Raw genomic sequence first — 72,089 nt, 5'->3', positions numbered from 1 at the left:
AAATAGATCATAAGATAGCACTGCTCCGGAGACATACGTGTACCCATTCCTTCCTTGGTCAGATAAATTAATCTTAACATCTCCAAACCAAGATGGCAAAAAATTAGTTTTGATTTTTTTCTAAACATTTATAAGCATTTATCTATTTATTTTTAAAATTTTTAAAGATTTTATTTATTTATTTGACAGAGAGAGAGAGAGAGAAAGCACAAGCAGGGGGAGAGGCAGAGGGAGAAGCAGGCTCCTTGTTGAGCAGGGAGCCCGATGCGGGACTTGATCCCAGGACCCCGGGATCTTGACCTGAGCAGAAGGCAGATGCTTAACGACTGAACCACCCAGGCGCCCCATACATTTATAAACAGGTTAAGTCATGCAGACATCTTTGGTATGGTGTAAGGACCCTAGGCTGTGATGCAAGAAACCACTTGTTTTTCATGGTTAATCCGTTCTTGAAAGCCAGGGTGGAAGTCACGTCACCTGTTCAGAGCCCGAGAAAAACTCACTGGGGGAACTTGTGATGGACCGTTTTGCAAAGCAGAGAATTTGAATGTCGTATGCAAAAATCCTTCTTTAATATATCCTTTTTGTAAGAACAATGTATTCTGTTAAGATTTGACTAAGTACACATACATCAACTATGTGGCATGATGCCTAAAATGTCCGTTTCCTTAGATGTCACTAAAATTAACCAGTTTTTATTTGTGTTTGCCTTTTACCTCCTGGTCTGTGGTTTTCACCTTGCTTTCCCTTCTCTCTTGTCCGTGTATTGTCAATGTCTCAGCCCTGCTACAAATCAAATCTTCAGCTCAAACTCAACCAGCAGAGGGTACTGTTTGAGCACTTAAGTGGACTTCTCATCTTTGTCCTACCAATCCAAAGAGAACAATTATCTGAATAATAGCCAGGGATGATATTCAATAGGCAAGGTGCTGCCAAGATAATATACATCAGTGATCATGTTTCAGCATCATTTTGCAGGAAATTCCCTTTGTTCTCTGCTGCTCACAAAGGACATGCCACGCAAAATGCACCTGTAGCTCCTGGTGGTAACTGTATATGAAGGTAGATGAATAGGGGTGGTGGAAGGGGAATGGAATCTGCCTCTAAATCAACCAAGTCCTTATATCCACTTTAGGTTTAGGGTTCTGCAATCAACACATCAGCCCCATGTGTTCTCAGCTTGCTGGTGAATGGGCATGAATAATTCCTGCAGTAGCAAATGACATAATAAAATAATCAGGCAGTCTGTGCACATTGTAAATCGATGAGCACAGATGTCTCCAAATGGAGGGGATATTTAAAGATACTTTACATCTTGGGTTTGGAACACTCGAGTGTTTGTTAGGGACTGTTTATCAAAATCGAGCATCTCTCCATTCTGGAATCAGTTCAGCATTAAATATAATTAAATATGTTGTAGAAGAATACTTTGTCATTTCATTTTTACATAAATTTGATCAACTTGTGTATAGTGGTGGATTCTGCATTTCTAGATAAAATGTATACACTTGGATTTTTATATTAATAATTTAAAAATTTTTATCAAAGCAAAAAGTGCATATAACAACAAAAGTTAGAAGCTTTTATGCTGAAAAACAATAGTCTCCTGTAGCACTCCTTATCTTCAGTGTCTTCTCAGATGTGACTTTTAACTTTTATAGCATTTCTTTTTGTTATTTACCTCTGTATCTCTAAACAATATTCTTGTACTGCTCATTCTTGGGCTCTTAGTTTTAGATATTATACATTGTCTTCCTAGGCTGATAGATGAGATTGTAACTCAATTAAGCCACCCAATACCTCTTGTTAGTCACATCTCTGCTTCAGATATTTATTAGTTACCTATGCAATTTTAGATAAAATACTTATTCCTTTAATAATTGACAATTTGAATCCCCATTGTTTTTGTCCTTCTTTCCCACTTCTCCATCTCACTTATTGTAACCTGGACCTCTACAGTATTGAGGGTATTAACATTTGCTTTCTGCTCTCTAATCAAATTCTACCATCTTTGTCTATGGGTTGATTCTAAAATTGTACACCAATAAATGGTGTTTACATTGGGACTCCATATTGTTTATTGCAGTGTCACATAGTATATTGTTTTGATACTTCTTGTACAGCTTTTAATTTTACTGGAGTTTCTAATTGCCTTTTTTTCTTATACTACCTGCCTTTATTGTGTTCTCATTTTTTTTTGTCCAGGCAGAGATTTTGTTAAAATTTTTCCAGAAACTTCTTTCTTCTGAGCCTCTTCATCTTGCTAATCTTGTCTGTACTTGTTCTATAGGCCTGCTACACAGTGATCATCTTGGTATTAGCTTTTTTTTTTTTTTTTTGCTCTATTTCCTCATTTTTGGAACTCAAGTCTTTTGATTTCTTTGTTTACTTCTTTTTGCTGCAGTACATACTTGACAAAATTCCCAAGAAATTGTATGTGAGATGTCACTGTTCTGATGTTTTGAATGTATGAAAATCAGCACATACAAGTGTGATCTATGTTCACACTTGAATAATAGTTTAATTAGGTATAGAAAATATAGTTTAAAAATAACTTCCCCCAGAATTTTAAAGGCATTATTCCTTTTTCTTGACCATCCAGGACTGCTGATATGAAGTTTAATGCCAGCTTGGTTCTCATTCTTTGATAATCTGATTTTTCTTTTTATAAATATGTTATTGAAGTAATTGACAAACAATGCTATATTGGTTTCAGGTGTACAACATATTGACTCAACAATTCTATACATTACTCAGTGCTCACCACAATAAGTGTAGCTACCCAATCTGCTTTTTCTTTCTGCTTTTTTCTTCCAGCAGTAATCCTAGATGGAGGTCTTTTTACAGTCACTGATGGGCTATTCCTGTCTAAAGTCTTAAGTCATTCAGCTATCCCAAATTCTCTATCATTCAAATTAACAATTTCTTCCCACTCAGTTTTGCTACTTATTTTTCGTAATTCCTGCTAATTATCTATTGGCCCTCCTCATTTGATCCTTTTGCCTATTTTTATTTTACATTCTGAGAGATTTTCTTAATTATATATTCTACATTTTTTCTTTTTCCTTTTGGCAATCATATTTTTTTAAAGTCAAGTTTCCTTCTTAATCTGTTTGTCCTTTTTTCACAGTACCCTTTTCTTGTCCAATGGATGCAATGTGTTCTTGGATCTTTCTAAGGATGTTAGAATTTCTGTAAAAACATCTGTTTTCATATTCTCTCTTTTTATTTTAGAATCAGTATTTCCTATTTGTTTGATAAACAAATTCAGAATCTCAAATGTATGGAAATCGTTGGTTTTCTGTTCACATTTTAGAGTGAAGCAAACATCATGACTGGGGTTATGACTTACATAGTGGTGAAATCAGCTATCCCGTAAACAGAGATTTGACTGATTTCCCCTATTTTTCAGTCTTATGTGTCGCTCCCACTGCTACTATGTCTGAGTTATCAGAATTCTGAGTACCTCAGTGGTTCTTCTAGGCAGCTTTATCTCCATTTCTGTTACTACACCACCTCGCCTTCCTTTATTTTACTCTAAGCTAACCTCTTTGGATGCCTTTCATCTGTTATCATGTCTCCATTCACTTGTCATCTTCCAAAAATTTGTTGAAATTTTTTATCAGCTAATGGCCACTTCTTACTCTTATTTTATCTTATGAGTTTATACTTATTTGCAGTCCTTTACTGACATTTTAATGGGTTTCTGGATAGAAGAGAATATAAATACATGTGCAAGACTTGCCATCTTTATCTGGAAGTTCATGTTATTTTGTGAAGGCACATTTGTGTGACCGGAAATTTCTAGATGTATATTCAGTACTTATTTATAGCCCACATCATTTGTAAACCTGTATTTTCAGTGGACATGTTTAATAGGTCTTTTCGTATATGTCCTTTCTTTGGCTATGTTCTTAAAATTAGAAGGTATAATAGCAAGTCAAACATTTGTTTAATCCTTTTGAGGTATAAATGCCTTCAAATGTTTATATTTGTTCTTTAAAATCACACTGTGAAATAGGTATTGCTCTTTCATTTCACTGATGAGAGAGTCGAGTGACAAGCTTAAGATCATAGAGCTGGCGAGCGCTAGCCTGGATTTAGATCCAAACCTTCCAGTGCTTTTCCTCCTAAGCCTCACCGTGTCTCCTACATGCTACTTGATAAAACCCAGTAAGTCCAACAGTGTAAATAAATAATTTAATCTGTCTACAGAATAAATCTCTATTTCCATAAAGTTTCATGTGAAATGCTTAGTTTTCATCTTGGTTGTACTTTTCAAATACTGTTTAACGCTATTCCTGAATGTTTGATAAGAATGTAGCATTCTTAACTTCTCTCAGTGAACTTATCGAGACCTTCCACTGATAAAATGTGTCATGTTGCATAAAGGAAGAGCTGTTGTTTCAAAACATCGGGAGCAGGGCTCAGGTAGAGTCAGACTATTCCAGTTGTCTTCAACTATTATATATGTTACTACATTTTAGGTCAGATAATCTGGCTCATGACATTCAAAACTGTATTAATTATGGGATTTTATAACGAGGTTATGCAGTATATGTTTGCCAATTGGGAAAGAAAGATAATTATGCTTGAATGTAGGTCACATTTAAGAAACTCTCTTAGGCCTAATGGGAACCATGTTTCCTTAAAAATCAAGAATTAATGACATTCAAGAGAATGGTGTCTCTCTCATCCTCTCATCCTGTGACCCAATTCTTCTGGTCAGAGGGGTTTTTTTTTTTACCTTTTTTTTGGTGGCTGTTCTCAAGAAGAGAAACTTGCATGATTTCCCATAGGGCATTTTGGACCATTTGGGGTAGGCAGGGCTGAAGTGGATCTTGTTGGTTGTAAGGAACTAGTGAATAAGGTATTACCAATGTGGGTGTCAGCCGGCAGACTTCTAGAGTTGGTATCATAAGCAGATCATTCTAACTCCCCACAAAGTGTTTTATGCTGACTTCTAGATGAGAAGGAGATTTGTGTCTACTATGTGTTTGTCTTAGTCTTTGGCCTTGAACAATTGCTGATATGTTCAAACTGTCCATGTTTTCTGTTTTTTGCTTTTTTATTCCCCCCTTAAGCTCTTTTGGTTTCAGCAATACCAAATAGCAAATCTGAAGAACTCCATTTAAAATGGGAGTGACCTCCCTTCAAAACTAACAAGTTTGTTATAAGGATTTGACATAATTTTGTAGCATCTAAGGAATGTCTTGTATCTAATGAGCCTTTTTAATTGAGGCATGAAAAAATGCTCTGCTGACCAATTTCCCAATCTCTGCCCTGCCCCTCCCAGGCCCACTTCTCACCACCAGGGGAAAGGTGGCGATGAAATGACAGAGAGTTTAAAATTTGTTGCACAGTCAAAGAAGAAACAATGCTAACCCTGGATTTCCTTGGAATGGTGGACGATTTTACAAGATATGTAGCAAAATAGATCTCAGCTCCCAATATCCAGAGCAAAGCTTTGATTTCACCACTGTAATTTAAGTGATTTTGTGGTCTAACTAGTGTTGGGGTTGGAGTAATTTGCCTTTTGAAAGAGAAAGAGAAAAAAAGATGAAAAATAAACAAAAAAATTAAGAAAAAGAAGAGAGAAGAGATCTAAATTTTAGTTTACAATCTTTTTTTTTTAAAGATTTTATTTATTTATTTGAGAGAGAGAATGAGATAGAGAGAGCATGAGAGTGGGGAGGGTCAGGGGGAGAAGCAGACTCCCCGCTGAGCAGGGAGCCCGATGTGGGACTCGATCCCAGGACTCCAGGATCATGACCTGAGCCGAAGGCAGTTGCTTAACCAACTGAGCCACCCAGGCGCCCTCTTTTTTTTTTTTTTTTTTTTAAGATTTTATTTATTTATTTGAGAGAGAGAGCAGGAGAGGGAGGAGGGTCAGAGGGAGAAGCAGACTCCCTGCTGAGCAGGGAGCCCGACGTGGGACTCGATCCCGGGACTCCAGGATCATGACCTGAGCCGAAGGCAGTCGCTTAACCGACTGAGCCACTCAGGCGCCCTTTAGTTTACAATCTTATCTGGGCTGAGTTTTTGGTCAGTTTGAAATGTGTCTATGTTTAGTTAATGTTTTCATCTTTGCTTTACCTTATTGCTAATGGAATAGTAGAGTTATCCAGTAAGCTGATGAAATATTCCAAGGATGAATTTTATAGCCTGCATTTCTGTTTGTCTCTCTTCCATCTTTAGAGAATTAAGGTACTTGAACAAGCTGCTTTAAGGACTAACAGTGTCAAAATGCACTGCACTTTAAGATTGTTGGGCATTTTTCAGTGCAGACACTGAGCCTTGGAAAGACATATGACACATGGAGAATGATCCAGGCAGTGGAAAGATCTAGGTACTGAAATAACTCTCCTGATTGGATTCCCCAGCCCCTCTTCCCAGAAAATACTTTTTAGTTAGTTTATGCATTTATTTACTTCCTTGTTTTTCATCCACCCCACCTCCCCATGATATTTGTGTGAAACTAGCTTCCTCCAACTGGTTTGATTCTCTCCATTGGTCTCTCCATGAAATTTGCATGGTGGTTACTGAACATAGCGAAAGCTCACAGCAAGCTGTGGATGAGCTAGACGCATATCTTAGCTGTGTATTTAGACCAAAAAAATAATCTTGGAATCAAGAATTGAGAAAATGTAGTTCTCCCGAGGTCTATTCAGGCCCATCTAGCTGTTAATTTCTACTTCGGGGTTCTTTTGTGATGAAGCATGAGTGATGTGAGAATTCCTCAGGGTTTCGAACTTTATGTGAATAAAGAACTCTGAGATCAGTGCTCACAAATAGGTGTGCTGTGGTGTAGTCATCCAACTGCTACGGGTCTTTGGGGTGTAGTATGTTTAGCTAATCCTATCGAATATAATTCTAACTGGGTGGCTCTTGTTAAGTCTTTGAGGAAAAGATGTAATCTTTAGGCCAAGGGCACATGAAGAAAATACTCCAGCTCCCCATGTGTCAAAGCAAGGACTTGATTCATGCTTTGACACAAGATTTATAAGTTGCTCAGACTGATCTCCACTCCAAGGCTGTGGTTGGAACCTAACCAGGATAGTAGAAACACCGCTTTCATCAAACGGGGCATTGTTTAAGGTTGTAATGCAGGATGAAGGAAAAGTAATGGATATGATGCTTTAAAGACATGTCTAATTGCTGGGAGATCTTTCAGGTACTGACCCAATAGATCTGCCCCAATGATTTGTGGGAAGACATTCTTAAATGCTGGAGAAGAGTAAGACTTTTAATATGGAAAGGATTGTGGTCAGCTGAGTCTCCTTAAATTCTTCTTAAAGCCCTGAGATGACTTGTTAGGGTGTGTACCTGAGAGAATAAATGCAAGTGTTTCTGAGACTCTAAGACTCTGTAAATACGGGGCTTTTAGGTAGATCCCAAAGAATTTGAAGTAGCAGAAATGGTGGGAGTTGGATAAAGAGTATCCCAGGGTGAAAGTCTAAATCTGGTGAAAGTTAAAGATTCTATCTTTCCCTATTTGAATCATATTCAGTTTTGAAATTAGAATTGTGGGAACTTTGGAGAAAACTTTAGGCTCCAGAGCAAGGTATCTGTTTTAATACTCAACATAGCAACTTATTTCTATGAGGAGATAAGTAATTTTTGGGTGATTTGGGGGTTTTAGAACACTGTATTTGGTAACCCTATTATAAACTTCTGGATATATATTTCACTCCATAAAATAGCTACAATAATTTGGATTCTTTTTTCCAAAGTCCAGAGCCATTATGTGCTACAGCACTTGGAATTGACTCAATGCTTCACAGTCCAAAGCAATCTCTAGAGCCCGAACCCTGGGACTGATTCCAACAAAACAGGAGGTCAGCCCTGGAAGAGGAAAAAAAAAAAAAAAAATCATTGCCTGATTGCCACAAATGGAAACGAGAGAAGAGGAATGCTTATCAGGGTGAATGAACTTCAAGTCTTATTATTAATAAGGGGGCAGTGAATGGGTGGAAGGAGAAATAGGTGCAGGGTGACATTTACCCAACACTTACTTAATGTCCTACATGTCATTAGATGCTTTAACACATGTTATTTTTCATCTAGTCCTCGCTAAATCCTAAAAGTTTTATTTCAGGAAACTGAAGAGAGGTTAAGAAAATTGTTGGAGGTCACACAGCATGCATACTGTGGAGATGTTTTTGAACTCAGGTGACTGACTCTAAAGCATATGCTCTTTCTACTCTGCCCCAGAGAGTATTATTTAGATGAGTTGCTATTAATGTCTGCTGCGGATCTATAACTGTTTAGATCAATGTGCCATGGCCAGGGTGATCAAATCATCCTGTTTTCTAAGGCTTGAAAAAAAATCAAATCTAGAATTCATGGAACCTTGATCATCAGAATTAGCCATACATCTTTGGCTTCATTCTCTCATTCAGATAAATATCTGTAGAGCTCCAACTGCGTGCCACGGGCAGCAGGAAATAAGAGAGATGTAACTCCAGTCTTCATGAGCTTACACTCGAGAAATAGCACACAAGTTAGGAGGTAAACATATTCAAGCCATGAAAACTTTAGATCAGTGAGTGGAACTATAATCCTATTCCAATGTGCCAGGTTGCTGCAACAATGAGATGCACAAGGAAACAGAATGTTCTGGTGATCTACACAGACTTTATCAAAAAGTGAATCTGGCCTCACTGCATGGAAAAACCCATGGATTGTTTCACTTATGTATTAGCTGCTATAAAACGGTCCTCTTCATCCTTCTGAGTGTGTACGATTCAACTTGTTACTCCTTTAATTTTTTTTTTTTTCCTGGTCTTCCCCTTTGGAGGAGTTTCCTTGATTCCACTGATTACTAAAATGATACTGGGGCACCTGGGTGCCTCAGTTGGTTAAGTGTCTGACTCTTGATCTCAGTTCAGGTCTTGATCTCAGGGTCATGAGTTCAGGCCCTGTGTTGGGCTCCACACTGGGTATGGAGCCTACTTAAAAGAAAAAATAAATAAATAGATAAAATGATACTAAAACCCTTCAATAGGGTCATGATATCTTTATTTTGGAATGGGGGTAGTTTTTCAAGAAAGGGAATGTGTTTTTCTTGTAAAGGTCACAGTGTTTTGATTTAGAATGCTTTTGAAGATATAGAGATGAATAAAAAAATACAATTTGCAGATTTATTAAAAAAATTCTGTTAAACATTACTGCATATTTTTAAAGGCACATAAATATGCAGAAAAACATCTAGGAGGAGACACACCAGAACTTAGGGAGAAACTTGAGAGGGCAGCTGGTGGCCAAATGGAATTTTGTCTTATTCATGCTATTTTACTTTTTTACCTAGAAAGTGTGGTCATCTATTATTTTTATAGTAAGAGAATTGTGTGAAAAGAGGTAAATTTAATGGTAAATAAATGGTAAATTTAACAGTTAAGAAGCTGTTGTAATATTGCAGAAAAGAGGTGACTCTGATCTGAAATAAAAATAGAGACGGTCTAGCCTAGTGGCTACAAGAACAGAGAACAAAGGCTCTGATTCCAGATGGCTTGGGCTTGAAAGTCTGCTCTCACACTCACCAGCCATGTGCCAACTGGGTACATTACCTAATCTATTTGTGTCATGGCCATTTCATCTGTAAATGAATATGCAAAAAAATAGCACCTACTCATAGAGCTGTTGGGATAATTCAGTGACTAGTACATGAAAAGTGCTTCGAACAATGGTTAGTACATCATAAAACTATAAATACTAGCTACTGTTTTTTGGGGGAGAAACAGGACTGAGTTGGGGAAATGGGAAGAGTGATGAATAACTGAAGATGCAAGTACATTCGATACCAAGTTGATGCTGAATTTCTTGTCACGTCTTGTGAATCATCATGCTTTTATGACCATCACTTCCCACTGTATGCTTTGAGGTCACAGGGGTGTAGAATGGCTTATAATGACTCTCTACTAATTCTGTGGCAGGTACTGGAAGTTGTTTTTCTAATTGTGAATTGCGATCTGGAATGAGATGGTCACATCACTTAGCCTCCTGTCGAGTTCTCTAATTAGTAAGTTGGTAACCATGTCACTTATCTTTAGTGCTGAGATTTTTTTTGGTAATGAATAAAGGTGACTATACACATTTCAGTGGATATAAAATGCCTCTTCTCCAATTTCCCCTGTGTACTCTATTCCATTTTCAGTCACTGATAAATCTGCTTCTCTGGATAATGTTGTGGAAAACAAGACAGGTCAAAGGAAAAACTTATTACCTCTCAGGGTCTGTTTGTGTGAAAACACAAAGATAAATATCACTTGGGGGGTAGTGTGGGGAAGACTCTGGCATACTGCCTAGCACTGAATTATTTTAAGGATCCAGTGAGGAAAAGTATGCTTGGAGAAAATATAAAGCCCTGTGTACATTAGGATTTGGTCTATTGGCTTTCTGTTTGTCATTTTTTTTTTTCTATTCCATGTGAAAATGCTATAGAGAAAATTCTAGATGACTGCACTCTAAATAAAGAGCACCCACTGAATTCATATTCCCCTTTAGTTTTGTCTACTTGTCTCATCTTTGAGTTTACTGACTACTGAGTGATTATTTAAACCTTGGCATTTTATTCCCTTCAATTTTTATCCTACACTGGTAGGACAATTGCCGAGTCTTTGGGAAAGGACAAATATTTAATTTAGATGTTATTCTACCTTCTGTACTCAATATATTCCTATACATTTTTTTTTTTATTATGACACTAAATAAAGTTTTGATGAAAGTGCTCAGGAGACTCTTGGAGCCTTTCCTGGAGGTCTTAATTTACCTTTTATTTGTCTTAATTTGGATCAGAATCTAGCCCAATGTCTAGCCTCTTTGATAAGTCTACAATAATCTACAAACTATAACCATAATTCTAGTCCTTTTTCTATGGTGATCTATATTCCAGCTCATAATGTCTTCTTTCTTCCTACCATAAGAATAAAAGTGCTTCTGTTACTATTGATTTTCTTCTTCTTCTTTGCTTACCAGCAGTATTAGTTTACATATATCTGGGCTTTTCCTTTATCTTGACTTTTCTCACTTATATATCAGGAAATAGCTTAATATGTTATCATGAATTTAAAATTTGATTCTCAACTCAGAAGATACTGATATTTTGTAAAATTTGCAAACAATGAATCATGGAACACTGCATCAAAAACTAATGATGTACTGTATGGTGACTAACATAACATAATAAAATTAAAAAAAAACATGGTTTTTAAAACATACCACTTCACTGAGGTGTAACTGGCATACAATAAATTATACATATTTTGAATGCACAACTTAAAATCTACTTTTGAATAACAAACCTCAATTCATTTTCCACAGAAGCTCTGTTTTTTAGGTACCAACCGATCTTTCTCCTAGTCTTCAAAGCTAAGCTTGTCAAGGGTACTGTCTGAACTCACTTTCCTTAATTACTCATCTTCCAGTAAAGTCCATTCTCTGTCCCTCCCAGTCAGGCTTCTGTTCTCATTCCTCAGGGGAAATTGCTATGGCAAAGTTCAACTGCCAAATCCAGTGGCCATTTTCTAGTCCTTTCTTTGGATTTTTGGTGACATTCGCCACCATTGACCATTGTCTGTCATCTTGCAAAAGTCAACTCTCTTGGCACCCACCAGGATAAACTCTCATGCTTCCTTTCTTACCACTGACATGGTAGCTTCTCAGTCTTCTCTACCTGCCCCTCAAGTGGCAGTAACACTGTGGCTGTGCCCTTCATTGCTCATCTTCTCAATCTCTATAGTCTCCCTAAGTGAGCTTGTGCACTCAACCACTGAGTCATACTGAACGTATGTTGGCAAATCACAAATACAGAGTTTCAGCTTAGGTTTCTCTTCTGATGTCAGATCCATACACATAAACTGCCTAGTGGACATCTCTACCTGCATCTACTAGGGAAATATAAAACTTTGTATCTTAGACACTCATTTCAATATCATTCTCTCACAAACCTTCTCCTCTTTCTCTATTCCTTAGCCTAAGACATAGGCCTTCCCCATGGGGAACTTACTCTGTTGGTTGGTGAAACAAAATCCAAGTGCATGAAGTAATCTCAAACAAGCTGGTGTTGTTAATGTCAGTTAGGTAGAATAAAGCAGCCAAGGACTCAGGGGGACTATACAACCATCATGGAAGAGAAACTTAGCGAACGAAGTCCTGGTGATGGGGAAGACCTGATAAGTGCAAAGAATATTCAGAAAAGTGAGAATGTCAAAGTTGGCCAGGGAAGGTTTGTCAAGGAAGACTTCACGGAGCTAATGCAATTTTCTTCCTTCATTTATTCAGCAGATGCTTGTTGAGGTTTTTCCACGTGTCGAGAACTCAGGTTCTAGAGAAGTCTCAGTGGACCAGTCAGGCTCATTCTTGGTCTCATGGGGCTGATATTCCACCAGGAAGAATGAGACAATGAACATGTAAAACATGAATAAAAATATAATTTTAGATAGAGATAAATACTATGAAGAAGTTAAAGGAGTGTAATGGACTAGGAAGTGATAGAAAGGTGGAGGGATTCCTTTAGACGCTGTGGTGAGGGAAATCTCTCTGAAATGTGACAGTTGAGCTTTTGGCTGAATGAACAAATGTATCTTTCCTTCTTTCTCAGCTCTGAAAAGAACAAGTTTTACAAACCAAATTGAACCATTAGAAAGAAGCCCATAGAGTGGGTGTGAGCCACTGAGCTTATTAGAATCCCTCTAAAAAATCTGGAACAACTGCTTCTTTGTTCTACTTTCTTTCTTTGACATTTGAGATAAGATGCAGACTTACTGGACTTTTCTTTCTCAGCCAAATATTGTGCTTGTGCTTGCAATGCGGAGAAAATAGAAAAATTCTGACGGAGGAGACCCGTCTCTGCATTATCGGAAGTGAAAAATCCTTATCAATGAGTGAACTTTGGTCTCCTATTTATCTTTAATGTTATCCCCAAATCCTCGTTTCTCCACCATGAGGGAAAAAATATAACAGAACTGTTTTTGCGAGAGGCATCCTGGATGTTTATTCAGGAAATTGAATTCAGGATGCTGGTTTCTGGGAAAATAGCAAAAACGAAGACAAATTCACATAAAGGTCTATCTTCTAGTAGGAAGAAAAAGACAGTAAAGAAGTAAACAGGTAAAAATATAATGTCAGATAGTGATAAATATTATTAATAAATAAAATAAAGGGGAGGACAGAAAGTGATGGAGGAGCAGTTTTAGGAGGTGTCTCCTGGGAAGTGATATTTGAGTGCAGACCTGAAAGGTGGTAAACACCAGCCATAGGAGGGAGAGACAAATCAGAAGGGCAGCAAGTCAGTTGGCTAGGAGTCTGGTTTGTTCAGCGGACAGATAATTTCTCACTTCAATACATTGCTATCTATACCACACTATTTCTACAAACATGATATTAAGACCAGAAAGGGAAGTCCATTTGGCCTACAGACTTCTTATATTGAGGAGAATTACACTGATTTTTTCCCCCCTAAAGTTGTCTCATCATTTTGAATGAACTGATGAGCTCAAAAAGGGCATACTCTATTCTTCTGTAGGAAACAAGATTTATAAAGAGTTGGTGCCCTGCCTGTTTAGTTTTGCGATAGCAGCTGCAGGAGGATAAAAAGGACTAAATATAAAACTGGCCTTTTATAGTCTTGTTGAGTTTAAATTCAGTGAAATAAGATGTAAGAACATGAGTGTATACTAAGCATTGTTACAGGGGAGGAAGGAGAATGTCATTCCTCAAAGTTTCATTTCCTCAGCTCGTGTCTCTTTGCTCTGCCCTTGGAAAGCCCACAACTGCACTTGAGGGTTATCATTTTTCTCACACGGAAAAAGGAGAAAGAACGAAGACTCGCTACCACTGAAGAGAAACCAGAAGTCATTGGTACCTGGTTTTCATTGTTTTGGGTTTCTGTTTGAAGATGCTTGCTCCTGGAGAACACATAATCTGACCTGGGGAATTTCTGCTTGAGGTTTTCAAATGGTCCAGATGAGGTGGCTGATGAGACAGAAGTTTTTTCTTTAAAGAACATTTTAGGGAGATGATTGGATTTGAAGTCAGAGGCTGGGAGTTGAGTCCTGCCACCATTATACTTGTTGTGTGGTTTTCAGCACAGAACTCATCTTTTGGGATAGCGAGGACCCAAGGAGTCTGGTGTTTGGAAGTTGCTAAACACTTTGAAAATACTAGTTATTGGCCATTGTTGTGCTGATAATCATTGTTTTTGTTCTCTTTGTAGATTTCTCTTTCCATTCGTTTTCGCCAACAAATTTATTAATTTGAGCTTTTCCATACCGTCCTGGTTTTGAAGGAGTGTGTTCTAATTACTTAACTCAGTACAGAGATCTAATTTGAAAAAAAAGAAAAAAAGGAAATTACGTATTAGAAGAGGCTAACAAGAGAAGTAAGACATTATCTTAATGTAATGTAGGCTGAGAAAAGAGCCCGGGGGAGGACATAAACCAAGAGTTAAGGAAACGTAACAGGGTCTGAAGGGTGAGCTCTGTCGTGGAGAGCCGGGGAAAGGCTCCTTGCAGAAGTGGCTGCACAGAGAACGCTCAGGTCATGTGCACAGAGGGAAAACAGGCCAAGAAGGGCCCTGGCCTGGAAGCAGGCCCACCCCCTCTGTCGGGGCAGGCATGGGCCAGAGCGGGCAGGAAGTCCAGAGCAGCACGTACAATCGTGTCTGGGAAGCAGGGCAGCAGGTAGCATGTGATTTTCCAGTATAGCTGTCAACATCAGAAGGCTAAGAGCAGGAAGGAAGGGCAAGTCCCTGCAGGCCCAGTGACGGGGACACAGGAGTGAGGGCTAATCACAGCTCCTGGCAGTCTGGCAGCCGCTGATCAGGACCAGAAAATCTGGCAGGAGTAGCAGGATAGCAGAAAGCTCTCCCACCATCACCCCACCCTACCCGCCCCCACCCCCACACACAAGCCGCCTGTCTCTCTTCTGTTGAAAGTTATAACTTTTTTTTTTTAAAGATTTTATTTATTTATTTGAGAGAGAGAATGAGACAGAGAGAGAGAGCATGAGAGGGGGGAGGATCAGAGGGAGAAGCAGACTCCCTGCTGAGCAGGGAGCCCGATGAGGGACTCGATCCCGGGACTCCAGGATCATGACCTGAGCTGAAGGCAGTCGCTTAACCGACTGAGCCACCCAGGCGCCCGAAAGTTATAACTTTTTTTTTAAAGAGAGAGAGAGAGAGAACAAGAAGGGGAGAGGGGCAGAGGGAGAAGCAGACTCCCCACCAAGCAGGGAACCTGATGCGGGACTCCATCTCAGGACCCTGGGATCATGACCAGAGCCAAAGGCAGACAGACGCCTAACCGACTGAGCCACCCAGGCACCCGAAAGTTACAGCTTTATCAAGCACAGCCTCTAGAGTCAGAAGGCCTGACTTGATTCCTGGTTCCACCATCTATTGGCTGTGTGACCTTGGGCAAATTGCTCAAACCCTCTGTAATGTGGTCTACTGACTGTGTGGGGTTCCCCAGTGCAGGGGTGCCGTGAGGAGTGTGAGATCATGTGTGGAAAGTATGTACCACAGAGCCTGGCACATAATAAATGCCCGATAAATAGGATGAATGAAAATGAAACCAGTGCGGGAGCCTACACTGGGCTCACGTTATGACATTCGAGATGGTCTCGCATAGAGATGTACTTGAACCTGGAGCAGTGGGAATTGTTAGCTAATGCTATACCTCAGAGGGTGGGGTGAGTTACCTTTATGTCTCCCATGCCTGACTCGAGGTGGTTCTATAGATTGGCACAGGGCTGCTCTCCAGGTGGGGGTCAGGGGGAGGGATGCAAGGTCGGGGAACCTGGCAGGTGCAGAGTATGCAGCAGGGCAAATGCACATGGGCCGGTGGAGAAGCCACATGACAAGGGCTGAGGGCTGAGGGAGGTCACTTGGAGGTGAAATCAGGGACCTAGCCGAGAGGTCCCCATGTAAAGTTCCAGAGAGTTGGAGGTTGGCAGGAAAGATAAGCAAGACTGAGTGAGAAGCCTTCAGGAGAGGGGAGACTTGCGTAAACTGTTGACTTAGGAATAAACGGAGGTAAATGAGAAAGAAAGTAAATAAGTAAAAGAGAGTGTGATTGATGGGAAAGGTTTATGGAAGAGCAGAAAAAGAGAGGGATCACGTGGTTAGGTGGAGTCACTTTTGGAATGAAGAAGGCATTCCTCTCCAAAACCAGGAGGGTGAAGATGTAGGGGAAGAGAGAGATGGAACAGAAAGAAGATGAAGCGTCCTTTATCTGGTGGCCTCCGTGTCAGAGTAGGAGACAAAGTCATCTGGCAGGAAGGGAGGGGGACGGGGAGGCAGAGGCCTAAGGAAATGGTGTCAAATAGTTACTGTGGGGAATTTGGTAAGGAACCAGCTAGAGATGAATCAGTCCACCGTCGTGATTTTGGCGTTTCTGGAACGCACCTACCGAGGCTGGCTTGAATGGAAACTGAAAGTCGCCTATACCTAGGGCCTGAAATAGCAAAACCCAGCTCATCCTCCCCTGCTCCAGTTAACACAAATTGCTCACCTACCGTCCCATCCCCACTTCCTACCGCAGACTCTCCCGTTCACACCCACTCCAGTCTGCAGACACTGCTCAGAGATTGTCCAGGCAACCTGAGCAACTGCTGCCTCCTCTCACTTCTCATTCTTACTGCCGTCCCTAGAGAATCAATATCCTCTTTCTCCCTGAAGCTTTCTCCCTCACCTTCTCCCCCTACGCTTTGCACACAGATTCCTTCCCATTTCTGTGGGTCTCTTTTTAAAAGTCACCAACTCAGAGACAGCTTTCCTCAAACCGTAACAGAAGGTTCTTTCCTCTACTGTGTTCTTACAGAATTCCCCCCCTTCTACTGCTGTAATATATAAAAAGGAAGAAAGAGACCCGTTGCTTTGCTCATTTTCTGGGTCCCCAAGTAGCTCATAAGCTTCCTGAAGCCAGAGATCCAGCATTTAACACGAAAAGGATCACATAGTTGGTGCTCCATAAATATTCGCAGAATGAAAGAATGGACAAATAAATGAATTAATTAACTTTGCTTCACCCCTGTTGTCTTCCTACCTCTTCTTGCCACTTTGGTTTCTTCCCCCTGTTTGAAAGTGGCAGACGGACCCATCTCCACACCCAGGGTCCAAGTGTAACCTTCGGGCTGTCAGTTCCATTTGCTCTGGGGTCCCTTCCTCCTTTAGGCCCCTCTGGTCCCCTAGGTTGTCTTGTGCAAGCATACCATCCAATTCTGTTCTTCCATGTCCTGGTTTACCCACCTTTGAGAACCTTCCCTCATGGACACATCTATTACTCTAGATCCAGAAAAATTTCTTATAATTTCAAATACTTCCTAGAATACACTCTCCAGTTTTCCCGACAGACACAAACATGAAACCTAATGAGGGCTAAAAAGATGATCTGATCTAGAGGCAGCCCCGGAAACTGCAGTCATGATGTGTGAGGTGGGAAGCAGACTTAGCTCCAGCGGCCATAATGGTTGGCACGGGGCATCCACGTAGCACAGAATGGTTGCTACTCATGAGTCAGGTAGGGGTTTTCTGGAACTATTTCTCCCAGCCTCAGAGTAAGCTGATAAGGAAGCCTCCTGGAGAGACATCTGCTTAGGAGTGTGGCCTCTGGAGTCAAATACATAGAGGGAAATGCCAACATCACCTCTTACGAGCAGAGTGACCTTAGTCAAGCTGTTGGATCTCTCTGTAGCTATTTTCTTAGCTGTGAACCGGGGGCAGCAACTGTCCTCAAATCATGGGGTGGTTGTAGATGTTAATGACATAGTACAGAAAGCCCTCAGATCTGTGCCTGGTACATCGTAAGTGCTCTCATAGGTTAGCTTTTAGTGATGGGAGAGAGTCCAGTCGTAGCAGAGGGTTGACGAGAGAGAAGTGGGGTAGGGAGCCTGCAGCGTCCAGGTGTGCTGCCCGCAGGGTGGGTGCCTGGGCTCCGTGCATCCGAGCCAGAGACAGTGACGGTGCCTCGCTCCCTGAGCTGCTGGTCTGTAGCACTGGGTAAGGCCCAGAACACGTGTCCTCCGAGCTGAGGTCCCCACCGACGTTCGCCTGAGTTCTCTGTGCACGTTGATGGGTTTCCATGCGGCTTGTGAGGTGCACTCTCATTCCTCACTGGGGTTGGAGCCCTTCCTGGACCCCTAGTGCTCTGGCTGCCTGGGTCTCCTCTTTGGTCAAGACCATACAGGTAAGGATAACATATGAGCCTCCCACGGATTCTGACAGGAGAAGGGACTGGGGGTGGCTCAGAGGTTCCAGTCTCTCTACTGAGGAGAGGTTAAAGACAGTCTGTACTGCCATCTTAATCTTCCCCATCCCCCTCTGCTTGTACCCCTTTGTGTCTTATGAAATCAGGATTTAGGGTTATTATGGAATTTTCTGAGTGGGGCCACACCTACGTCTCCCGAAGTTTTGTCTATGACCATCATACCAGTATCTTAAATGCCTTCAAAACTTGTCTCTCTGCCATCCCCCAAGCAAATCTGAGAAATCTGTGGAGTCTTTCTCTCCTGAACTTTGGCTTCCTTTTCCTCTGCTCTCACTTATCCCATGGTGAAAGCTCAGCGATGTTTGAAGCTCCCTTGCAAGGGAGCAGGAAGTCCCCGTGAACATGTCATTGGTTTCTGAAATGAGTGATAGTCCCTTCCCTGAAGTCCTACCTGCTTTTGTTTGGAGCAGTGTGTCTCAAATGTGCATACCAACCACCTCGGGAGTTTTGGTAAAATGCATATTATGATTCTGGAAGTTCTTTGTGGGGCCCGAGAATCTGCCGACGCTATGGGTCCTCGTGTCAACTCGTGACACTTTCTAATTTTGTCGTGTAGCTTGGTGCTATCTATGTCATTTCTCCCACTGTATTTTGAGCTAGTCGAGGGTGACATCAATACGTTAATGCATCTTTATATCCTCCTAAGTGCTGAGTATATTTTCTGGTTTCTGGTGCGCATTAAATATCTGTAGCATTCATGACAAATGCTTCAGAGTTCTACCTCATTGCAGACTGGGCTTACAGACAGCACTTCCCTTCTCCCTGACTTTTCCTTGATTGGTATCCCGTGTCACTTCCACTAAATCCTGGAACCTCAGTCCTGGGCCCAGTCTGTCACTAGAAAGAAGCTCCCTCATACTAAAATGTTAACGATTTGAAGTATGATCTATCTCACAAATATCTGACGGAAAAAAGATCATCCGAGAGGTCAGTGTTTAACATACACGATACACCGTGGTCTATGCGATGTTTCTCGTGTTCCTCTAGGTAATTAATTTTATTGTCTCTTGCTGAGTACCAGCTCTTCTGGGTCTATGTGAACTGTAGGAAACACTTGCCCTCTGTGGAATGTTACTTAGAACTTTCATCAGCTGGAGATCTTTAATTACACAGATGTCAGAATTGTTGAGACACTATTCTTCTTCTACCTTTGCTTCTGAATAACCACTCACCCACGTGGCAACCTGGAGTGGCTATTTATGATTCGGGCTTCACACGTGCCTACTCTCCTGGCACCTCAGCGAGCATGCTGATTGTAGTTCTCTTCATGGTCCAGCATGGCATTATATGATAGGCGCAGTCTCGGAACATGGCAAACAAAAACAAAAACAAAACCAAAAAACCAAAAAACCCCCAAACCCCTAAACATTTCTAATCCTTTCCATTGGACTTGCTCCCTCTGTTCTGCCCTGCTTCTCCTGGGAGCTTGAGCTGCCTTCTACTGCAGTTGTTGCTTCTACGCATTGGTGGGCTTGGTGGTCAATGCCTAGCCAGCTCTCCACCCAGGATTCCATGTCCACAGGTTCAACTGGTGCTGGCGAGGGAGGGAGAAATCAGCTCATTTTAGACGGGAGCTCACTTACCTTCATTTTCTTTACCATCTGGACTTTGGATTGCTGGAGAGACTTTCCGGGCCCTCTGTGGGGCCTCCTTCATCCGCAGGTCCCTTTGCCCACAGCAGTCCCCCAACCTCATGTCCTCTCTGTGGCACATGCCTCTGTGACAGTAAAGGGCATAAAGGACTGGGTTCTCATGTTGGGATTCCAGGACCTTTAACACGGAAGCGTAGGACATACTTGAACAGAGCTCTTCCTAGGTCCTTGACCCCATTCCACGTAGCCGATCATTCCCTACACCTACGCCTGAGTTGTGCCCTGACCAGGGCGGGGGGGACACCTTATTGGATGACTCATTACTTTGGGCTCTGCTTTGTCATCATAGCCTCATGTTGGCACAAAAATTTTCTGAGTGGGGCCCTTCCTCAGGTTACAAACAGCCCCTCACCTCGAACCGCTGATGGGTAGAGCTGCGTGAGATGTTGTGGCATGTGGGGCAGCGTGCCAATGGAATGTCATGGATTGAGAAAGAGAGGCCTTCCGCGCTCTCTTCCTTAGAGATTCCCTGCCCATTACCTCAATCCTCCAGTGTCCGCCTTAGTTTTTATTCTGGACACGTTAGTAATTATTTGCCCTCACACAAAATACACGCATCTTTGTGCATCAACATCATACCTTATTCTCTTCTGTGGTAGAGGGCGAGGCTGTCACTGGCTCATTTAAAAAGAACATGTTCAGGGGCGCCTGGGTGGCTCAGTCGTTAAGCGTCTGCCTTCAGCTCGGGTCATGATCTCAGGGTCCTGGGATCGAGCCCCGCATCGGGCTCCCTGCTCAGCGGGAAGCCTGCTTCTCCCTCTCCCACTCCCCCTGCTTGTGTTCCCTCTCTCGCTGTGTCTCTCTGTCAAATAAATAAATAAAATCTAAAAAAAAAAAGAACATGTTCAAGGTGTGGCCAAAGGCTCACGTGAAACCCTAGAAATTGTAGGTGGAATATTTCACAGCATGTTTGGGGGAGGCCACTGGGGGGGAGGATTATTAATAGTCTGGAACAACAACGATCATGTAGGCTGTTTCAGAAATTAATTTAATGTGAAAATAGAGGTCGTCTGACTTGCTTAAGTGTCAGGACAAGGCGCATGTGGGCCCACATTTGGTTTTAATTTCCCTTTGAAGTTAATGGGTGTGGCAGGTGCTTATCTAATCACGACATTTGGACCAATATGTTTTGCACATTCAGGACTTTGTAATGAGATGCGGTGTTTATTTATGTTCCATACTTTTACCTACAGGCTGCAAAAATACCCTTTGCTCAACCCTGTCTAATCACTGCCAGTGTCAACAGTCAAAGCTAGTGACAGAAGGTAGGTTTATGGGGTAGTAACCCTTCCCAGTTGGCATAAAAGATCTATTCGCAGAAGAAAGGTTTAAGCAATCATGTGAACTTCAGTCTGAATAAGGGAGCTTCCGTGGCTTAGTGATTACAAAGTAATGATCTTTTGGTCAGATGAGGAGTGCATACAGGAGTGTGGGGGTAGGTGGGGAAGGTTGCAGCTGGTGGTTGTTAAATATATATAGAACATGAGTCTTGTCTCTTTCAAGGTGAAGCTTATATCCCTAAGTCTGGTGTCTCTGTCCACCAAAACACTCACTGGTCACTCCCTAAATTCATTTCTATTTATCCAACATTTACCAGATACCTACTAAATTCCAGGTGTTGGGTTAGCCTTGGAGAGTCAAAGAGTAAAAAGATGTGGGGCTGAGCTTTAGGATTTCTGTATTTCATTCTGAATCCCTACATCACAGTTTGTCTAGAGTGTGATTCCCAAACCTGGCTACTAGTAAAATACTGATGCCTAGATCTTTCCCCAGATGTATCAAAATCTGAATCTCTGGGACTGGGGCCCCCAAGCCTGTGTATTTAACAAGTACCTAAGACAATTCTTATGCAGGTCAGCTCTGCAAAAGTCTGCAGATCTCAGTCTGGGGACCACTCACCTATACGGCTTGCTTGACACATAACAATGTTACAGGTCTTTTATTAGTTGTTTCATATGTCAAGCTCCTATAGCCTGATTGAAAATTACATGAAGAACTATGACTTCCTATATTCTCAAAACACATCATAGTATTGTGTGCAGGCCTTGGATAAATCAGTGTTTTTTAAACCTTGAGTGCATATTAGAATTTTTTGGAGAGCTTTTAAAAATGCTGAGAGTAGGAGCACCTGCGTGGCTCAGTTGGTTAAGCGTCTGACTCGTGATTTCGGCTCAGATCATGATCTCATGGGTTGGGAGATCAAGCTCCATGTCAGGCTCCGTGCTCAGCAGGGAGTCTTCTTGAGATTCTCTCCCTCTTTGGTGCCCCCTCAAATAAATACATAAAACTTAAAAAAAATGCTGGTACCAGGTCCTTATTCCATGCCAACTAAATCGGAAACTCTAGACACTGAGTCCTGGGCAATGACATTACCAGAAAAAAACCAAACAAACAAACAAAAAAAACTCGTGTTGATTCTAATGTGAATCCAGAGTTGAGACCCATTGGAATAAATGTTTGCTGTTGATGAGAATAAACATGTGGAATTACTATCTTCCTGGAACCAGCATGCATCTTTTGATTAATTTTTTACATTTGTGTGGTTATTTTCAGCTTTCAAAGCTTTTATCCGTCCACATACGATGTTGTGAACCACTGGACGAGATGGTTTATGCCAGGGGTCAGGTAACATTTCTGTGAAGGGCTAAGATAGTACATCATATTTTAGGCTTTGTGAACCTTATGTCACAACTACTCTGCTGCTGCTGTAGAATGAAAGCAGCCACAGACAATATGTAAATGAATGGGCGTGGGTGTGTTCTAATAAAAGCTATTAACAAAACAGGTTGGAGCTGGATTTGCTAAACCCTGGTCCACACCAGCACTCTAATTTTACAGATGAGGAAACCGAGGTCCAATTGGTGATGTGCTTGGACTCCTATCTTATGGCCAGGGAAAGGCAAAAATGAGCCTGAAGTTTAGGTATGTAGACTTAAAAAACCTAAAATGAACCCAAACGAAGACCCGTAATGGGTGAGTAGTGTTTTTAAAAATGGAAAACATTGCAGTTTTTCTCCTGCTTGCCTTCTGTGTTTGCCTGGCCTCGTTGTGCTATGGTGGCTGTGTCCATGTTTATGCGTGTAGCCAGACTGCAGCTCCTAGACACTAGAGTCTGAACTTGTCCAGTGTTGTCCACGAGCCTGGGGCAAAGTAGCACCCAGTACATGTGAGTGAATTGAATGTATTGGAGCTGAGAATTTGGAGCTCAGTCTCAGGTGTTTATTTCAAGGCTACCTAACCCTGCCCGGTTCACTGACTTCCTTAACTATCTTTTGTTAATGTCTAGCTTACTAGGCTGTGCTTGTGCTCTTTGTAACTTCCAAATAATGTTTACATACGATAGAGAATGTTTTAGGGTTGTGGCTGTGGCTAAAGCAAAGGTCAGAAGTCCAATTATTTTGACCTTCATGCTTTGCCAAAAAACTGAATGAAATCAATTTGACCACTATTCTCCATGAAATTGTTTTATCTTCACTTTTTCCTCTGTTCAGGCCTGTAGGACGGTACACATTTAATATGTTTCTCTCATAGATTACATCCAGAAACCTTCCTCCCTCTGCCCTCCACTCCTGTGCAGACTCTCCAGTTTGAGGGAGGGACTGTTTACAGTTGGGTGAACCTTGGACTCTCCCTTCTTGATTCAAGCTTGGCAAATGGGTAAGAAAAACCAGCAGAACCTGTTCAGCAATTTCAGACTATAAGCAAGCAATCCAAAGGGAAGAGGGAGTAGGTATTACTTTACGAATGCAATTCAAGTGTTCTCTCCCTAAGTTGTCTGCACAGCAGGTTGAGTGCAGCCTGAGAAAGGTGCTCATTGACCAGACAGGTTTGCTGCTTAGCATGCAAGCCGTGCCATCCTGGTTGCAAAGTCTAATGGGCTATTCTCCTACATCCCTCACTTTATCAACATATGTTTTTCACACACACATGATGTCTCAGCATGCAAGACGGAATGTTATGGTCTTACGAGGGAAAGAACTTTTAAAGATGATTTATTCTGGGGAAAAGTGGGTCAAATGCTTGGGAAATAAATGAAGAGGAAAATTCAGCCAACAAATACAAGATATGACTCTAATGTTATATGATTTTCATATCCATCGTACCGAACCCCATTATTTGATTTAAAATTTTGTACCATGATTGATAATTTGGGAGATACAAGAAAAAAAGAAAAAGAAGACAACATAGTTTCTGTCCTCTACTAGTTGACAATTATTTGAGGTGAAAGAACAATAAATGTGTATGTTATTGAATGAATAACATACACATTTTTAAAAAATGACAGAGATCCCAGAGGAGTAGACTGGCAACTTTTTACATGGATTCAGAGGAGAGGATGGCTGGGGGAAGGTATTTGATTAAGTCTTGAAGGATTGATTTGGATAGCAGAGTGGAGGGTAAGACACGCCAAGCTAGAGGCCAAACCAACAGCGACAGAAGCGAAGCACGCAATCTGGCTGGGTTGGTTAGCATTTTCCCAGGGCGTGGCAGTGCCTTGGTTGTAGAGTAAGGTGGAAGCGGCTTGTGGAAAACCAAATAATGTCGTGGTAAAATCTGTGGACCTGGATTCAAATCCCAGCTCTGCCACTCTCCATCCATGACGTGGGGAAAGTAGCTTAATCTCCCGGAACCTCAGGTTCCTCTTCCATAAAATGAGTATCTATCTCGTAGGTTATTTGAAGATTAGATGAGATAATCCATGTTAAACTCTGTGCATGCTTAGCAAACAATAAAGCACCCAATAATAATAGCCATTGAATTATGGTAGATCTTGAAGGTCAAAGGGAATCATAATTTTCCAGACATGTTGGTACTTGTCTTTTTAGGGCATTTGCTTGTGACCTAAAAAATCTTTTTTCAGACTAGTACTTCTATCCACTCTTATCCCTAATTTAAGCAAGACTGTCCCCATCATGGAGAGCTGCCCCGTGAGATCACTGCAGGACGCTCTGAGACTAAACATTGGACTGGCCATTATGAACCAGGACTTAGGAGTTCTTTTTCTTTTTTTTTTTAGTCGAATATTTTAATGAGGAAAGTTAAGGGGACTTTAAACAGAAATGGACTCAGAAGAGAATCCATGAGACTTAAAGAACAATCATTGCTTACCACAGAGAAGTTGATTTAAGGGGACTTCATTCATAATACATAAATATATATGAACAATTATTAGGCTGAATATATAGACAAGCTCTTGTCCCCCTCTTGTGAAGATAATAGAAGTTGAACTCAAGTGATATTTATAAAAATTAAAAATAAAAATTAATTTTAAAAAGACGATTGATTAAATACATGACACAATATAATTTTTTTAGTCAAAATGAAGTTACAAAGATTGTATTTATTGGCATGATTTTTTTTAATGCCAAACTGTTTATCAAGTAACCATTAAGAGATTATTTCTTCTCTAAATAATTTCCTTTTCTTAATTTCTTAATTATATAAATTTCCAATTTTAGGTACGATAGTAAGCTTTCAAAATATTTTTTTTCTTCAAAGTTTTTATTTAAGTTCCATACAGTGTAATATTGGTTCCAGGTGTAGGATTTAATGATTCATCACTTACATACAACACCTGATGCTCATCACACGTGCCCCCCTTAATACCCTTCACCTATTTAACCCACCCCTTCCCCAATCCCCCCTTAATACTCTTCACCTGTTTAACCCACCTCCCACTCCCCAATCCCCCTCCCCCCAGCAACCCTCAGTTTGTTTCATATGATTAAGAGTCTGTTTTCTGGTTTGCCTCTCTTTTTTTCCCCCCTATGTTCATCTCTTCTGTTTCTTAAATTCCACATATGAGTGAAATCATATGGTATTTGTCTTTCTCTGACCTATTTCACTTAGCATAATATGCTCTAGCTCCATCCACGTCATTGCAAATAACAAGATTTCATTCTTTTTTTTTTAAGATTTTATTTATTGGAGAGAGAGAGAGGGAGCATGGGAGGGGGGAGGGTCAGAGGGAGAGGCAGACTCTCTGATGAGTGGGGAGCCTGATGTGGGACTCAATTCTGGAACTCTGGGATCATGACCTGAGCCAAAGGCAGATGCTTAACCCACTGAGTCACCCAGGTGCCCAAGATTTCATTCTTTTTGATGACTAAGTAATATTCCATTGTGTGTGTGTGTGCGTGTGTGTGTGTGTGTGTGTGTATACCACAACTTCTTTACCCGTTCATCAGTCGATGGACATCTGAGCTCTTTCCATAACTTGGTCATTGTTGATAATACTGATATAAACATTGGGTTGCACGTATCCCTTCAAATCAGTGTTTTTATATCCTTTGGGTAAATCCCTCGTAGTGCAATTGCTGCATGGTAGGGTAGTTCTATTTTTTAACTTTTTGAGGAACTGCCATACTGTTTTCCAGAGTGGCTGCACCAGCCTGCATTCCCACCAGCAGTGTAAGAGGGTTCCCTTTTCTCCACATCTTTGCCAACATCTGTTGTTTCCTATTGTTTCTGTTATTAATTTTAGCCATTCTGACAGGTGTGAGGAGATACCTCATTGTGATTTTGATTTACATTTTCCTGATAATGAGTCATGTTTAACATCTTTTCATGTGTCTGTTAGCTAGCCATCTCTGTCTTCTTTGGAGAAATGTCTGCTCATATCTTCTGCCCATTTTTTAAACTGGATTATTTGTTTTTTGGGTGCTGAGTTTTATAAGCTCTTTATATATTTTGGAAACTAACCCTTTATCAGATATGTCGTTTGCAAATACCTTCTCATATTCTGAAGGTTGTCTTTTAGTTCTGTTGATTGTTTCCTTTGCTGTGCAGAAGCTTATTATCTTAATGAAAAGACTTGGGAGTTCTGAGTGATACAACGGACAGACACATTCTCTGTACCTTTGATTATCTAGCTGTCCATCTATAAAATGTCCTTTAGTGCTGATACAAGGAGAGAATCAACATCTTCCCACCATCATTTCCACTCCCTGAAAGGTGTAAAATTCAAAGAAAAATATATCTCTTCGTACACTTTATTGCATGTGTGCTAAACCTCACCTAAAAAATTTAAAAGGAAAAAAATAAATAAATTAGGGTAGGAGTATTCCAAAGAACCCATAAGATGTCCTCTAAAGAAAAGGTTTATAGGTGAGGAAACTGAAGAGCACAGCATGCTCAAGGTCACACAGAGCAAATCTCCTAATGTAAATTGGAGGGCTCCTTGTCCATCATACTGATCCTACTTGCTGATTTATAGAAGTATTAGCCATTTTATTTTCCCAATAATTAGGACCTCAGGACAGTGAGTAACACTCATTATTGGGTCCAGAAAAAATTATGCCAAGTAAAGATTATGCATGGAATATTTGTTATGTGAAATGCTGCCCTTCATAAATACAGAGACCCCAGGGGCTGTGTTCCCCTTCCCGGGACTGCCAATGTGTCTACATTGCTGGGAGCGCCTCCCACCAGCCCACATCTATGGGCTGCTCCTTTGAAGGGCCTTTCATGGCTGTTTGATGGCTGTGAAACATCATTTAGAAGAGAGGTCTGTGTCTTTTTGTTGTTGATCCTTAGCCTCCATGGAGCCCGAGCCTCTGAGGAGTCTGCTTTCATGCCGTGTGCAGAGAAAGGTTTTGCTCAGCCTGAGCTGGTCTGGAGCTGGTTGCCAGGGCCAGCGTGTGCTGACTTCCACTGTGTCTCCCGGCAGTGCTGTGGGGTCCTTTTCTTCGTATCTGCCCGCCCCCCACCGGAGCAATTCTTCCCGGAAAGCTTCGTATGTGCTCCCCTGCAGGGCTGTGGGTTGGTGGCTTGGGGTCGTATACCCTGCGCCCTCTCTCCCCTTGCACCTGAGCTGTTTGAATCCGATTTCCAGAGCCATTGCCCTTTGGCTGCACAACGGGGCATCCTCTTGAGGTTACTCTGTCCCGTGCTGTTTGGACAGCCTCGAAAAGTCCCTCGGGAAGCTTATCAGATGGTCTGGTGGGAATGGCAGGTTTTCAACATCATCTTTACTATTCGGTTTCTCTGTAAAAAAAAAAGTGTAAGACAAACATACTCTTTACCAAAGAAGTGTGGTTTTATTAGGAGGGTTCAAAGGAGCCTCCCTGGGTAAACAGCTCCTCTCCTGCTCTCATGTGGCAACTTCTTTGTTTGCTTTGAACCTGGGTAGGTGAGACTAGGTGGTTTGATCAGCTCTCTTCTCCCCCTTTCGTCTCCCTTGGTTTCCGATTCTCACACAGTGGCCGGGCAGTGCTCAAGAATGGAGTGAGCCAGGTAAGCTTCTGAAGGTATCTGGACACCTGAAGACCCTGAGTGGGCACAATGACCACAAAACAAGAAATGATGTCTGAGAGACATTGACCTGGCCTGAGGTCTGGGAAAACTTGACACAATAATAACCATTAGCAAGGACGGAGCATTTCCTGTGAGTCAGACCAGAGATTAGCAGTTTACAAGGGTCATATTATTTGATGCTCGCAACATTCCAGGACATTGTTTCTTCTATCATTCCCATTTTACAGATGAGAATAGTGTCGCTCTGAAAGGCTAAATGAGTTTCCTGAAAGCACATAGTTACTGTCAGAGTCAAAATTTGATCTTCAGGGCTGTTGGACCCTGGCGCCTGTAACTTTAACCACTATGTTATAATGATCGAGTTCTGGTGTGTAGAGACACTTGCCAGTTTTAGGAATAAACTGTATCTAGATATAAATAATGCACAAATATGGGTGTGTCTAGTTCATGGACACATTCCTGTCAAACTCCAAAGGATAAGAGGTTATCCTCGTGACTTCGATAGGAAACAGAAGACAGGTTGTAAAGTTTCTTGGGTAATTCTAGGTATTTGGACACCTGTTCATTTATTCTGGGATTCTGTGGTAGGGTGAGGGGAACATGGGGAAGGTGAGGTCATTATTGCAAAAACCATTTCCTGAGGGTTCGACTTCAGGAAATGCTGGGGCATTAAAAATACCAGTTGTGTGGGAGCAGTGGTAGAAGCATGACTCATGTTCAACAATGGTGTCTATAGGTCACAAAGGATCTGGGGAACACAGGGGATATTCATGCAAGATTGTGTTTGTGGGCGGTTCATGGTGACATTTTTAGTAGGTTGAGCAGCACGGTCAAATTTTGAGAAGAGTGACATTTAAAATTTTCTATGGAAATGCGAAACTTGACTCATCCATTTATACATTGATGCATAAACATCAATGGCCCTCCTACTAAGTGCATGGCCTTGCCCTGGGTGCTTGCGGGTGATGCAAGAGGGAGAGACAGCATGGTCCTTGCCCTTCAGTGCAGTCTTTAGGAATTGGTGACAGTGAAACAGGCTGTTTTCTCCAATTCTTTTTTTCTTTGCCTCATGACACTTTGATTAAAAGAGGGCTAGTTCTTAAAGAAAAACATTTTGTATTACTTTCCAACATAAATAATCTCCAAAAATCTGGTCTGGTGACTCTCAGGTCTTCGGACCAGGAGGCTGTGATTGTCAGGAGGAAAGAATCAGGTGCTTGGCCTGGTTGAGATACTTTTGGTCACTATAGAACGAGGTGGGGTGGAGAGAAAAGGAATTGTTCATTGACTGCTCATGTTCTTTACCTTTGAGATGTGCCCAGAGGATTTTTGTTTTTGCTTTGTCTAATGGTTTAAGATTATATTTTTATATAAAATTTGATACATACTGGAGTATAATAATATAATGATGACACGTGACACCACCATATAACCTAAGGACCAGACTAGTATCAGTAACTTGTATCTCCCTGTGTGTTCCTCCCCTGACTCTAACCAGCCCCTCTTGCCTCTCTTCCCAGAGGTAGCCACCACCTCGGAATTTGTGTTTACTAGATAGAGCATAGACATTTCAAATCTGCCCATCTGTCTGAGATGCTGTGTGTGAGGGAAACAGAGAAATAGCTTAGTGTCCAGGGCTCACTTCGCTGCTGCCGATAGATCTGTGACTGTGTTTGTTTCCAGACAAGGGCATGACCTCCACACAGATGCAGTCCCTCCTGAAGAGACTGCACAGCATGGAGGTATGAGTATGGACCCGAAGTCTGCTAGATCTGGCTTCAACTCTCGCCTCCGTTGGCGGAAAGCAGCGGTGTGACCTCAGGCTAGTAACTTAATCTCACGGAGCCTCAGTCCACTGCAGATGAAGGGAGGAGTACCTGCATCTCATAATGGAGGTGAGAATGAAAGGAGTAAGTGCATGGCAACTGCTTGGTACATGGTCAGTACTCCATGACAGGTAGTCAAAGGAAAAACGAAGCCTTTGAGATACTGTGCAGTGACCTACTATTACTAAGAAAATACACAGATTCCAAATTTGGTCATCGATATTATTTCTTCTGTTTTTTTACTCTCCCTTTTTATGGCCTTTCTCTCACTTTCCCCCACTGGGTCTTAACATGTTGGTTGGTATTATCTATAAGTCATCAAGAGAAAAGTAACCGGAACAGTAGCTATTTTAGGGAAGATGTGATATGATGAAATTCAAGGTGAAAGTGTAAATGCTTTAGTAGTGAGCAAACATAATGTAAATTAAATATAACCATAAGGACCAATTTAATCCTTTTTCTGTGTTAGTAGTACCTGATGAACAAAATTCGTTATAATTTTTTCAAGTACGTTAATACAAGTAAAACAATTTTTTAAAAAGTGTCTTCATTTTTCCCGAAGTAAACAAAACTTTTCTTCCTCTTAAAAAAACTTTGTCTCTGAATAATACATATAAAATGTATATATATGTGTATATGTGTACTTATTACGTTTCCAAGTTCCTTTTTCTAGACTTGACAAAGAAAGGGGTATTCAGCTGTGAACTGCTGCTTATGAATTACCTACAAAAAAATTTTAGTTTTTTTTTTCAATTAACTGAGCTCATTCATTCAATGAAATAGTCAGCAAATATTTATTGCATAATTATGAAACACATGTATTTTTAGGGGTTGGAAATAAGTCATAAATGCCAGGGGACATAAAACTGTAATGGTTTTCAAGTTGGATTTTAATCACAAAGTAAGTACATTTAAGAACTATCCATTTGTAATAGAAACATTAGAAATTTAGGAATAGAAAAATAGATTTTCTTAATAGATAAATAATGTACTCTGATGGAATTAAAATGTCCTGGGTGTTGTGAGTACCAGGCACTTTACATATGATGTCTCAGTTAGTCCTGTAATGCTGATAAGTGTTCATACCTTGTCTTGTTGATGAAGAAATTGGGGTGCAGAGAAATTGTGGGATTTGTTCTGTGTTTCAAGCTAGTAAGAGATACCATCAGTACCAAGCAAATGTCAAGTCTTGTTCCAAATTGTCCTTTCTCCTGTTAGAAACTTCCTCTTTTAAATCAGTAAGAAAATAAAATGACCATTCTTGTATATGTTCAATGTTGTTTTTCAAGTTCTGGTCACTGCAAGGGGATATTAAGAAACTAGAAGAATTAATATTTGCAAACAAAATTAAAATGTCATTTTTTTTAGATAATATGATTGTCGTCTTTTTTTTTTTTTTAAAGATTTTATTTTATTTATTTGACAGAGAGAGAGAGACAGCTAGAGAGGGAACACAAGCAGGGGGAGTGGGAGAGGGAGAAGCAGGCTCCCGGCCGAGCAGAGAGCCTGATGTGGGGCTCGATCCCAGGACCCTGGGATCATGACCTGAGCTGAAGGCAGACGCTTAATGACTGAGTGACCCAGGTGCCCCCTATGATTGTCTTCTAACTAAAAGGAATAATCTGAAGAAAAATGTATAGGCATCAAGAAAGCAAAACAATGAATGCAAAACAAGTATCTATAAATCACTAGAGCTCTTTATCCCATGTCAGAATAATCACATGGTGTCTAAATGATTTAAGAATAAGTATTCCTATAAGAGAGTTGCACATCTTATTTACTATAAACAAAAGTGTAAAACTTTACTGAATATTAAAGATGATGAATGGAGAGGCATATTGTTGTCCTTGAAAGTAATAATAAATCAGAAAGGCTTCTATTTCTTTCAATCAGTTTATAGGTTGAGGATAACCTGACTCAAAAATCTTGGTAAGATTTTTGAATTTGATGAGTATATTTTGTATGTGCAGAAACAGATCCTATTTATTCAGCACTTACTATACGGCAGGCACTATGCTAAAGGATTCATATACAGTAAATAACTCATTTAATCATCATAGAAAACAAATACATGTCTTTATTATCCTCATTTTACAGATAAGGAAACTGAGGCCAAGGGAGGTTAGATAACTTGGCCAAGTTCACATGATGACTAATAAGTTGCTGAGCCGTGGTTCAAATCTAGGCTGTCTGTCTCTGGTGCTCATGCGCTTAACACCACCATGCTTGATTAAGAACATTAACTAGTATTTTGCAAAATGGAACATTAAAGTAGAGCTAGGTCTTCCCTGAATAAGCATGTAGATAAATGGGACAGCATAGTTCAGAAATGAGCATACTGTGTTTAAGGATATAATAGATAACAAGAGAGATCTCAAAAGAACAGCAAAGAATTATTTGATACTCTTTATTTAGGATACTTAACTAACATTTTTTTTTGGAAAAAAAAATCAATTTAATACCCCAATTTCATACCTCCCTGATCAAAATACATTTTAACTGGCTAACGTGATAGATAATAGAAAACTTAGCAGAAAGTAGAAGTTATTGCCGGACAGATATCTGGAGAAGCCATTATTTTTTCTTTTTTTCCTTTGAAGTGACAGAAGAAATCACAAAGGAAAAGACTGACAGATTTGGCTACATAAAAAATTGTAAACACATGTACAACAATGAGAACAAAGTAACTTAGGTCAGCAGATGGGAAAGGATCACATCAAACATGACACACAGAGGCTATCATCTATGATGAACACCTTCAAAGGAGAAGTGAAAGCAGTAGACCGGTTCTTCTCCACGTGGGGGCCGTGGGAGCAGAGGAAGACCCGCTTCCAAGTGGGAGTGGGGTTGGTGTGGTGGGGAATCCGCCTGGGATCTCCCCATTGCACTTCCCATGCACAGGGAGAAGGGGGCTGACCTGACGCTCGCCTCAATCTGGCAAGGCTCTGGGGACTGACGAATTGGAATGGCCCGAGGGGAGGGCAGGATGTGGTCACCCAGGCAATCTGTCTTCTACCAGGCTCCTTTCATCAGAAGGGAGAAAGGAAGAAGGAAGAACAAAGAGGATACAGCTCTGGATGTGCAAAGTATTGGGAGAGCTGTCCTAGAAAATAAGCTCAGTGACAAGGACAGAAATTGCTTCCCCAGGCAAAGAAGAAGACGGGGACAGTGTCTCCCAAAGACCCAATGGAAAGTGGAGGGTCTGCAAGCAGGGGAAACAGGATCCCATGGCAGGTGGATTTTTCTTAGCTGCGAGTAAATTTTTTATGGGGTGGTGACAGGGCAGTGATTTCTGAAGACAATCATCCCAGGACCCAGGAGGCCACATGGGAAGTTGGAGGGAAATTGAAGCTGCAGGGCATCTTATGAGACTTCACATTATGAACTCATGTAATACATGGAAAAAATGACACAAATCAGCAGTTCACACAACTGCAATGATAGGCAGCCAAGAAACACGGACTGGTGATCGCCTTCACATATAACCAAGAACATGAAGCCGAAGTGACACTGAAAATGACTTTATGTCTAGTAAACCAGCCTCCTTCCATGGAATCTAAGCTCCCTGAAGAGAATTTTGGGGTTTGATCACATAGCAGATACTCAATTAAAATGTATTCAATATAAACCACAATGCCTAACTGTCCCATTTGTGACAAAAGCTGGATAACTCAAACATTGCTGATGGTAGGCTAACTTGGTTCAATGTTTTGGGAAAACAAGGAACCCATTAGCTCACCCTTGGAAATTTGTTCTGGGAAAATAATTGAACATCAAAACAAAGCTGTATGTATAAACTTCTATAATACTAGAAAAAAGTGAAAAAGAAAAAAGATTAATAAACTACATATACCAATAAAATATTATTTATCCGTTTAAGATGATAACGAAGAAGACCATGGAAGTGTGGAGAAAGACTCCACAATAAGTGAATAAAGTGTAACAGTGAGGGGTCTCGCTGCTGCCTCCAATGCTAGTTATTTAAGCAGACCCTGCCTCTGCTCTGAATCTTGCTGCTGTGGGTGCAGAGCCTGTAGACACCTGATGAAGCTTCCAGTGTCACCGCGGTGCTCCTGTGCCCACCAGTGAGACTGCTGGGCTGCTACTGGTATGAGGGGCGCTTCCTGCTAATGCCCCTGAAATCCCACCATGTCAGCACCCACTGCAGGGCCACCTCTCCCACACTGGTCCGCATCTTGTACAACCTCGCCTGCTCAACTGGGTAAGAAAACGTTAAATAGTGAGGAGGTTATGGTCACCTTCTTTCCATACACCGTGCTCCAAATCATTGAACTCCTCCCTGCACTGTTGGACCAAAAGTAAGTGTCCACTCTCACTTGTTTAAGAGGGATTTTCTTAGGAGTTCTTTGAAGTTCCTCATGGAAATCAACCCCCAGTCGTTGTGAGTCTGTGCATGCCCCAGCATGTCTGAATCCTACGCTGGCAAGAACGACTTAGGTGCAAATTAGGACCACTGATACGAAAATAATTTTTTTGTTAAGTAGTGAAATGAGATATGTGCTTTTACTTGAACAATGTTCTTATATTTTGTACTTACACTTTAATATAAAATATAGAAAAATGAAAAAAAATCACTGGTGTCTGTTAATTTTCTGGCAGTTCTTGAGTTACTATTTTGTATGTTGTTCTTGCAGTTTTTAGTTTAATTAAAAAAAATTAATATAAGGAAGGTTTGAAACCATCCACGGGTTTATAGAGAAAAAGTTGATAATCTTCCCTATTCCATCCAATCCATTTTGACTCCTCTGAAAAATAAACGTTAGTAGTTTGATGGATGCCCCTCCTCACATTTCTTTTTCTGTATGCTTAGACAATAAAACTAAATGCATGTTCTCATATATGGGGAAGCTGTGTGCTGATGAAATCGACTTATACACATAAATTTGACATTTGCTGTTTTTCACTTATTAATTCATCAGGACATCTCTTCTAGCCAGCTAATCTAGATCCCACCAATTGCATCTATAGTAGCATAATATTCTGTACTATAAATGATTCATAGTTAATTCAAGTATTTCTCTATTTTTGAACAATCAACCCATTTTTGCAATTACTCAAAAATGCTACAATAAATATTCTTACATATACATATTTTAAATAAATATACAGTTAACAAACACACATATATTTACACATACACACATAAAATTTTGGTGCTTTTGTTTCTTGCAAGTATGAAATTGACATTGTTTCATCATGTGTTTTACATTTTAAGATATGTTGCTATGTTTCCCAAAATGAAATGGTAATTTACAACTCCATCAGCCACATGTTGAGTGGGCACATTCGTTTCCTTACCTCTTCGCTGAAATTGAACATACCTTAATTTTTGCCAGTTTAATGGATGAAAAATGGAATCCCACCATTACTTTAATTGGCATTTCTCCAACTCTTGCTAGGTTGTATATATTTTCATTAGTTTACTGTCTTTTGAAATTCCCTTTCTGGTATATGTATTTGTTTATATATTTTTCCATTTTTCCTTTGGGGCATTAGTTCTCTGCTTGTGATTTTGTAGGAGTTTTTATCATATATGTTACAGTATGTGATATAGGAGAGGAAAAATTGTTTCCCTGTACCCACCTTAGGTCTATTGGCTGAGGCCCTATAAATTAAACTGACAAAAGATAGGTTAACAAGAGGAAAAGAAAAGATGTTTACAAACATGTGAATTGCACATACACATGGGAGTATGCAGTGATGAGTAACTCAAAGAGGTGGTAAGAACTTGGCCTTACATAGCACCTTAATGAAAGAACAAAAAATTCTTGCAGAAGTGACTAGACAAAGGAAAAGGATTTTGCGGGGGAGCAACTGTTGGAAGATAAATACATGGGTGCGCTAATGGAAGATAGGGGCTAGTCAGTAAATTTTGTTATCTAGATTTCTTGGGTGTTCTCTCTGGACTGATAAGGGTCTGGAGTGTCTCCAATAATTAACTTCTGTCTTTCCTGGGGGGTGGGTCAGCTTTACAAATTTATGTCTTGCTTTTATGCAAATAGGGGGAGAACAGAGAGCTTTTCTTATATCTGCTTTATCTCAATTGCCTTCACCTCCAAATAATCCTTATGCCAAAGTGACATATTTTGTGGTGACATATTGTGCTACTCTTCAGTTGTTTACCTTTTAACTTTGCTCAGTGGTGTCACTTGTCATAAAAAAAACTAAAATTCATTATTAATTAAATAATGAATTGTTTAATTAATGAATTGTTTAATTATTAATTAAATAATGAATTAATTAAAATACAGCTGTCATTTCCTTTATGATTTCTGAGTGTCCTAATTTGTTTTTAGGAAGACCTTCCTTTCCTAGATTATTTAAATTGTTGTCTACATTTTCTATTTTTTTGTTTTCCTGTTTACTTTTAAAATGTCCTAATTTGCTTTTAGGAAGACCTTCCTTCCCTCGATTATTTAAATTGTTGTCTACATTTTCTACTTTTGTTTTCCTGTTTACTTTTAAAATGTTTTCTGGAAATCCAGCTTCAATTTTCTTCTTCAATTTCTACTCTGTTCTTGGATGATCTCATTTACTCCCACAGCATTAACTCCTGACGATACACTGATGTCTTCTAAATCCGTATTTTTATCTAATTCCATAACTCTTACCATATCTCCAGAGCAAGCCACAACTACTCTCCAGCCTACTGAGCGTCTCGCAGGCACCAAACTGAACTCACGATTATACTCGCTATCCTCTCCTGACTTTAGGTTCCTGCCTCTCTAACCATGGATGGCACCACCATCGGCAAGTAACCCAAATTAAGAAACCATGAAGGGAAGTTTCAGTCCTCCTTTTCATGTAACTCAAATGTTCAACAAACCTGGGGCACCAGGTGATTCAGTTGGTTGAGTGTCCAACTCAACTTCGGCTCAGGTCATGATCTCAAGGTCACGATCTCTGGGCCATGACATGGAGCCCTATGTCAGGTTCCCCGCTCAGTGGGGAATCTGCTTCTCTCCTTCTACAACTCCCTCTCCCTCTGCTGCTCCCCCTGCTCACTCCCTCTCTCTCTCAAATAAATAAATAAATAAATAAATCTTCAAAAAAAAAATGTTCAACAAACCTTCATCTCCTATTGAGTCTTTCCAGTTAATTTCTTTTGAATCTGTCCACTTCTCTTATTTCAACTACCTGGGCTACTGCAACAGCCTCCCAACTACTTTTCTTAACAAATATTTTTCCCATCTAATTTAACACTGAAACTATCTTTGGAATTATTCTGAAATGCAAATCAGATTAGACCTATATCTAAAATCCTTCACTACTTTCCCCTTTTAAGCAAGGTGTAAATTTTTAGGCATAGCCCAAAAAGCCACTCATGATAATAAACTCTTTGAGAGTAAGTCCACATCCTCTCTCTTTTGGTATAGTAAAGTGCTTAGTACATATTAGTGGGTTAAATGAATATGTGAACACATTTCTGGAAAAAAGCTATCACATACATGTATTCCATTAGTGTCAAAAGCTAGAAGTAATTTTATATACCTTCTTTGTAGTAATTTGAGTAGTTTTCTATAAAATCATAAATAAGAACTAATGTTATAATGGATGTAATAAAAAAAGGAGGCTCAGATTGAGGAATGAAAATAAAATATTTTTTGAACAAATGCTTAAATGTGAAATTATTATGCTGATTTCATGTCTTGAAGGCTTTGATACATCTTTCCAAATTGCTTTTGTGAGGTTTTGTTCATGTTTGAAACACCTCCAGCTGCAAGTTAAAATCTTTGAACCTGAAGTATCATGATGTTTGCAACTAGCTTTCAAATAGTTCAGCAAGAAATTATGCATATTATATGTGTATATGTACACATACATGTATGTATATACATAAACACACAGATATGCATATATGGAGAGAGAGAGAGAGAAAATCAGTGTGGCAAATGATGACGACTGAATATAGTTGATATACAATATTCATTGTATTGTACTATACATTGAAATTTTCTGAAAATTCAAAAATTATCAAAAGAAAATATTAGGAAAAAGAACCCCAGGAGCAGTGTTTGAAAGCATGCATTTTAAAACGATTTCAACAGCCATAACGTTATAATAATTTAAAAAAATCTTCCTTATTCAGTAGAAGTCATATACGATTCTATTTTTTTACTTCTTTAGCTATAAAGATAAATATTTTTCATGTTTATAAGAAATTTTATTTCTCCTTTCATGAGTAGTCTTTGTCCATATTTCTATAGGTGGTTTATTTCTTATGAGCATTTTATATGTAAGTATATTGATGCTTTGTAATATATAAACAGATAACAATGAAACATGTCATTATGCAAGAATTTCATATAAAGAAAGTACTAGAAACCAATGGAAAAGAAATGAATTAGAAAAGTTGGCGAACTCTCACACACACATAGAAGATTTTTACTGTATCTCACCCTAGGATAAATAGCAAAATCAATGTTGTATGAGTAAAAAGTTGATTGTAAGAAAGTGTGAAATCTTAAAACAGTTAAAACAAGTATAAATAATTATTGGTTGATCTTGGAAAAGAACTTTCCATAAAAACAATGGAAGAAAAGATAAAGGAAAAACAGCCAATATATTCAATTACATACAAACTTAAAAAAAAAATACATAGACAAACACAAGAGTTGAAATCCTTAGTATAAATTCCTGAAATCAATAAAAACAATAATGTCACAATAGAGAGAAACATAAAAAAGTAACCAAACCAGGAGGAAGAAAATTCAAGAAAGAAGAAATCTAAATGTCATAAAAGCATATGAGCAGATATTTCAAAACAGAGAATGCAAGGCATTGGTTCAGTTGGCTCAACGCAGTTGGTATGAGTGAGATTAAACCTCAGCTGATGACATCCAGAAAACTGGCAACAATTGTTTCAGAAATGCTAATATAATACCCAACTCTCTTTTAGCAAGAGCACAGCAGGCAAGAAGGGCAGATCCTCTAGCCGTAGTTGGCATTGGTCAGGCCCTTATTAGAGTAATGCAATCAATGTGGGGTTCCACCCTTTAAAGTGCATGTGGAGAAACTAAGAGGCACTATCAAAATGATTACAGAGAAAATCAAACCAACTGGGGAAGATTAAGGAGACTGTATTTATTTAGTCTAGTGAGGTAAAAACTAAATAGTGAATCGTTATTTTCAATTATATAAGTATTTGAAAAAAATGATTATCCTAAGGAAAGCTAGGTTATTCTATCTATATGATAGACAATAAACTAAGAGGAATATGGTTAAATTGTACCAAGAGACTTTAATTAACATCAAGCCTTGCAAAACTTCAGGGCAGACTAACAAAGAAACAAAGGAACCTCTGTCTTTGTATAACTTTCTGAGCAATTTAGACAACTGCCTATCTTGTGGCTTAGTTATAGAATGGCAGGTGGCTGGGTCCTTGATTAGAATTATAGGTTTATAGAATCTTAGAACTGAAAAATAGCCTCAGTAGATTAAAGTTTCTCATTTACATGTTTTGTAGATTTCTGTTGCCACCCACTCACCAATAACATATACAAAGAAAAGTATAGGATATGAAGCCTTGAAGGTTAGAGTTTTATCATGGTTGAGTGACTGGAACCTTTTAAAGCATCTGCTCAAATAATGTGAACAGATTTTAGTTATCTAGTATGAGAAAACAAACTGTAAATTAGGGCTGAGTAGGACTTTGATACTTAAGGTTTTTTGTTTTTTGTTTTTTTTAAGTTTACAGATAAAAACTAGTCTTTCATTCAAGAAAAATGCATATAATTACATGCATCCATCCCAGTCCCTAGGCCCCCACATGTAGCGACCAAGGTGGAGGTAGTGGGTAGTGAGATATAGTGGTTAAAAGCACAGCACTTAGACTTAGATCTACATTGAAATAATCCCATTTTCACTTACCAGCCTTACAATCTTAAGAATGTTAGTTAATCTCTCCACTTCTGTTTCCTCATTTCTAAAATGGGAATAACATAGTCTTCATGCAATTTTTTGATAAACATTAATTAACAAAAGGAAATGAAAAAAATTTAAGTAAATAGTTTGCTGTATAGCAGATGCTGTAGAACAGTGTTTTTCCAAATTCAAGTTGTGATCCACTGTAAGAATTTGGTAGTAAAATTGATTCAGTGGGTAATGATTGATGTTAAAAAAACGAAAAAGTAAAAAATATTAATTGCACTTAGTAATCCTAAGTATTGCTTTGAATAATTTTTTTCCTGTTATATGTGTGTTTGTGTGTATGAGAGCATTGTGGAGAACTTGTATATTGGTAGTGATAGATATATAGTATTTCTTATTGCAGATCACGGTCAAAAGATTGTAGTCATTACATGTTATTGTTTTTGTTGTTTTTAATTTTATGCCTTTGTTTTATTTTTCTAGTGCTTTCTGTAGGACCTCAATATACATCCTCCACCTCACCACTGTCTAGTTTGAAATAACATGACACCACTTCATATATAAAGCAACAATGTGTATGTTGCCTACAATGTACCTACACTAGTACACCTCTTACAGCAATATACCTCCATCCACCCTCTCTAAACTTGGCTGCCATGATCCTCATGTATTTTTACTTCTACATGTTAAACCCTAGAATGTACTGCCATCATTTTTGCTTTAAATGGTCAACATTCCACCAAATAAATTGAGAAAAAGGAAACAAACAAACTTCCGTATTTACTATGTCTAGTGAACTTCAGTGTTTCCTGTAGATCTGAGCCTCTATCCTCCACTAAAGGTCCTCCCTCAACCTAGAGAATCTCCTTTGGCATCCTCTGTCCTGTGAGTCTGCTGGCAATAACCTCTCTCAATTTTGACAGTCTGAAAACATCTCTATCTCCTCCCCACAATTAAAGAGCATTATTGCTGGTTATAAAACTCCAGATCAACAATCTTATTTCTCAACACTTCAAAGATACTGTTCCATGGCTATCTGGCCTACTGGGCTTTTGATGAAAAGTCAGCAATTATATCCATCATTGTTTTTCTATGCAATGTCTTCTCTTCATTTATTACATATAAGAATTAGTCTTGGTTTTCAGCAATTTGACCATGATGTACCCCAGTATTGTTTGGTTTGTGGGTTTATTTTGTTTTTGTTTTTGTTTTTTTCCTGCTTGAGATTCATTGAGTTTCTGGGATTCTGGAGTGGATATTTCTTTCTTTCTCTTTCTTTCTTTCTTTTTAGTATTTTATTTATTTATTTTGATAGAGAGAGCATGAGTAGGAGGGAGGGGCAGAGGGAGAAGCAGACTCTCCGCTGAGCTGAGCAGGGAGCCCGGAGATGTAGGGCTCTATCCCAGGATCCTGGGATCATGACCTGAGCCAAAGGCAGATGTTTAACCGACTGAGCTACCCAGGTGCCCCTGGGGTGGATATTTCTAATCAAATTTGAAAGTTGCTCAGCTATTAGCTTTTCAAACATTTTCTCTCTTCTGTCCCTCTGAGACTTCAATTGCATGTCTGATAGACCAGTTGACTTGATCCTTCAGGATACTCTCTATTCTTTTTCCCTCTCTGAGACTCAGACTGGAAAATCTCTATTGATTTGTCTTTAATTTTACTAATGCTTTCTTCTGAAGCGTACAATCCTCTTGTGTTTGGATCCACTAAGAAGCAGATGCAAAGATGGGATCAGACTTCCAAAGATATATTGGGGAAATGTCTGTGAATGATAAAAGATGAGGGAGTAGGAGCAGGTAGAGAGAACCCTCAGACCATGGTTAAAGTTTGATGCCTGTGAGGGAGAGAAGGGAAAGGAAGTAGGATTATACAGGAAATTTACTTTTGCACAGAAATAAACAAGTTTTCCCAGGCTGCTGGGAGTTACTCAATCTAAAGTCACCCATTGGAGAAGTCCAACAACTTATAGGAATGGGCCTATATTGATATCCCTGTCATGCCATTGGCTGGGAGTAGCCTATAGGAAGCATGGTTTTGGTGTGAATGCCAAGATAGATCAAGAGAAACAGTAGCCAGGCTATTAGTCAATTTTACTCCCCATAGCGTGAAATCTGAACAGTACACATTTATAATTAATTTATTGCTATTAAGCCCTTTTTTTTTTTTAAAGATTTTATTTATTTATTTGAGAGAGAGAATGACATAGAGATAGCATGAGAGGGGGGAGGGTCAGAGGGAGAAGCAGACTCCCTGCCGAGCAGGGAGCCCGACGTGGGACTCAATCCCGGGACTCCAGGATCACGACCTGAGCCGAAGGCAGTCGCTTAACCAACTGAGCCACCCAGGTGCCCCTATTAAGCCCATTTTTAAAAGAATTTTAGGTATTGTGTTTTTAGTTCTATAATTATTTTTCATTTGGTTCTTTTTTATTGTTTCCATTTCTATCCTAGAAAATCCCATCTCTTCATCCATTACATCTATCTTTTCCTGTAAATTCTTTTATATATTTATAATAGTTATTTTCAAACCCTTTTCTGCTAAGTCCAATAGTTTGGTCATCTGCTGGTCTGATTCTTTAGACTATATTTTCTCTTCAATATGGTCACATTTTCCTGTTTCTTTGCAAGTCTCATAATTTTTACAATTTTTTTCTGGATATTGTGCATAAAAGAAGAGTGGAGACTGAAGTACAGTATTTTGTTTTGTTTTGTTTTGTTCGTTATCCAGAGAGTGTAAGTTCCTTCTTCTGTCTTTTTTATTAGGATGGGGAAATAATAATTCAGCTCTCTCCTAGAGGGGTGTTGAGCTGGTGCTAGATTGCAGTTTTTGCTAGATTGCATTCAGCTGTGATTAACCACATTCCCAACTTTCTTCAGACTTTTTGACCTTGTCACTATTTGAGCTGGAGGAGGTTAGGCTGTTGTTTTACTTTTGAACCAAAATCTGGAGGATCCCTGGAATTTGAGCATCATGAGAATGTGAGAGACTATGTCATTATGTTCTTTTATTCAGCCTCTCCTCCACTGTCTCCTTCTCACTATAATTTGGAAGTTGGGACAAGGAGAGCACTGTCAGGCTGAGTGATTTATTTTTTATCTAGGGCTTGATCAGATTCTAGTCCTCCCTTCTGGGCTTCATTGTTGAGTAACATCTGGCTGTGTGTCATCCTCTTTGAGAATCTTTTCTAAAATCCTTTAGGGCAGGAGTCAGTAAACCTTTTCTGTAAAGAACCAGAAAATAATTTAAAATTTACGGGCCAGTCTCTGTCATTAATACTCAACTCAGCCAGTGTAGCATGAAAGCTACAGGTTGCAAGTCCTTCTTGGTCATTCTTGCTTTCTTGCAGGTTCTAAGGTCACTACACAAAGAGGATGTAAAGGAATGAGCATGGCTGTGTTCCCACAAAATTTAACTTACTGAAACAGATTGTAGTTTTCTGACATGTCTCCTAAATAATTAGCAGACCTAAAGAATTGTGCTTATCAAATTGTAAGGTGTTTAATTGTTCATTTGGGTTACTTTGAACATGGTTACAGTGCAATGTACTCTTTTCCTAGCACATATGTTGAGCACACAATAATTCTTTGCAGACTAAATGAAAGAAAGGAAGAAAGTATGAGATGACTGTGGAAATGGAAAGAGAAGCGAGTAAGAAAACAGTATTTGATAAATAATGCTAGCCTCTGTAGCATACCCTCCCCCCACCTCCACCGCCAAACCTGTGTATTGACCCAACAAAAATTTATTTCTTGCTTACATCATAGTTCAATGTGGGATGGCTCCACATGGTCATTCAGGGATCCCAGTCCTTCCATCTAATGTCTCCACTAACCTACCCTAGGGCCTCAGAGTCTTCTCCATTCATCCAGGAAAAAAAAGCCAGGATCACGAGTGGAAGGTTCTAATATCTCAGGCCTGGAAATGACACCCATCACTTTTGTCTATGTTCTGTTGTCAAGATCTCAGTCACAGGCACTGCCCTAGGGTGACAAATGGAGGATGAAAAATGTATTCTAGCTCTGTGCCTCGAAGGAAGAGGGGATTATTGCTATTGATGAGTGCTAGCAGTCTAGTTTGAGTTGCATTAAAACAAGGCAATGAGGGGATAGAGCAGTTTAGATGAGAAAGCAATCAAGATGACACTTCCCAGAGGGAGGAAACAGCATTTTCAGCGATGGCACACAAGTTAATTTTCTCAATAGAAGCTTGCAGTGCTTGTAAGTGCTATCATTTGCAAATACATAAACTATCTTAGATAAATATAATTGTGTGCCAGTGTAGGAAAAACCTTCACAAAACTATGATTGGCCACACTCCAAGGTACACTAACACACAGTAGCAGATGTATGGGAATGAACCTGTCCTTGGTCTGGGTGAGGTTACAGGTTTTAGGTTTGGTTATTTTAAAGCCCAGGGTACAATTATCAATCTCTGAAAACAATTTTATCCTAATTTAATCTTAATTACATTGAGTCTCTTTCTCAGTAGCTGCAATTATGTCTTTCCAAATAATCCCACTGGACATTTCTCAGAGTTACAAAGAGTGCTTCCTTATCAGGGTTGGTGGGAAATAGTGGTAGGAGTGGGAAGGCCCAGATCATATAGGAAAGCACTTTATAAAGAGCTGAATGAAAAAAAAGGCATTGACAATGTAATGGTGTGCGGTCATTATAATATTATTATCATCATCACTTTAGTTTATTTATTGCAGTTGAATTGCTTATGGACTTTAAATACCAGTAATGGTACCTGCCTAAGGGAGATTAACCCATGAGACTTTTTTTTTTTTAAGTAAGGATTACAGAGAAGCTGTTTCCTGGTGATGCAAAAAAAAAAAAAAAAAGGATTGTGGGTCCCTTCCAAAATTGCACTACCTTTAAAAATCTGGTTTCAAAGTAGGCTTTCCAGGGCAGTAGATAATTTGGAGATGCTGCAATTTAGCATTCATTCCTAGGCCTGAATTCCTGTCGTCCCTATAGTGGTTTACGGCACAAATGAAAAATATCTGGAATTAAATTCAGGCTCTTGAGCTGAGATAGCTTGAAGAAAGCCACCAAGGAGGTTGGAAGAAAACACTGCCCTTTCATTTACAAAAAGATGAGGCATCCCCACTGAAGGTGCAGTTCCTTAAATCGGCCCTCCACTTTATCCCTGACAGCTCCGCAAGTACCCACACTGCTCTCCCTCAGGGTCTCCAGGAAGGTCGCCAGCATTTCAGCCTTGCTGTCATGGCTGTGGCTCCCTTGGCAGAATATGCAAGCCTTCTTACTGCCATAGAGCTTGGGTATATTTGGCTCGGTAACTATGCTTAGAAGTTGGGTAGAAGGGGTTGTCATGACTGGCTTCTGTTCTGTCTTTTCTGGTAGGATGTGAGTTATCTTGGTTGACACTGAAGAATGACTAGAATGCAGACGTAGTAGGGGTGAGTGAAGGCTATGTATTTGTTTTCATGTTTGCCAAATTTTCCTTTTCTATATTCAAGGAATTTGCAGGTGCATAAGAGAATGTAAAATTTACCATTACAAAAAATTAGAATGACATAGATATGTGTACTATAAACTAATGATTATGCTAGCCAAAGAAAGGAAACATCAGTATTAAACAACTAGTTGAGATTTTATTTCACTTTGGAAAGTAGAAATTCATGGGAAGAATTCTAAGGGATGTGTGTGCTACATTACTGGGCTCTTAGAAATGTAGTACACTCTCAATAGGTGATAGTCATTAGTAATAATTGTAGTTAATATTCATTGAATGCTCATCTTGTCCCAAGCAATGTTCCAGTAACTCTATAATGTAAGGAGTATGATTCCCATTTTATAGATGAGGAAATGGAGGCATAGGGGAATTTATGGATGTTGTCTAGGTCCATAAAGTAAGCTTAGAACCAGAATTCAATCTCAGCTAGCCTGATTCCAGGTCCTCACCTGATAACCTTTCTTACGTTCTATTGCCCACCAACTTGGCATATGAGTTAGCTTTCCTGTGCCTCTTTTCTTTTTCCTGATTTTTCAGGGTATAGTTCTAAGAGAAAGAGGGAATCATCCTTTCTCATGTGTTGCCCATTTCCTGTCCTAGCAGGAGCCCACGCTCCAGGTGGAAAAAGCAACCTACTCACTGAGGAGGTTCTAACCTCTGCAGCCCAGGCTGAGGGTATTTGGAAGAGGTAAGGAGGTTCTAGGCTAATGGGAAATTGGAAATGAAGGGTCTTCTGCTCTCTTCCAAATGTCCCCAAGGGCTCCAGCACAGATTAGCTGGAATAGTTGTCTTGGGCAGGCTGAAAAAACTTTTTTACTGAGAACAATTAGACACAAATAACTGCCTCACTCCACTATGCCCAGATACACACATTCACACGCATGTGCCCGTGCACACATGTGCACACACATACACGGTACATGTTTGAAATTTTATAGTTCAAGCACTAATAAACTGAGATTTGTTGGCATTGTGGCTTCATTGAGTAGTTGAAAATCATGACAGCTCAAATGTTTCTGCCCTTTTTGCACAAGGAAGAAGAGATGTAATAGTCTAAGATGTGTAGCAGGAACACTTTCAGCTTTGGCTTCAAATTACCTTATAGAAAAATTTTAGAGAGATACCTATGAAAGTGTAAACTATACAATGTTGGTTATTCAAGTCAAAAAGACTAATGTTCAAGAAGTGTGCCAGAATGTGTTCATATTGATGAAATCCGTCTCTTCCTGTAGTAGAGATTAGGAGGTCATGAGTTTTCCAATGTTCTTGCCATGGCTAATCCGATTTTCCTTAAATATTTTAAAGAACCTGATTAATATTCTTTCCAAGTGATATTGATTGGTAGCAGACCCGTGCCTTTGGAAAACAAATTTTATTTATTTTTTAATAGGAGGAAATAACCAGGAGCTGAGTCTGAAGAAAATGTGGGGGATAAAAAAAAAAAAAAGTGATAAGACTATGGTGAAACACAGGGTGTGGCTATAATAGTAAGATTAAATTTAATTGTGTAAAGTCATTGCTGTGAAGGCAATTTCCAAAAAAAGCAAATACTACAACAAATATTGCGCAAATGTGTGGCAGCATTGAGTTTGTGGTGTCTTGATCTAAGTAACTCTGCTCAATCTGACAGCAGCCTTGTGTATGTTTGAATTCACTTGAGGGTGTTTACAAGACTCAGTTTCATATTTTATGGTCACATTATATATATATGAATGTATTTGAGTAATGAATCCAGTATAATATCAATTTAGTAATAGAAAAATTAATGTTTTAGACAATAATGTTAACGACAAGAAGAAAAATGAAATTAAGTCAGCATTTCTGATTTAGAGATAATTTTACTCTAGAGCCATGTCTTTCTCTTTTGTACCTCATATATAATTCTTCACCTTTAGGGATATTCCAGATGGGTAAGAGTAATGCAATGTTACTTGGAGCAGAAAATTTATGAACTTCTCTTGGTAGCTTGATATATGACTAGCAGGTCTTTTATTTTTTTATAGCACAGGGGGGAAAATGAACATACTTGAAACTTCTTTAATAGGACTTCATTTTTATTTTTGTTACTAGATTCAAAAATTTCAAAGGGATATTCTATAGTTCTGAATCCTAATTGAAAGCTTCACATTTCGTGCTTGTTCCTCTTAGATTCAGTTTTGGGAACCAATGTTGGTTCCCCAGTGACATGGCAGAGAAGAAAGACCTGAGCTAGGAGTTTACAGACTTGGGCAAAGTCCTTTGCTACGTTCGTTATTACTAGATATGTGATTGTTTTGGACACGATAGCCTGCCTTTCTTGGTCTTCATAATCGCATTGTTAAAATGAATGGAATGAACAAGATGTCTGCAAATTCCACTTCAGGTTCTCACCTTCAGTGACTTGGTTTCTCTAAAGTCACAAATCGGGTATTTTGTGGTTTTGATAGCACAGATACCCTAAGACACTGACTTACTTGGCATCTGGCATTAAAGAAAAGAGCCAGCTCAGCAAATCCATTTTGTCTTCCCTCAAAGTTTGAGCTGGTGTAGGGAATGACCTACCCAAGCACTAACACAATCATCATTCTTATGGTGAGGCAACATAACAACTAGCTTGCCTCTTTCTTGGTTTGCATACCCAGAAATTATCGTCATTACATGCTTCATGTATTGCTTAATTGATGGACTGTAGTATTTTTGGAGTGGTGAATTTTGCAATACTCCCTTTCTTTTGATGGTTTTAAACCATAGAGTCATTATGGAAAATCAGCTCTCTTCCGTATGTATACATAATTAGCATTGAATTCTCATGCAGATCAATCTGATTATAACTATTCGACATTGAACTAGAGCAATTCAGATCAAAGAGCAGTTCATCATATTCATGGTCATGAAATTGTAAACCATTTACATTTTTTGTTAGGTTACAAAAATATTGTATATAAAACCCGTTTAGAAATCCCTCAGTTCCTAACTTGGCATCCAGAGCTCTTTTCACTGTATCACAAAACTACAAAAATAAAGCAAAATATTTGCTGAGAGTAACTCAATATAACTCCTCAGATTACCAGAAAATCTTTGCAAATTCAGACACCATGGCACATAAATTGAACTGTTCCTACTCCTGGTTTAAAATGTGTTTCAGGGACTGAACACTGAAGTGGATAAATTGCATATCAATGCTCGGCTTCCAGCAAGCGACTTGAGTGATTTAATGGTAAGTTTAGCTTTGCACACCTCCTATTGAATATTTTAGAAACTCAGCACATTTAGAGGAAGGGCAGTATTGCTTGATAATAGGGAGTCATAACTGACAATGTGCACTGCAGTTGAAGTTTAGGAATATTGGTGTGTGTGTGTGTGTGTGTGTGTGTGTTTAGGGGAACTGACCTTGGGATAGAAAGCTCATGGCAAAAAGATGATCTTCAGTAAGATAATCCACACTTTAAAAGTACAAGTTCTACATGAAGACAGATTTATGATCCTAGCAGGTACTCAGGGAAAGCTTGAACTGAAGCTGTTCATGGCTGGGCAAGCCTGGGGAAATGAGAATACACTTTGGCATTTCTTAAAAGAAAGTGTCAAAAGCCTTCAAATATAGTTGTTTTTGGAAGGTTTTTCAAACGTTAGAGGTTTAGGGTTAAGAAGTTCTTTTAATATTTTAGAGTTATAAATGGACTAAACTCCTCGAAATAAGAGTATATTTAATTTATCTTTTGATTTCAGTAAGGAACATCTCTATATATCTATTTATATTTATTATCCTCGCATCTTCCAAAGATGGCCATGAGTAGATTTAGGGTAAAGACAAGGAAGAGAGACAGAGAAGGGAAATGGAACAGGAATGGGAGGAGGAGGAGGAGGAAGGAACATTAAGCAAGAACTTGGCCAATCTGTACAAACTCTTTTTGTCTTGAGTGAGTTTCTTTTATACTTCTCTATGTGATGTTACTATTAAAAATGATATTACGACGAGCTCTGACTATTCTTGTTTCTGTATAAATCAGCAGATAAATCTCTTCCCCCCCCACCCCATTGATTTTCCTAACTAGGAAAGGAAATCCCTGTCTGATTGATAGCAATCTCTTGTTGCAAATTTTCCTCCATATCTCAGATGGGATCCTCTTGGCACTTCCAGCAGAGCTGCAAGGCAAGCTGGCTTCCATATTGTTGAAGTTGGTGAATATAAAAGTTAGCCCACTGGCTTTACTGGTTGAGAATTCCACTTCCTCATGATGGCATTTATGCCTTCCTGAAGCTTTGCACCTGGAAAACACTGATGGACGACTCACCCAAATGGGAATGACCATTTTTTCATGAGGCGTATAGCTCTAAATTTGAGTCAAATGATATATAATTTTTGTGAAGGAAAGTGTATCGGTCATCTTTCCCTGGGTTAAGCCACAATAACAAACGACCCTCAAATTTCAGTTCCTTACAAGAATAAAAACGAATTATTTTTTATAGCTCGTGTTCCATATTGGTTGAGGTAAACTCTGGCTCCATCCCTCATCCTCTTCACTTTGGGATCCACGTTGATAGAAGATTCCCATCTGAGAACATGATGAGCCTTGGGTCAGAGGGAAAAGGTGGTGGAACCTCACGATGACTCTCAAAGCATCTGCACCTGTCACTTCCACTGCCATGTCACCTGCCAGAGGCAACCACATGGCCGAATCAGAGAGGAACGTACAATCATCCCGTATGCAGACATAGTGAATATTTTGAAGAATAATAAAATCTATCAGAAAGAGTGTGAGGCAAAACTGTTTAGAGTCTTGGTCTCTGCTGGGGGACTAAAATGCCAGTCCGATCCTTGTCTTCCCAGCCTTTCTCATAATTCATAGCTGTATCCTTATGACAATAAAACAGAAAAGCTGAGGAGCAAGACTTGCGGGGAAAATCTTTTGTTGGCACTCAGGGTGCCAAATACACTTCAAAAAAGAAGTGTCATTAGAGACCTTTCAACAATTAGCAAAGGACTCGGTGCTCCAGGAGGCTTTCCTAAATTAGCCCAGAAGTCTCCTACTCACCAGTTTTTTAAAAGAGAGCCCCCTTCTGGGCGCCTGGGTGGCTCAGTTGGTTAAGCGACTGCCTTCGGCTCAGGTCATGATCCTGGAGTCCCGGGATCGAGTCCCGCATTGGGCTCCCTGCTCTGCAGGGAGTCTGCTCCTCCCTCTGACCCTCCTCCCTCTCATGTGCTCTCTGTCTCTCTCATTCTCTCTGTCTCAAATAAATAAATAAAATCTTTAAAAAAAATAAATAATAAAAAAAAGAGAGCCCCCTTCCACTGTCCTTACCCCATCAGTGAGCCGTTCTCTTTGTGGCAATTTAAAATAATGATGAAAACATGTTTTGCTGCTTGTTTCTCCTATTGGATTAGAAGTTATCTAAGAGTAGAGGTTGCTACACAGCACAGTAAAAGTCATTGCTTAAATGTAAAGTTCCTCAAAATCATAGCAAATCTTAACTTGGCTATTCTGTTCATTTCTCAGAATGAGAAAATAATTTAGTTTCAAGATCCTTTACCACTTAATTTTTTCTTTTTCAAACTACAGAGCAAAGCATAGGCACTATCCATTCATTCATTCATTCATCCATCCATCTATCCATCCAACAAATATTAAATGCCTATTACAGTCCATGCACTAAGTCAGATACTGAGTTGTCATACCAGATGCTCACAGTTTCTGCCCTCGTGAATTTTACCTGTTAGTGGAGTGACACAGACAAATCAAATAACCACACACACATTGTTATAAACTGTGATAAACATTAGGGGAAAAACTTAAAGCATACTTTAAGAACATATAGAGGACTGACTGACTTGGTGTCTTTGTGAAGTCTTCTCTGAGAAAGTGACAGTTGAGCTGACATCTGGAGGAAAAGTGACAGTTAACTACATAAAAAATGAAGACAAAACAATTCAAAGAAGCTGCAAAGGCATGTGCAAAGGCCCTGAGGTAGGAGAAAGGAAAGAAAAGCCAGTTATGAGAGAGTACAAAAAGCAAAGCAGCTCACAATGTGAGAAGCAGGTGGGGCCAGTTTACTCAGGGACTTTCATTCATTTTAAAGGTTTAGGTCTTTATTCACTGAAAGGTTTTTAGAAGGGACATGCCAAAATTCAAGTTTTTAGGTGTCACTCTGGTTGGCATGTGAAGTGGGTTGGAGAGTGGCAGATGGATGGCAAGATATCAACATAAAATCTTTTGCAGTAACAGAGATAGGAATTTCTGCTCAGTGCAAAACTAGTCCCTCAAAGCTGGATAACACACTATTGATATTCTGGATTCTTAGTTCTAACAATTTTTTAAAAAAATTAGACCCCAGTTTGCAGGAAAAAAATCTAATTTAGGTTAGCTCATGGTTCATGACTTACAACACTATTCAAAATATATCTCTGAGCTAAATAATCTCCACAATACCACAAGTGTAGGCTTATGACCCTCTAGGATCTCAGTGGATGGCCTTCAGGGAATCCATGGAGCTTCTGAAATGCCATGAAAATTATGTGTGCTTATTCTTATATGTTTTTCTAGGGAGAGGGTCTATCAATTTTATCAAATTCATGACCCCAAAGTGATGAAGAAATACTGGTTTACCTTACCACTGGACCAACTCATAGTTACTCTAGCACCTCCATGCAGTCCTGGGAAATATGTCTTGGACTGGTGGAAAAGGTTAGCTGACCGCCAAAAGTTTGAGCTCCTCTTCCCCAGTGCTAAGGGGGTGCTGGGAAGTGGTTGCCCAGTCAGAGACTTTTTATGCCTTTTTACATGGCACCTGTGTGTGAAGTTGGGTATGTATCTGATAGGCCTTTCCCATAATTTTTCCACCTCCTCTAGTGACCTTGGAGGTCATGTTTTGAACCTGACAGCACCACAAGAGGGAAGAATCCTCAATTGCTGAGTCACGGAGTCAGCCAGGAGAGCGGTCCAACTATGAACACCTGCATCGGATTTTAGTGATTAAGAAATTAATTTTTATTATCTTGTGCAATGGAGATTTATGGTTATTTGTTACAGCAGTTAATCCACCTGGCATAGAAAAAAAATAACATCTCATACAGGAAGATACAGTAATATGGGTGTGTTGGCTGGAAAAAAGTCCTCTTTGGATTTCTTCCTGGAATAAAGAAACAGCACCGTCTTGCCGGCCATAGTTTCTTCATGTCATTTTGCAATGTGTAAATTACTCTGAATTCCAATTTCTCATAACTCAGGTCTTGGTTGGATGGGTAGCTACTGTAAATGGCTTTTAGCCATATGAGAACAATTTTAATAAAGTAAAAGAGAAACGTGTTTAGGGGGTAGAGATATCCATTCATTCATTCATTTAACAAATATTTGTTTGAGTTTCTTTAATGTATTTTAAAATGCACCTGAGATTTGCTTTGATCAGGTATGGTAAGATAAAAGCCACAGAGGTAACTCTTTTTGAAAAAAGCTTTTTGTTTACAATTCACAAGAAGATGAGACATGTTAAGCCATGCAAAGCGACACGGAGCAGCACCAGGGTTGGTCAGGAGGCAGGAGTGAGGAGAAAGCATGAGCAACAGTGTTTATGTTGGTTTTCTCAGGAAGAAATGGGCAAGGCAGGGTAAGCACCTACGCAGGTTTAGGATTAAATAGTTTGAATAATTTTGACAGGCTAGAAGGCTCGTCTCTAGTTGTCTAGTGATTGGCCTTGGGATGATTAAGGGCACAGGATAGAGTCCCAGACCACAGTGCCTGATAGAAGGAGGTGGATGAGAGTATGGATTCCGGACGGGTTGGCTTGCATATGAAAACTGTGCTTGCAGGCAAATTGTTTAGTATCTCTAGGAATTAGCGAATCCTGGGAGGAGTCCTTCCCGGATGTCAAACCACCGTAAAATATAGGAAATAAAAAAAATGATTAATGTATAAAGTACCAGACATAGTTTAAAAAATAAGGCACCAGGGTCTATGTGACTAAAATTGACTACATAATTACAAAGACACAGACTTACTAACATTTAATAGACATAATTAGTGTCTTATTATACCATGGAAGTTATTTTTTTTTTTAAGATTTTATTTATTGATTTGACAGAGAGAGACACAGCGAGAGAGGGAACACAAGCAGGGGGAGTGGGAGAAGGAGAAGCAGGCTTCCTGCTGAGCAGGGAGCCCGACTCGGGGCTCGATCCCAGGACCCTGGGATCCTGACCTGAGCCAAAGGCAGACACTTAATGACTGAGCCACCCAGGCGCCCCACCATGGAAGTCATTTTGATCACTGAACATTTTTACCAGAATTATTCACTTATATATATACGTCGAGTTGTTCAAGATTAGAATAAAGTCATGCGTATTTCAAATTACTAAAAGGAGGTCCATGATTGGGGAGGGTATGTACTATGGTTAGCGCTGTGAATTGTGTAAGACTGATGAATCACAGACCTGTACCCCTGAAACAAATAATACATTATATGTTAATAAAAAAAAATTAAAAATAAATAAATAAAAGGAGGTCCATGAAAAATTGTCTAAGTACTTTAGGGTTTAAATTAGACTTTATATTGAAACAGGAACCTGGAGTTCAGAGTTTACCTTAGTTCTGGAAGGTAAATACAATTCCCCCTTAAGAAATACCTCAAGTTCCCACACAAGAACCCCCCCACCCTCTCCCCAAGAACAGCCTTCTAGAATATAGTCCCATACCTAAAACTTATCAGGGGTTCCCCATTGCTTATTGCCAACATTTTCAAACGTCAATCATTTATAGACCACCTTCTCAACTTTTGCTATATTTTTATAACACCCTTTTTAAGGTATTTTCTTAATTGTTTTCTACAGATCAACTCACCATGCTACTATCTATGTTCGCCTCCTCTTAAGCAGTTTTTATAGCTGTATAAAGTGCTCATGTATTTCTGAGTTGCACGCAATAAACATAGAGCTACTAAAAATCTTTAAAACACCGTTTGTGAACCACGTAACAACACACTGGTAATGGTCAGCGGTGGCATTGCTACCCCGGGGAGGTGAGGGGGGGATATCCCAGCTGGGAGGACAGTTCAGTCCACTGAGCATGCTCTGCAAGGCTCCTCGTCGTAGAGCCCCTGACTCTGCCTTTTCTACCATCCTTTTCACTTGTCTGGGCATCGGTCATGAGGACTGACCTTAATTTCCTGACAAGTTGTACTTTTCGTTTCCACCCTGCCTGAGCAGGGTCTATGCCTTTAACACTGCCCTCCCCCACCGCAGACAGGTCTTTAGGCTGCCTCTAAGAATCCCCTACAGCTCTGTGCAAAGGCTTCTTTGCAGCCTCAACCTCCTACTCACGGCCTCAACCCTTTGCTGCCTCCAGCTTCGCTATCGCTGGGTCTGTCTTTTCTGCTCCGTCCCTTTAGGATGCCGTGCGGGTGTGATTTTCCACTAGGTTTAATTCTACCTCTATCCCTGAATGCTGCCTTTGGGGGCTCCTTGCTTTCAAACTCTGAACCCCATGAGCCAGTTCTGTCCCATTCCATTCAGTTTTTCATCCTAGGTTCTTAGAACGCCAATCAGAATTAAGCTATCACAGACTTGTCCAGTTACCCAAGGGGGAAAACAAGGCTTTTTCCATGGCTCTTCCCTTCGCCTGTCATGCTCTTCCTCTCCTCGGTCTCCTGGTATGCTCCCACTTAGCTCACAAAACTCAGTTCCAGTATCACCACTCCCTAAATGTCTTCCATGCCCTTCCTAGGCAGCATTATTTTTTTCCGGTTGGGCTGTGGCATAGAACTCTCTGTAATTGCTGGGATAGTCGGTCTGGATACCTGTCTCTCCTATTTATTTGAGGATATACAAGGCAGGGGATATATTTTAGTTATCTTTAATTCCCCAGCACTTAACACAGTGCTTCGCAGGATATTTATCGAAGGCATGAATAAATTAATAAACTGGAAATATATGAATTAATATGTACTTTGGAATAGAATTTTGAAATTTAGTTCCTGGATAGGCAATCAGAATGGGAAGAGAAGTGTTCTTACAATAAAATAATGTCAGAAATACTTGTCATTGAGCTTCCCCCCATCCCCCACTCCGACCCTCTGAGCCCCCACCCCACCCCCACTCCTGAGCACAGGAGACCCATGGGACAGTGAGAACTTTTACTTACATGTCGGAGCAGGAAGTGGCCTCTGACCCAGGGGTGAAATGTCACGTTCACGCCCAATCCCCAGAGATCCACTAAACTAAGTCCTGTAAAGAATTTTGTTAAGACTAAATACTAGGAAAAACACTGAATATTTACACAGTACATTTTTCCCCCGTTTAAGCTGAAGAAAAAAAAAGTAAAAAGGGGGGAAAGCCAAAATTAAATAAGCCAGCTGGTTTAACTTCTCTTTTTACATATTTTCCATTGCAATCCTCTCTTAGTCATAAAGTCTTTCTCAACCACTTTACTGCTTTTCATTTGGCTGAAAATTTTCAGGTTTTTTCTACATTAAAAAAAATACAGAATGAAAGGTTGAATGGATTTGACTTTATTCTCTCTTTCCCTTCTCTTCCTCCCCCTTCTACTGAGACACACACACACGCACACACACGCAGAGTCCAACTGTGTTTAGTTAAAACCGGTTTCTGATAACAGCTACCCAGAAACAGGATCTCTGCTCTTTTTGAGAAATAAAGCCCATCATTCCTGAGGTGCAAAAACTATTCGATGTTACTCCTCACTGCCCCGCATGCCTGTGCCCCACTCCATCCCCGAGTCTGCGCTCAGGCCCAGCTTCGGAAGAACAGCTGCTGAGCAACAATTGTTCCTAACCGAGCCAGTCAATAGACAAGGCCTAATTTTCCTGACCTTTTCCACCTCTGCTCCATCCTCCGAATAGTGTTTTGATTTTGGGCTGTGAGGGGGAAGGGGAGGAGGATAAGGGGAGGCTCCTTTTTCACTTTGTCTTTCTCTGTCCTCAAAAATAAAAGAGAGAAGTGTTCATTGGGAAATTTTGCTTAGTAATTTTGTTCCCAGTCTTAAAAAACAACCAAAAAAAAAAAAAAAAAGGTTACATGGTGCGTGTGTGTGTGCGCGTGCGTGTATGTGTGGATGGGTTTAGCAATTCCATTCGAAGAGGCTGGGTGATTTGCTCAGTGGAGGAGACTGAGGTAGGTCACTCCACCTGGACAAGCTGGCCAACGAGGGGGACTTTGGACCCTGCTAGCAGTTCAGCATTTCCAAGTAGGGAAAAATAATGTTAATTCTTCCAAAGAATCAAGTAGGCATCCGTATGCTCTGTTCAGCTCTCAGACAAGGACCACCCAATAATGCCTTTTGCCGTGTGATAATGAGGCATTTCTTTCAACATAGAAGAATGCTCCCAACTCTCTCCCTCTCTCTCTTTTTAAAGATTTTATTTATTTGAGAGAGAGAGAGAGACAGGCAGAGCCAGAGAGAGCACAAGCAGGGAGGAGAGGGAGAAGCAGGCTCCCGCTGGTCTCTTCTTACCAGGTTGGGGACACTTTATCTTTATGGAGCTCAAATGAAACCTTGGCTTGGTGGCTGCGAACCTGATTCTGGAGACACCAGTCACCCCAATCATTGCCATCCAAGCTTCCAACAGAGCAGCCTGACGCGGAGGATCCTTTTTTGTTTTTTCCTTGAAAAAGTCAGCGAGTGAGAAGTAAATCAAAGCTTTGAGCTTTGCCTGGGAGGCGGCCCATGTGTGTGAAGCTCAAAGGAATTGCTTCTCTCCCTCTCCCCCTTACTAACAAAAGACCCACTAATCCTGATTCTCTTACACAAAAGCAAAGTGTAAAACCAGCCTAGGGACTGGAAATAAAATGAATAAATGAATGCTGTGGGAGCAGCTGGCTCGTGAACGCCCCCCCAAAGCCCTCGCTGCAACCTCACCCTGAAACCCAATCACCCGGTCTCCGTGGGGGCTGAGGAGGGATTTAGTTTTGCTAAACTAAAGGCAGCGAAGTATATTTAAACAAATAAACGCAATTTTGGCAGAGTAGAGGCATCTTTAGCCAGTAAACGCTTTATGCACCCGCTATCAGCCCTCTGTACCCCTGCCATCCTCCGCCAGCTCCTCTCCGCCCCGGCCCCCGCCGGGGGAGTAAAAGCTGCCCCGAGACGTGAGCGCCCACAAACCTGTGAAATCAGAAACGAATAGGCTGTGCCCCCACTGGACAACCAAATCTTACTTTCCCTTCTGATGAGCCACTGCCCGAGCAAGCCTCGGGATTTTTATTTGCATTTTCTGAAGTCTCGAATGTTGCCTAATAGCCAGAAAGGTTTGCCCTTCAGCACCATTTTCTGAACTCTGCCTCTTGTTGGCTTCACCTTTTCTCAAAGCAAACCCAGTCCAGACTTTCTGGGAAATCGAAGTGCCAGATCTTCAAGGCAGGGTAGAGAAAGAGTTGTATTTGGAGGAGCTACCTCGGCTTTCCCCAGCTGCCTTGGTGTCAGTGTGGGCTGATTCTGCGGGGCCCGGGCTGAGCAGGGGTGAGGAACGCGGCCAGCTGGTCTCGGCCACAGCCCCCGCTGGGAGTTCGCAGCTGCTGGGGGGTGGGGGTGCTCGGGGGAGACTGATTGGGAATGAGTACGCTTTAGTTAATTCCAACAGCTCGTGAAGTCACATGCCACTCTCACCCAAGGGTCCAGATTCTCCCTCGGAGGGAGAAGTGAGAAGGATCTGCTGAAAGCAGGAAATGCGAATCATGGAAGAGGAAGACCATTCACGTGGGATTCGGGCTGCCATCAGGGAAAATACCAGAGAAAGAACCCCTTCTTTTTCCGAGGGCTACTCCCAGCTCCCCGTGGCTCCCAGCCTCCCTTAATTGAGGTCTGAATGGCAGGGTTTCCCGAGGCTGCTGAGTGTGATCACACTTAATTTCAGGCAGCAAAGTCCATTTCAGCCCATCTTTTCACACTGACGGGGTGCATCTGAACAATAGCTGCATTGAGGCTGGTTTTTGAGTGACTCGCCCGGACGCTATGAATGCTACTTGCTCAAAAGCGAATGTGTTTCATAGCTCAGGAACAACCTTTTGCGGACCCCAGAATCACCTCAGGAATCCTGTCAAGTGCAGCTCTGTGAATAAGCTGGTCTGGAAGGATGATTGTCTCCCCGTTCTCCCTCTCAAGTCTAACTCACTCTCTCTCCACTGGAAAGTTTTACCTCAGCCCAGCATAAACCCTGTCAAAATCCCTGGCTTATTTTCAATTCCCTGAGACCTAGGCTTCAGAGCCTAACTTGATTTTCTTTGTCTTCCTGGCATCTGACTAACCCTTCTCTGTGTTTCACTGCATTTGTTTTCTCCTCCAGTTCTCTGCATCTGAAGGATTTCCCAAGGTTTGGTTTCTGGTTATCACAGGATGCTTGTGCCCAGTGAAGCCTGACACTCCAGGGACCCAAGACGGTAGAGCTGTCCCAAGTTTCATGTCAAGACAGAGATGGAACAACTTCCAGAAGAAAACAGGAGGCTATCTTCTCTCAAGCCTCCTTAGGGGCTTCCTAGCCAACTTCTTAAATCTCATTGCTTAGATTTGTTTCCCGTGGCCTAACGGAGATGGGAATGACCATCATTGGCTTAGACTAATTAGGACCCACCTTCTGGATCTGAGAACAACTTCAAGTGAAGCTCATGGCTGAGGGGAGGTAGGGTGATAACTGAACTAAGAGAAAATTTCACAAAGAAGGTCAAGGTGGGGAACAGAAGTTGAAAACCCGTGGGGCACCTGGGTGGTTCAGTTGGTTAAGTGACTGCCTTCGGCTCAGTTGGGATTGAGTCCAGCATCAGGCTCCCAGCTTGGTGGGGAGCCTGCTTCTCCCTCTGACCCTCTCCCCTCTCACGCTGTTTCTTTCTCTCTCTCTCAAATAAATAAATAAAATCTTAAAAAAAAAAAAAAAAGAAGTTGAAAACCCACTGAAAGCAGTCTACTACACTGCTTGTCTTCATCTCTCCTTGGGAACTCATTGACTCTCAAAGTTTTAATTGCCTCTATGCAGACTTCCCTATTTCTGTTTAGGTAGGACCATTCTCTTTACCATTAGGCTTCTTATTTATTACCTCCCTTCCCCAGGCTATGCTAACTTAGTCTCTAAAATCCTGTTGATTCTTCTTTGGGGGGGATCGTTCTCATCCCTTTCCTTCTTTCCATGTACCTAAACAAGCTCTTCTAAACAGGTACCTCTTCTTTCAGTGTTTTCACATTTACACAGACTTCAAACAAACCTTCCAAAACAACACTTCCATCATATCATCCCTTTACTAAGAAAGTCTTTATCTTTATTATCTAAGATTTAATAAAAGCTGCTCAGGCTAATGTTCAAAGTGACCTTCCTCAATCTGATTCCAACCTACCTTTTCAGATATTTCTCCTATTACTTCCATATATGAACACTTAACCACTCATAAAATTCCACAAACACATCTTGTATTTAGAGATGAAGTTAGTTTGATTTCACAGTTTGCCCCTTGCTAGCCACAAGTGTTTAGACACATTACCTTGCTTTTAGGAGGCTTGGATTTTTTATCTGTAAAATAATTTTTAAGTGAGGCATAAATAATAAGAATATTCCTACACTGTTTATTACTTAGGCCTATTTAATAGGAAGGATTATCTCTGTACTTATCAAGTATTGGTCAGTGTGTTATTATCTATTGCTGCATAACAAATTACCACAAAAACTTAATGGCTGAAATAATATTTATCTTACAGTTTCTGTAAATCAAGGACCTGGAGGTGATTGGGACTCAAGGTTTCACTTAAATTATTGGCTGGGACTGAGGTCTCATCCAAAGGCTCAACTGGGGTGGGGGGATCCACTTCCAAGCTCATTCATGTGGTGTTGGCAGGTCTAGATCCCTCATGACATGAGACTCTACACAGGGCTGCCTCATAACGTAACAGTGGTGTTCTCCAAGGTCACTGACCCAAGAGAGAGCATGAGAGAGGACACTCAAAATGAAAGCCACAATTTTTTTATAACCTATTCATTAGAAGTGAACCAGTAAGTTCAGCCCATAGTAGAAGGCAGGAGATTATACAAGGACATGAATACCAGTAAACAAGAATCATCAGGGGCCATCTTGGAAGGTACCTACCACAGTCAAAGACTCTTGGTTGACAGGGAGTGAACTCAAATTACTTTAAAAAATAGGACATTTATTGGAAGAATACTGAAGTATCTCACAGAGTTGAAAAAAGAAATGCAGAAACAAAGGGTCCCAGGGACTGCATATAGTACATAGTTAATTTTCTCTTGAACATTTTCTTCACATTACTTCTAGAACGTCACAGCCCCCTTGACTTTTCTCCTACTCACCTAGATGGTTCTTCTCAGACTTCTTTGCTCATTTTCCTTTTTCCTGATTTTTAAATGTTGAAGGACTTCAGGGATTAGGCTTCACCAAATTACTTCTTTTTTTTAAAGGTATATTTATTTATTTGAGAAAGAGAGAGAGAGAATAGAGTATGGGAGCAGAAGAGAGGGAGAGAGAAACTCAAGCAGACTCCTCACTGAGTGCACAGAGCCTGAATTGGGGCTCAATCCCACAACCCATGATCACAACCTGAGCTGAAACCAAGAGTCAGATGCTCAACTGTGCCACTTAGGTGCCCCCCAAATTACTTCTATTCTCCATCTAAACCTACTCCGTAGGAAATGTCTTATAACCTCATGTTTTAAATGGCATTTATATATGAAATAATTCCTTTATTAAATGGCTACTATAACAAATTCAGAAATATGCTCTGATTAAGCATGATGGACAGTTATTTATAACTGACAGAAGGTCCAAACTGGAATTTCTTTCTTTCTTTCTTTCTTTCTTTCTTTCTTTCTTTCTTTCTTTCTTTCTTTCTTTCTTTCTCTCTCTCTTTCTTTCTTTCTTTTTCTTTCTTTTCTTTCTTTCTCTCTCTTTCTTTCTTTCTTCTTCCTTTTTTTTTTTTTAAGATTTTATTTATTTGAGAGAGAACAAGAGAGCACAAGCAGGGGGAGTGGCAGAGGGAGAGGTAGAAGCAGGTTCCCCGCTGAGCAGGGAGCTTGATGTGGGGCTCCATCCCAGGACCCTAGGATCATGATCTGAGCCAAAGGCAGACACTTAACTGACTGAGTTGCCCAGGAGCCCCTCAAACTGGATTTCTTGATCAGTTGACAACACTCCACAGGGAAGGCTCCTTCCCTTTTGTGGTTCTGCTGTCTTCAAAGTATAGCTTCCAAGGTTGTCATATTTGTTTGTAACAAGCCAAGAAAAGGTGAAAGTATGAATGATTAGGCACAAGAAGTTTTTATGGCTTAAGCTTGCCATGGCATCCATCATGTTCGTTCATATGCACTGCCTAGAAGTCAGTTGTATGATTAAATTAGATTGTAAAGGTGGTTGGAAATTTTAGTCCAGATATGATCCCAGCAAGAAAAACCAATAAATTTGGGAATTACTCTCTAATCACACCCATAAATTTTTACCTTTTACCTCTTGCCCCAGCCTTTCTCTCTCCTTTCAAGTCCTGACTTACTTATCCACTGACCTGTCATCTGCCCAGGTAACATCCCATAAGCAATGTGATGAGAAAGGACAAGCAATCTCTCTTTTGGAGTTTCAGTCTCAAATATCCCAGGGAAGATTCTTACTGGCCCTGATTGGATCACCTGACCTCCTACTTGGATCTATCACCATGGCCAGAAAAATGGAATGTACTGATTGGCCTTGCCCACTCTGTGACCAAGAAGACTGAAACTCACCACAGAATCAGAGATGGCCACTGGAAGAATTTCTGTAAATTGGGCGGAAGCCACAATTTGTGCCTTTTTCATGAGTTCTGATGCTGATGTAAAGCACAGAAGTTGAGGTAAATACTGCTGAAGCCGGACTTTAACTCATCAAGATCATAGGGCTTGTGTGATACCATATAGCAAACACTGTGACATTAATTCTATTCATTCATTCATTCATTCATTCACTCATTCATTTCAGTGTTTATTAAGGCCCTGATACATACAAGGCCCTGTCTGAGATGGGTTGGAGTACTATTATTTGTGGGGAACATGGTAGGCACTCAGAAACTACAACTGAATCACTGTCATATTGCTGTGAATCAGAGATTCTTTTTCTCTGGGCAAGAAATTGTCTAGCTTGATTTCACCTTAGCTCCATGACTCAGTCTAATTTGTGTCATCACTGGAATCACTCTTTTAGGGGTTTCTGCTGGTTATTCTTAGATTCCACTATTAGGAAGATAAACTAAGATTCTTGTTAATATGGGAATTAAAATAAAATCATGTAGTGTTTACTGGCTCTTTATCAATGAAGATTGCTGAGAATAATCTTATTTCCAGCCTACTTCCTCTAAAAGAGTGATGAATAAGCTGCACTTATTTATAATTGTTTGAAGCAGTATCTACTATATCTCAACATTGCCAACACCCCCAGAGGAGGTAATCTAGGAGGTGGATGGATTAGGGGTCTGGATCTCAAATTGATTGCAAATTGATCCACCCTTCCCTATTTCCCTTTCAGCTGCAGGCATGAACTAATTAGATAAAGCATTCATGTTCTCCTTTCCAATGATATCTTAAGGATGTGGTTCTCATCTCCTTACACTGTTAGTGGGAACACAAGCTGGTGCAGCCACTCTGGAAAACAGTATGGAGGTTCCTCAAAAAGTTGAAAATAGAGCTACCCTATGACCCAGCAATTGCACTACTGGATATTTACCCCAAAGATACAAATGTAGTGATCCGAAGGGGCACCTGCACCCCAATGTTTATAGCAGCAATGTCCACAATAGCTAAACTATGGGAAGAGCCCAGATGTCCACTGACAGATGAATGGATAAAGAAGATGTAGTATATATATAATGGAATATTACACAGCCATCAAAAAATGAAATCTTGCCCCTGCTCCCCACACACACCCCAGGTGACAGGATGTCAGGTAAAGTTTTAGAACCGCTGACTTTTCTGTTCCACAAAAATGACTTTTCTGATGATGAATAAAATGGGAAATTGATCTTTGCCTGGATCTACATTTCTGGTGATATTTTTCTAAGATTTACAGTGATAGTAGTCCAACTGATATCCTATTTTTAATTATGACTCTCTTCCTATATGAGGAATGAATTAAAAAAATGTGTGCGTTGAGTGTGTGTGATTTACATTTCATTTGGCTTACTCAGCTTGATAAGAATATAGGCATGGTCTTCAAACAAATTTATTCCAGTCCCAGTTGTTTTGAGTGAGAGATAAATACAAGGAATAATTTTGTTTTTTCTTCTATTTCCTCCCATAAGCACACACCTGTGGCTCCAGGAAATGCACAAATTGACTTGATAGCCTTTGCAAGGCAGAAGATGCAACCAGATTGAGATGTGCTGAGATATATACGTATATCAACTGTAATATCATCTATAGTATATGTATGCATGTGTGTGTGTGCATATATATATATGTATATATATATATATATACATATATGTATATGTAAAACCAAAGCCAAAAACAATGCCATCCTTTCTGAATAAAGAAGAAAGATACTATTATAATCCTAGGTCCTTGTAATGACTTAAATTTTCAAAATTACATTTGACTATACATAGATATTTATGTGGGGAGAGAAAAAAAGAAAGAAAAGGATATCACCCCAGATTAACTGAAAGCTGCTAAAATCTTGGCACCTGATGGGAATGGCATCATTCCTAGGAATGTTGCTTTAGAGCTGATCAAGGATCTGGATGAAGTATTTGTTTTTCACTGTCATTTCAATGCTTTTCTGTTTTCATAAAGCTAATGTTGTTGCCAGCAGAGCCTCTAAGTGAGAAGATTCTAGCACTTATTCTATTTATGGATATTTTATAACCAAGAATAGAAAGCCGGGGTGCTGATTTCTTGTAATGATACTAAATTGTTTCTAAAAAAGTGTCAGGTGCAAACCTTTAAATTCTTTATTCAAGTCACGGTTAATAAATTCAAACAATTTCTTATCTCTAGCAGCCAAGTATCAGGGGCAGAGGCTGATCCAGTGGGTTGCTGAATTACAATGTAGGTTGAATTCACAGCTTCATCAAATTTCTCAAGTAAAAGTAATAATAAAAATTTATTGCAATATTTTACATGTTTTGTAGTAAGTTTTCAAAGTATGATGTACATTTCATACTTCTATCACAGTTCAATTGAGACAAACCACATTCATATGCCTAGTAGCCACCTGTAGCTAGTGACTGCCATATTGGAGAGCACAGGTCTGGGCCATAACGCCGAGCAGGCCATTTAGTATTCTAGCAGATTTAATAACTGGTTTAAGGAGAGCTCAAAGGCTTCCCCACTTGGGTAAGTGAATGAACAGGTGACTTACACTCTCAGGGTTCCTACTCTTCCTTTTCTACCAGCTCTACCTCAACCTACTCCCCAGGATTCATCAGATACTCTCCATGACAAATTGGCTGTTGAGGAATAAGAAGATCTTGAGTCTGGTTTCCAGATGACTGTGCATACTCTGGGCTGCTGGAAGCTGGGAGTGGACCGCTGTTGCCGCAGGGGTCACCCTGAAGGACATCGGGAAAGGGAAGCTCAATGGACAGAATTGCAAGCGACACATTTGATTTCCCACCTTCCCTGAAAGGAAACATGTCACCTGAGGACTGATAACTGGTCAGATTCAATGTAGCAGCTGTGTTTTGCCTTCTCTATGAGTGAGAGATGACCTCAGGCTGGACTTAACCAATCTGCAGAAGAGTTAAAAAGAAATGCTGCATTGCTTGGGTTGGTGTTCCTTGCTTGAAGTCCGTTATTTAGGTCTTCTAAAGTCTAGTACTTTGCAGTTTTGTTGAGTTGGAAGTCACTTATTTCTCCTCCCGAGCCCTGCCCCCCCGCCCCCCCCCCGCCCCCGCCTATCTAAGTGGTTTAGATAGTAGCCTCCTTCACAGAAGATGGCCATACTGCACAGCTGGTGGACTACTCCCAAGGTGGGATATAGGTTGTTATCTTCCCACCTGAAACCTTTGTTTCAAATGGATTCAAGGAGGACTTAGAAATGACAGAACACAGAATCTAGTAGGTGAAAGGAAGTCTTGCAACTTAAAAACTATTTTTAGATAAAATATTTGACTGTGGTTACCTGCACAGAAACTTACCGACAGCAAAAAGATGGAAAATCTACTAAGTTTTTGAGAGAAATGCACAGCCAAAGAAACCCCAAGCCTATCTGAAAAATAGCTCGTGCTGTAAAAATCCCTAAATAAGTTTCTGAATTCCTAAACCTATACCACCTAGATGTAGACCGCTGAAGCTAGGTAACCCTGAGTGTTATGGACTGAAGGTTTGTGTCCCTTCAAAATTCATGTGTTGAAGCCCCAATATCCAATGTGATTGATGGTGGGCCTTTGGAAGGTGATTAGATTTAGTTGAAGTCATGAGAGTAGAGCCCCCATGATGGATCAGTGTCTTTATAAGAAGAGAAAAAGACCAGAGCTCCCTCTCTCTCCCCATCCACTTACCCCTCTCTACCTCCCACCCCTACTATGTGAGAACACAACTAAAATGTGGTCATCTCTAGGCTAGAAAGGATCCTCACCAGAAACTGACCATTTTGGCACCTCCATCTTGGACTTACCAGCCTCCAGAAATGTAAGAAGTAAATGTCTATTGTTCAAACCACCCAGTCCATGGTATTTTGTTATTGTGCCCCCAGCTAAGACACCAAAGAAAGAAATACTCCCCAGTGTCTACCTTAGCTGTGGCTATGAAAGATGATACACAAGGAAGAACTTCCTGATCAGTGTCAGGGCCATAGGGGACGATAGACAAGGGAAACACTCCTAGGGATTACAACCATGGACTGTCAGCTGGGTCAATAATTAACCTCACCATTGCCATGGTCTTATCATGGCTGTTCTTTTTCTGCCCTGAAGGATTTGATCATTGCTGGGGAACTGTGACTGCTATGTATTTCCTTTTCCTTCCTCCCAAAACAGTTTTTTTTTTTTAAATTATTATTGCAGTTACCCTATTCCTTTCATTACCATTTTATATTTGGTTTAATGGGAGGAAAAGTTTGTCGTTTAGTCTTCCAGCAACCACATCTGACTCTGATAGATAAGAAAGCACACAGATTCTAGGCTTTGAGTAAATGGATGCAGCTTGTTCCATGCGTGGGGATGAGTACATTAATGTGTTTGAGTAGCTTAGAGGATGGAGTTCACTACTGGCTTTTCAACAGCCATCCCTCATGCCCCCCGCTGCCCACCTTATTCCTTAGTAACAGAACCTTGGGCCATGGCCAAGCTCTATGGTGTAGGGTAGGAATAAACCCTATAGAAATACTGTGTTTGCAACAGTTATTCACATACTATTGAGATCATGACTTAACTTTTTTTTTTTTTTCATTGAAGTGATGGCTGTAAAATTGTTCAAGGGAAAATGAATGGTTGTGGTAGAATGGGATCTTAGTAAATCGGTGGTCACCAAATTTAATGAAAAATCCAGCTTCTAAATGGCCAGTGGCATCTGACCAATTGTTTGTCACATCTGTAAATGCTCTTATACCCACTTCTGTCAGCAGAAATACTATGTAATGAATATTCTGCAATTGTGAGACCTTTGGACCCACTGTATCTCCTAGGTGGAATCTGGCTATAAACTGGGGTTACTCCAGTTAACAGGATTTCAGAATGAGTCTGTTTCAGTCTTGAGGTTAGAATTCAATAAAGATTTGTTTTCATTTCTGTCTTGAGCCCTCAAATCATGCATATTTATATATTCAGGGAGCTCTGTGGATATTCTTATCCCCATAATGTTCATGTAATATTGGCATACATTAGTAGAAAATTGATGTCTTTGCACCCTTTAAACTCATCTCAAAAACAAAGGGATATTGAGGTATAGCAGATCATTTTAGAGATGGTACTCTATCCCTCTTACTATAAAAAGTTGCTAATAATCTAAGTTAAGCAGGCATTTGCCATAAAAATGGGGTATGGAAACCTCTACATAGATGGTCTTTGAATTTTCTTAATTTTAAACGTGAGATTTGAAACATACTGAATAAAAAACCAACTTCATCAGAGAAGTAGAATTTCTCTTTTGTTTTTTTTACACAGCTGCCCATTTAAGAAGGATGTTTTTCCAAGAAGTTCCTGCAGCGAGTATAAGGCTCAATCTTACACACATAGTTTCCCACATATGATCCTGAATAGGCCATTGAATGATAAGATAAGATGGACAAAAGCAACACCAGAAGGTTGCTTTTCCTTCTTTCTTTTTCTTTTTTTTTGAAGGAATAATAGGTTCATTGTACAGGCTTCCAAATGACAAAACAGCTTACTAAAAGTGCAGGTTCGAAGCCAGTTGATGTTTCACTGCAGTTTAAAGGCGCTTTCCAAGCTCAGATTAACACATTGATAATTGAAAACTATCTAGACACGTTATATGCTCTAGATATTAATCTGAGGCATTCATGAGTACCTATACCTTCAGAAGTTCACACTAGCTAAGCTGTCCTAAGTCCTTTTTGGAAGAAGGCAGGGTATGAATAAATCTATTGATTAAAATAAATTAAACCAATACAGTGTTCCACATTTGTTGAGACAGCTTTCAATCTAGAGAGGATCTGTTCCTCTTACCTAATCAGCCTCATTAAAGATGCAACTGCCCAAACCAGGTTTCTAAGAGCGATATACCCTGAAATAATCCCAACTAAATGATTTCTAAAGGCAGTGTTGAAGAACTTCCAGATAATTTTACAATGAAATGAGCTGAAGGCATTAACTTCATTTTGTTGTTGCTGTTTCCTATGTGTAAAAAGATGGAATTTGTTTTTTCTGGAGAGATGTTTACCATAAGATGCTTTGCTTACATTTGTTTTCATGTGAGCATGTGAACATAAACATCTCCCAACTGCAGAATTTCAAACAAATATCCAACAAAGGAAGGTGCTGCCATTGAAGCGAATGTCTGTCATCACATAAACTACTAAAGCCATTGGGCTTTGTGAACGGCAGTGGGTTTTCTGGGACTGACAGCATTTTAGCGACCACTGAGGGATGAGTTTGGGGACTTCCAGTACATGACTACACTGGGGGTCTATAGTGGTCCTGAACACTTAATTGAATTTGGCATTTTCCTAGGTAGTTTATTTAAGGTGAATCTCCCAGGCTCGTAACCACTGGTCGCAGATCTGATATACTTATGAGACCTGATGTGGTTCATGAGAAGATGTAACCAAACCCTGGCTTGTCTTTCTCCCTACTCTGCTTTTTTAAGTCTTCTTTGTGCTGCTGTTTTTAGTTCATTCCCTTGCTTTAACATTTATATGAACCATCTTCTTAGAATATGATTTTAGGGGTGCCTGGGTGGCTCAGTCGCTTAAGCACACGCTCTTGATTTCGGCTGAGGTCATGAACTCAGGGTTGTGAGACTGAGCCCAGCCCAGGCTCTGCTCAGCAGGGCATCTACTTGAGATTCTCCCTCTCCCTCTGCCCCTATCCCCCCTCTCAAATGAATACATCTTTAAAGAAAAAAGAATATGATTTTAAATTTCAGAGAGGGAGTTGGATTTGAAAAGAGCCTTTTTTTTTTTTTTTTAATTTCCCCCACATTTGATCTGAGTGGTGATTGTATTAAATCAGGCTCTTATGGAAACACTATCATTACACACTTCTCATAGTCCCTTGGGCCAGGATTTAGAAACACAACACAGGCCTTTCTGATTAGGGTTATGAGAACTCCCACTTGTTTGCAATGGTTTTGTGTTTGATTTGTACTAAGTCCCAGCTAATGATCCTGTTTTAGAGTTAAAGAAGTCCTAACCAAAACTTTAAAGGAACTAGATGAAAAACATTAACAGCAAACATTAACATAATAAATAAATGTGTGTCCCCACCCCCAGCGGTGCACAATCCTTCAAACCCTCCTCCTCATTTTTCTACCCTTTTCTTTGACTTGCTACATACGTCCCTATTCCTTCTCTCCTTACCCTCCGGGGCCTGGCCATTCCTCAGGGTGCTAGAATCTTGTATCTGCTTTTTTAAAATTTTGTCTCCCATGATCCTCCAGGCCCCCTCAGTTCTGTTCTGTCCTCCCACTAATTCTGGAGTTTTCCATTGCCTAACCCCCCTGGCTGCTCCTTCATCCTTTTTCTTAAAAATTTTCTTTGGCCTGAATTTTGGAGACTTCTTCGTTTTTTTTTTTTCCCCCTTTGACCTTCTTGTTCATTCCTCTGTTAGTCAGAAGCCACCTCTTCACCTTGGAGGTTCCCACCCCCACTGAAATCTGTTCAAATCTGGACAAATCTTTCTCTAGAACTCTCAGAGCAGGAATTTCCTGATCTAGCAAAGCAAACACCAGAGCATAGCATCCAATGTTTCAGAAGGAACTGTTTTGGTTTAAGAATGGTAACCAAACATGGCCTCCCTACTACAAGCTATGAAAGGTAGACACATATAGAAGGCAGATGGGAGATCAAGATATTAGCTATTGGTAAATCTTGATATTTATTGATGAAGGTGGACTAGAGACCTTGGCTTGAACTGTGGTCAGAAATAAGCTTCCACCTTAAGTTTTCCCTTCTGGTCACTGGCAGAGCAGCCAGGCAACCAAATGCTGAGAACCTTCCCGAAGTGTCTCACAGCATGAAGAAAGGACGGATGTGAGTTTGCTGAGAACTCTCGTTTTTCAACCTTGGCAATGTTCCTCGAATACTATTTCTTCTGTGAATGTTACGGTGAATGCAATTACATAGTTAATGCTGATGCCAGTCCCTAATTTATCCATTAGATCAAATCATGTGTAAGAATTAGTTTGAGTCTACGCTTTACCTGATACATCAATACAGTTTTATAAAATTCTGACTGAACACCTGGTAACTTTCTGAGCACCAGGGACATAAAAATGAATTGGACATGGACGACTTTGGCCAGCATGACACACGTGCAGGAAAATTAATTATACATAATTATATGCAAAAATATTATGTAGGAGTCCTGTAAGAAAAGTCCTCATGGGGGAGGGCCGTCTTTGTTTGGTGCTTTTATAAATCCGTTTAAGCAGAATAGATAGGTTTTGTAAAGCTTGAAGCTTATAGAATCTGGAGGTCCCTTTTAGAGAATATAAAATTATGAATTGAAAATCAGTTTCAAAAGTGAATATCTAGGATGGAAAGAGAAACCATCCCTCCCCCCAAATTATAAAGTCTTACAGATGCAGTTCCCTTGCTTTTGAGATCTGTTGAGGCATTTTCTCTGACATGCTTCATATTTGCTACCTGGTTTCTTATTCCACTAACATCCTACAGTTTCCAATGACTCCCAGAACCCATGAGGATTGTGCAAGGACCCTGAAACTTGTGTCAATGGCTTCAGAGTATATCTGTCATGCGGCAAATCTCCAGAGATTGAGTGTTGATTGGACCATACCTTCAAATAATAGAGGAGTAAGTTTGCAGAAAGAGGAGGGGCAAGGAAGAGTTCTGTGCATGCACTGGGACAGCTTCTCATACTCCCACAGATGTTCAGGAAAAACTACAAAGATCACATTAGGTCCATTGTGTCTGTTTCTCATATAAATGGGTGAAAAGTTACTTCTGCATCTTGATGGGTGTGGGATCAACACAGAGTTGAGAAATGAATTGACATGTAAGTCTTCTACATTGCAGTATCTTAAATGCCATGATAGATCTTTGTTCGAACTATATTAGCTTCTAATATATAACAGTATATACACCAAACCCTTATAAAATATAACACATGATTATATATTATAAGGATTTGTATCTGGTACTGGATTAATTTATGCGATACTCTATCTCAAACCGAAAATATCTACAATCATATATTTTTTCCTGAAGGCTTCTCATGGATTTCTGACTTCACTTAATGGCAGTGATACCCATGCCATCCATCCAAACCAGAACCCAAAGCCACGAAGTCTTGTCCATTGCACTTATGATACTTCATGCTTAAGCCTTGTTCCCTTTTCCTTGTCTTGACCAGTGAGTGCCCTATTAAAGAGCCCTGCTGTCTGTTAAGGTGATGATGGGTGCTGAGCAATCATTCATTGCCAAGGCGTTGAAGGATGCATATGGTACACTGAATAATGTCCCTCCTGCCCCACCCCCCACCCCAGCCCCCCACACACATTGAAGAGTCCTACATCCTACCTAGTCCCTGGAATCTGTAAATAGGTTACCGTACACAGCAAAAGGGTCTTTACAGATGTGATTAAGGGTACAGATCTTGAGATGGGGAGACTCTCTTGGTTTTCTGTGTGGGTTCAGTGTAATCACAAGGGTCCTTATGAGAGGGAGACAGTAGGATCAAATTAAAAAGAGAAGAAAATGTAACTCTGGAAACCAAAGGAGAAGGGAAGAGGGAGATTTTGGAGATGCTACACTGCTGGTTTTGAGGATGGAGGAAGAGGCCAGCAGGCAAAGAATGTTAACAGTTTCTAAAAGCTGAAAAAAGCAACAAAATGGATTCTCCCTTAGAGTCTCCAGAAACAATGCAGCCCCAACAACACCTTAATTTTAGCCCAGTAAGATTCATTTTGGACTTCTGACCTCCAGAACTGTAGAATAATGCCTCTGGGTTGTTTTCAGCCACTATGTTTGTGGTAATTTGTTAAGGCAGCAATAAGAAAGTATTACAATGCCAATAATTCACTCTTCACCACAGTGGTCAAAACAGCCCATTCATCAGCCTGGAGTATTTAAAAAACAAAAAGCTAACATTTAAAAAAAAAAATTTAAACTGATCACTAAAACCTTCACTTTTCCTTCCTTT

At 40.1% G+C, this 72,089-nt stretch overlaps 2 long non-coding RNA genes across 2 annotated transcripts; one reads left to right on the top strand and one right to left on the bottom strand.

Annotated features, from left to right (window-relative positions):
- The first annotated feature begins 22,714 nt into the window (after positions 1-22,714).
- LOC145721867 (uncharacterized) lies at positions 22,715-34,528 on the top strand. The gene is made up of 4 exons (XR_014145839.1): positions 22,715-22,840; positions 23,450-23,575; positions 29,858-30,069; positions 32,601-34,528. It is a non-coding gene; the product is annotated as an uncharacterized LOC145721867 (long non-coding RNA).
- Positions 34,529-48,702: 14,174 nt separating this feature from the next.
- LOC145721866 (uncharacterized) lies at positions 48,703-58,907 on the bottom strand. Its single transcript, XR_014145838.1, has 3 exons — positions 56,811-58,907; positions 55,482-55,564; positions 48,703-50,005 (listed from the first exon to the last, which is right to left on the bottom strand). It is a non-coding gene; the product is annotated as an uncharacterized LOC145721866 (long non-coding RNA).
- Positions 58,908-72,089: the final 13,182 nt, after the last annotated feature.

Source organism: Leptonychotes weddellii, chromosome 5 (genome assembly GCF_054177405.1).
Source record: "Leptonychotes weddellii isolate Sample4059 chromosome 5, ASM5417740v2, whole genome shotgun sequence".
Taxonomy (NCBI): domain Eukaryota; kingdom Metazoa; phylum Chordata; class Mammalia; order Carnivora; family Phocidae; genus Leptonychotes; species Leptonychotes weddellii.
The sequence above is the reverse complement of the archived record's forward strand: the minus strand, read 5'-3'. Positions and strand labels throughout refer to the sequence as shown.